The sequence below is a fragment of the Helianthus annuus genome, chromosome 12 (assembly GCF_002127325.2).
Source record: "Helianthus annuus cultivar XRQ/B chromosome 12, HanXRQr2.0-SUNRISE, whole genome shotgun sequence".
In the NCBI taxonomy this organism is placed as follows: domain Eukaryota; kingdom Viridiplantae; phylum Streptophyta; class Magnoliopsida; order Asterales; family Asteraceae; genus Helianthus; species Helianthus annuus.
Window position 1 is genome coordinate 55,814,260 of NC_035444.2, and position 72,089 is coordinate 55,886,348.

Here is a 72,089-nt window from a genome sequence, read left to right on the forward strand (position 1 = left end):
CAAAACTCTAAACGATGCTCAAGAGAACTATACCACGACGGAAAAGGAACTCTTAGCCGTAGTGTTTGCGTTTGATAAGTTTCGCTCATATCTCGTGCTTTCCAAAACCACCGTGTTCACCGACCATTCCGCTTTGCGATTTCTGTTTCAAAAGAAAGACGCAAAGTCGCGTCTTATTAGATGGATTCTTTTGCTCTCCGAGTTCGACATAGAAATTAAAGATAAAAAGGGAGCGGAAAACGTGGCCGCCGACCACTTGTCACGATTAGAGGATCCAAAGAGAGAGGAGGTTCGTGAGGATTCCATAGGAGATACCTTTCCCCACGAAACCATAGACTTTGTTAGTGCCGAGGTAGAGGGTTTGCCATGGTTCTCGGATTTGGCAAACTATTTAGCAACCGGAGATCTTGTGAGGGGTATGTCCTACCAACAAAAGAAAAAGCTTCTTAGGGAGGCTAGGAAGTATATTTGGGACGACCCATACCTCTTTAGGATAGGTGGAGATAGAGTGCTTAGGAGATGCGTTTCAAAGGAGGATGGTTTAGACATCCTTAGACATGTGCACGAGGGTTTAACGGGAGGTCATCACGGGGCGAATGTGACGGCACAAAAGGTATTTGATAGTGGGTTTTATTGGCCAACGGTAGTTAAGGATGCCGTAGAGTTTGTTAGGACTTGTGACCGTTGCCAACGTACCGGCAACATCTCATCCAAGTATGAAATGCCTCAAAATCCCATCCAAGTCTTGGAAATCTTTGACGTATGGGGCATTGACTTCATGGGACCTTTCCCATCCTCTAGTGGGAATAGGTACATCCTCGTGGCCATTGACTACGTTTCGAAGTGGGTCGAAGCTCAAGCTTTGCCCACCAATGATGCCCGAGTGGTGGTGAGATTCCTTAAGAAGCTATTCACGCGTTTCGGAGTCCCTAAAGCTATCATAAGTGACCGTGGCACGCATTTTTGCAATTCCGCCATGGAAAAAGCACTTGCACGCTACGGTGTCACTCACCGTCTTTCTACCGCATACCACCCGCAAACTAGTGGCCAAGTAGAGAATGCTAACCGAGGGGTGAAGAGAATCTTAGAGAAAACGGTAGGAAAAAGTAGAAAGGATTGGTCGGAAAAGCTCGACGACGCTTTGTGGGCATTCCGTACCGCCTATAAGACACCGTTAGGAACAACACCCTTTATGATCGTGTATGGCAAAGCTTGCCATCTTCCGGTAGAGCTAGAGCATAGGGCGTTGTGGGCATTAAAAACCGTAAACCTTGACCTTACCGAAGCCGCAAGAAGAAGGTTCTTCCAAATTCATGAGTTGGAAGCATTGAGGGATGCCGCCTATGAAAGATCATGGAGTATCAAGGAGAAAACCAAGGCATTGCATGATAGGCGGTTGCGAGGTTTGAAAGATTTTAAGGTAGGTGACAAAGTACTTTTGTTCAATTCATGGTTGAAATTGATAGCAGGAAAATTGAAATCGAGATGGAGTGGCCCGTATGTGGTGAAAGAAGTGTTTCCATACGGCACGGTTGAGCTATACGATGAGGTCGACAAAGGTGTGTGGAAGGTAAACGGTCATAGACTGAAACATTACTTGGGAGGTCCTATTGATACTACTGAAGAGGAAGAAGTTCCTCTAGAGGACCCACCTACCTTCATCGATCAGTGAGCGCGAAAAGCTTCGCGTGTAGAGTATGTACCGTTTGTAAATTTCTTATTTTTTCGTGTTTCTCGTAGTTTTTCGGTGTTTGTTTTGTGTCGTTGAGAATTTTGCAGGTTTCATCACCGATACGGAACGGAGACGGCATGAGAAAAGAGGTCCCAGGTAAGTGTCTTGGACACTTAGAATCATTTTTGAGGGTTTTGGATGGGTTGGGAAAGTTTCAAAAAAATTTCTAAGGCATGGAACCAATTTTTGGACGAAACATTCTGTGAAAAACGATGCCTCGCGCGATGCCTAGGCCCTTCGCGTCACGCGAGGGCTTAAGGTTCAAAAACAAAATTTTTCTGACCCGCCGCGCTACGCGAGGCCCCCAGGGGTACCCACCGCGTCACGCGACGCCATGTTGAACCTTTTAAAATTGTTTCTTTTGAACTTGTTGCTGCATTTGTTCCTTTTTCCCTTTTCCAAACCCTAGAACGCGAAATTGAACTAAAATCACCATAACTCACTCATTTCTTCACCAAATCACTCCGTTCTTCTTCCTAAATCACCACAATCACATTCCCCACAATCTTAACCATCTATTTCACCCGATTTCGCGCTCCATTTTCACGTTTTTGGGCAAATTCGTGTGCAAAAAGTTCAAGACTTCATTTTTCTTGTTCAATCCGATTCCAAGGTATGTTTTCTGTAATTTCTCACTAGTAGGTAACTTTATTGCTTTGCTTTAGTGTCGGGTCAGTCATGTCTTGTTTTAGGGTTTGTGTAGGGTCTTAAAGTTAGAATTTTTGAACTTGTTCTCATGTTAGTGGTATGCGGGTGGATATGTTTGGATGTTTACATACAAATCGGGTCTGCGGATGGTTCGGGTTGGTTTGCTTGAGGTTGTTTGACACTTGTGGGGTATGTTTGGACTACTAGGCATCACGTTTGAGCTTTATGGGTTTGTTTGGGTCTAACTATGAATTTTTGCTAAAAAAATAAGTTTTTGAACTGATTTTTGCAAATGAAGTTAGTTTTCTAAACAGATTTTGTTGCCACCAAAGTTGTGTCAAGGTTTAAAATGTCAAACTCTCACGTGTTTCGCCTCAAGTGTGGGGATATTTTGGCACTTAAGCTTAATTGAGGACAATTAAAGTGCCGGGAGGAGATAATGTACATTGAGTCGTAGGTCGTTCGAGTCGTTGAGTTTAGAACTGTCTTTAGGATAGTAGTTTGAGTCTAGTGTCGGGTTTACTTATATGCATGTACAAGTTCACAACTTTTTGCCCGTACTCAATCTCCATTCGGGTAGAATGATGTGTAACTTAAGCTTTTGTAAACGGTGACCCGTATTTTCGAAATTAGCCGCGAATGAAATGCTATACGGCTATTTCTTAAATGTTTTGTATTTCATAAAAAAAAGATAAAAACACAAAAAAATTTAAAAAAATTAAAAATACCAAAAATAGCTTGTGATACTAACAATCTGCATTTTTTTCTCTTGTCAAATATTTCTTGTTTTGCAGATCATGTCAGGTGCAGGTTCCTCGTCAAACCCAAGGAAAAGAAAAATTAAGTATCGTGGGAATGACAGGAGAGTGTATGCCCGGATTGAAAGGTTGGTTGATCATCCGATGTTGGATTTTGAAGAAGATACCGAAGAAAGGGTAAAGCTCAAAAAGTATGTGGTAACTCAGACTTTGGAGCATCGTGTCATAGACTGGGAATGGTTGCAAAGTATGGGAGCAAGTGAGCGGGTGGCAGAGTTGTTAGGACCGAGGTTGAGGATGGCTATGGATGCTTGTGACGAGACGCAATATACCGAGCTTACTATCGAGTTTCATTGTACCTTCCATCACAAAGAGGGTGCTTTTTCTGAAGCTAATGCGGTATCGTTTTCTTTGGGTAGAAATCTTTATGAGATGACCATACCTCAGTTTAGAGTGGCGTTGGGTTTGTACTCTCCGGAAGAAGTGGCGACGGAGGAGTTCATTAATGGTTTAAGGGGTGTGTTTAATCACCCCCGGCCCAAGTGTTTGAATTCGGTGGATTTGGAAAGATTTTGGGATACAATTGCGTCTCAACCATTCTCGCGTACGAACCTTATCACATCGGTTCGTGATCCTATATACAGGTATATTTTGAAGATGTTGGCGACGACAGTTGTAGCGAGGAAGTCGGGGGGAAAACAAGGCGAATTGGTTGGATATTTTTGCATTGATGTGCATGGTGTAGAAGCGGAACTGGAACTTGGCTAGTTTCTTTGCGTGGTCGTTCAATAGGCCTCGTCGGGGAGGTAAAAGGGCTGCTATGGATCTAGGCCCTTACATAGCTAGGTTGGCGAAGAATATCCGGGCCCTTACAAAGTACAAGACTGAGCAGATGAATGTGGGTATGCCAACGGTTCGATGGGATGTTGCGAACCTACAGTTGGCAGGTATTCTTACACACTCGGATGCACCAGAGTGGAACTTCGAGGTTGGTGCTCCTCCGCCACGACAGCCGGCACCTCGACAGAGGCGTGAGATTCCTCCACAGCAGCCAGTTAGACCGCCAAGACCCGACCCGTTCACTCCTGAGGCTGCTTTTGACTACACGCAGCAAAGGGTTGATCAGATTGAGAGCAGGATACGGGTTGACCACCAGTGGACCATGCAGAGCCACCACCGACAGGACGACAAGCTTAGGTACATGATGTCGGGTATGTCACTAAATGCTCCGATACCTCCACCCTTTGCAGGATTACTACCTCCACCAGTTTATGGAAGTGAGCAGCAGAGCCCGTACGTTTATGGTCAGTATTCGGGGTATGACCAGTGGGGAGGTCAGAGTGGTTATGCTTATAGTGGTCAGTTCGGGTGGCAGCAGGCTGGCGGTTCAGGGACGCAGCAGATGGAGGAAGATTCTGAGGAGGAGTGATGTAGCAGACTGCAGCAGCATATATATCCTTTCATGTTTTATTTTATTTATGCTGTTTCTGTAGTTCGATATGGTTGTATCTGCTAGACATATTTTTATTTTCTGTTTGAACTTGGGATGTTGCTACGATAAACGTTTGTAGAAGTATGCTTGGTATGGTACTTATGTTAGGTTGATGATGTGGAGCCGCTTTCCGTTCGTGTGAGAGAGAGTTTGGTATTGTTTGCTGAGCACGTTCGGTATTGGAGGGCTTATGTGGAAACGACTGGCACTTTGACAGTCTCACATATTAAGTTAAGTCGTTTTCCTTCTTGTTGTTGTTGTATTTTTATTTTTATTTCGTCGTCTAGTCTAGTTAGTTAGTTCGTTATTTATTTCGTAGTTTTAGGTAGTTTCGAGTCGTGTTTTCGTTCTTGCATTAGGGACAATGCAATCTCTAAGTGTGGGGATGGGAATACATGTAAATAATCGAGTCTTAATTATAAAAATCCAAAAAAAAAATTAAAAAAATTGAAAAAAATACAAAAAAAAATTGAAAAATCAGAAAATGTCTTTCGAAATAAAAAGAAGTTTGCAAAATAAAGCGGAAAATGATAGAAAAGAAAATTTTTTGCTTGGGTTCGAATAATAATAATATGAGATTTAAATAAATCGAGCTTGCGTCTAGTTAGGAATATGTGGGTAGGCCCGGGTTTGGTTTTAAGTTCCTTTGAGCTAATATACCTTAATTGTCGGTCCGCTAGTGGGTTTTCGCCTACCGCCAATAATAGTATAAGGGGCACCGTTATAAGTTAAAACCGTTAGAGTTTTTGATCATAAAAAAAATAGAATAAAAAGTGGGCTAGAAACTAAATGAAAGTAATGCATTCCTATGTAGTTTGTGGTTGGGGATAGCGACTCTACAGCCGAATTGCCTCTAGGGTGTGTGAAATCGACCGTGCTAAAAAAAAGAAGAATAAATAAATAAGTACCGAAACCTAAGTAATCTGTGGTTGGGGATAGCGACTCTACAGCCGGATTGCCTCTTGGCTAGGGAAAGCACCGTCTAGTCTCACGAATGAAAAAAAAAGTTTGATTGTAAACTCTCTTGGTTTTGATATAAGACGGTTGGGAATTGGTCAAATGATCGTTCTTTTAGTCCTATAAGCTTGAGGCGGGAGTAGGTGGACTGTTGATTCTAGTGTGAGACCCTAGGTGGATTGACCGCACTTAAATTAAATTCACATGATAAGGGTTTAGGATTGGATTCGGGTTTAAAGGGATAAGTATATTCGCAATCGCAGCTAATGCAAGCCTTGGTTTTAATTAATTATACCTATAATTTTCGACCCAAGTGAATATTTATCTCTGATTCCGTTGCATAATTCTTTTTCGGGGACGAAAAAAGAGTAAGTGTGGGGTGTTTGATGTACTGCAAAGTACATATGTTTATAGTGTATATTTCGGTCAGTTTTCAGTCATTTAGAGTCTAGTTTAGGTTAGAACTGCGATACTGCTGACGTTAAGCTTTGATTTCAGGTCCCGTAGCTTAAAGTGTTGAAAAACGAGCAAAACCGAGCAGTTTGGAAGAAAATCGGGATTCGTACGCGCGTCGGGAAGAGCTGGAAGCTGATCAGAATAAAAAAATAAAAAATATATATATATATATGGGAGGCGCCGCGTGACGCGGCACCCCCAAGGCGTCACGCGATGGGTGCTGATCTCCGGGAAAATTAGGGTTTTGTTGAATTGAATGAAAAGAAACTGAATACAACTCTGAATACGAATCAAGAAACCCTAGGACGAATTTCGGAGGTGATTTTGAGCATTCTGGAGTATTTTGCCGAACGGGAATCATCCGGTTGAAGCTTGGATCGTGAGAGTGAAGATCTTTCGGGTTTTATCTCCCGGTGTTCCTTATTTTCGCGTTTTCGATACTTTACAATGAACTCTTGTTTTGAACTTGTTTTGTTTGTTTTGAACATCATGATTCTTGGCTAGACTTTAGATACTACCTAGATTTGATGATGGTTTAATTTACTTATGGATCTTTTAACGGTTTTTATTGAATTGATTATGGATTGACTTCGAAAGTAACGTGTTCTAGATTTTCTGATTTGGTGCGTATGCGTATTTACTTTTGATTGTGGATTGTTTACTGTTTCACATAGATTTTGGTGGATGTCTTTCACATAATAGATCTGTGTTGATTATTTGTATCCTTGCGGGTTCGGGTGATCTTTGGGTAAATCGGCCGATAGCCTTAGAAACAGTAATTAAAATATAAATAGAAGTAAATATTCTGCTTAACTTGTCGCTGAGAGGCTCGAGTCAGTTATTAGGTCGCAGTGCAGTTTATAGCTAAATTAGATTTTGAGAGAAGTCGAAGTTAGTTCCCTAATTGCATTTGTGTCTAGTAAACCAAGTCAGAACCTATAATTGCCTTAGATTGTCGCGCTGAGAGGTAGATAGTCGTATTAGGGCACTTTTAGAGTCGTTAGAGGACTGAGAGGAAATCTAACAGTCGGTAATCATAACAGCCTTGTAGGGTTTCCTAGGTTTCTTCCTAAGAAGGGTCGGGAAGTCTTAGCATTGAAATACCTTAAGGTTTAGTATTTTACGATCCCGGCTCCATACATCAATAAAACCGTTAGAAGTCCATTAGTAGTTAAACTGGATTCAAGTCTAGGTAGTCCTTAATCGCATCTGAATTAAAACCTTAGTTTCATTCGTAATTTAGTTTAATTTCAATTTAATCACAATTTTAGGATTTTAGTAACCCCCCCCCCCCAAACACAATATTTGTTTAGTCGTGTCAGTGTCTAGTCTAAGTTTAGTCGTTAACGTAATTCATTAGAGTCCTTGTGGGTACGACATCCGGACTTACTTTTCTGTGCTAGGGTCGATCGGTACACTTGCTGGTGAGTAGTTTAGTCAGGTTAAAGAGTCTAGATTTTTATTACTTAAGTCTTAATTTAGGGTAATTTAGTTTATTTAGTTGAACTACTTTTTCCACATCATTAGCGAAAGAGAGAGAGATGTGCGAGATATGCGGGATCCTCAGACTGTTTCGATGGTTTTTAACGACATAGCGATTCGCCCGATGAAAACTTCGATCTCCGGCGACCTCTTCAAGTTCCGGCGAACGTGCAGCGGCCCGCGAAAGGTTGTTTATGATTGTTTTCATTGAACATAGCCTGTATCTCTTGTATTCTTGTTATGCTCGGTCCGAACAAGTGGCAGCAACGAGCCTTGTTATGGTTACTCTTCTTTGTCCAAACCAAACCCATACAAAACACCCATCCACTGTAACCGTTAACCCACATCTGAAAAAGGCTCGAAAAGGAACGAATAAATGGACAGAAGGTATAACGAAACGAAATGTCGTGAACCCGAAAGGATCCCGGCGGCGTCTGATGCTCCGGTGGGTTGTAAGATACGGCGAAGTATGTTGTGGGGTTGTGAGGGTGTGTGTTCGGAACGGTCGTGAGACGTGATGGTTGCCGTGGTGGTTCGAGTCGGTTCAAGAAAGAAAGAAAAGTTTCAAGTTCTTTAAGAATGGAGAAAGAAGAGGTTTATAAGTGTGATTGGTCGGAGCAAAATAGGTAATCCGCGTGATCGATTGATGTTCCCGAAAAATTAGCGAAAGCGTCTTGGCGGCAATGTTTCAAAGGAATTCTATAGTAATGTGTGTATATATGACAGACCCTCAACATTTAAGTTTCGAGTATTTGCAACAACAGTCCCTTAACTATCCAATTACAAATTGATTTTATTCTTTCTTTCCAAATTCAAGTTTCATAAGTTACACTAAAGTCCTTGCAGTTCATATTTGCATGTTTTATGATATTTTTAGGTGTTTTAAGAATGAAGGATCATATATCAAGGCATGTTATGTAGTTAAATCATGAAAGCAAGTATTAAACAAGTATAATCAAGTATAGATGTCGAGAATATTTGTCGTATTTACGTAAGTTGGGTAAGCATGACGAGTCTAACATGATTAGCGTGTGTTACGAATAATGTGACAACGTTTAATGGATTATAAACATGCAAGTATAATGGATAGGTGAAAGTAAAATTTCGACATAAACGATAGGTTTAGCACGGTTAGGGCTTCGGATTTATGATGGTAAAGCTAAATATGATTACGAAAAAAATCAAGTTTCCAAAAATAGATTTACAAGACACGGTTTCTAACTTAGGAAAGTTACGAAAAAGCGGAGCGTTACAGTTAGCTAGAAAACGATCTTCGCTTTGTTGGTATCGTTTTTCGGAGCTAGAGAGAAGCTGAGCCATCATATCCTCCAGCTTGGAACTAGACTGAGGGGCCTGCTGCTGGGAGCTACTCCCAGTGCCCTGATTCTGGTACGAATATGGACGCTGCTGGTAAGGTTGGTTGTACTGCTGGTACTGCTGACCCTGCTGGGGTGCTGGAGCACACTGAGTGAACCCCAATGGGCTCTGATTTCCGGTGTTCGCTCGCCACCCAAAATTTGGGTGATTTCTCCAACCGGGATTAGAGGTGTTGCTGTAGGGATTGTTCTGCGGCCTCACTTGATTACCCACAAAATCTACCTCTTCGTGGCTCTCATACACAACTCCCTGAAAGCATGCACCAGGCTCATGTGACACTCCACACTGGTCACATCCCGAACCGGTTTGTGCAATCATCTGGGATTTATCGAATTTTGCTGAAAGAGCCGAGATTTGTGCGGTAATGGCCGTGTAGTTATCCACCGCGTATGCTCCTGCGCGAGATGATGATGATGATGATGATGCCCGGCCTCTATCTCCCTCCCGACGCGAGCTGGATTTCAACGCAGCTTTTTCTATAATACCATACGCTTCTGTCGGCGTCTTAGTTCCAAGATCGCCTCCTGCGTTCACGTCTAATCGCTCCTGTGTGTGGTAACTGAGCCCCTGGTAGAACGCCAAAACCAGCTGTCGCTTGGAGAAGCCATGATGTGGAACATCAATCAACAAATCCTTAAATCTCTCCCAGGCCGCGTGCAACGACTCTCCCTCGTCCTGGCGAAAGGAAACAATCCGGTTCCGAAGCTTGTTTGTTTTCTCAGGCGGAAAATATTTCTGCATAAACTGTTCCGCCAACTGATTCCAGGTCCTGATGGACCCGGCTGGAAGTGACATAAGCCAAGCTCTAGCTTTGTCACGCAATGAGAAAGGAAACAACCTCAACCGAATTGCATCCTCCGAAACACCTATAATCCTAAATGTCGAACAGACAGCGAGAAAAGCAGCGATATGCCTCCCAGGATCTTCATGCTCACGTCCGTCAAACTGTACAGAATTGTGCACCATGTTAATAATACTAGGTCTAATTTCAAAAGTAGGAGTATCTATAGTAGGCTGAAGGATACTCGGCTCCAGGCCTGCCCTTCCGGGCTGATTTGTTTCATTCAAAGGTCGGTCGTCATCCGCCATGACGACTCTCTCCTCGTCCCCTGAGCTTTTGTCTTCAGAGATTATCACCGGCTCGTCAATTGCGTTTGCAATGACAAGCGACCTTTCGCGCAGCCTCTTACTTCTTCTTAGGTTATGCGCTGGTTCGTCAGTCGACTCAGCAATAGCGGGCGCGGGAGTTGAGGACATCAACCTGCAAACGAAAAACTGACACAATGAATATTTTATTAATATAATAATGCTGTTTTTTTTTGCTGAAAAGAAACAGAATATTATTTTAAATGGGCTGAAAAAATTTATAAAAATCCGAAAATGGGCTGAAATTTTTATAAAAATTAAAGCAATGAAAATAATCGAATCGGCTAGTGTAAAAACGATTTTTAAGAGCCAAAAATTCAACGAATAAATGAATAAATAAATCCGGATTAGAACAAATAAATAGAATAAAAATTTACAAGTGTACAAAAGAATCACGAAAATGAATAAATTGAATTAAAAGCACGAAATATTAACAAAAAAATCAACAAATAAATAATCACGAAAATATACACAAATATTAACAAGTATATACACCGATAACACAATGACTCGGGTCGTTCCTAAAACTCGCCAATCCCCGGCAACGGCGCCAAAAACTTGACGTGTGCGTGACTACACATATTTTTACAATGAAATTACACACGATTTGGTTTTAAATTTATAAAAGTGATTATTACTTTTACATCAAAACACACACAAAAGAGGCAAGTGTACCCCGTCATATATGTAATAAAGTATCGGTAAGAACCAAGTATCGATCCACGGAAATGGGCGGAGAAATAATACTAGACCTTTGTCACTAAATTACCGGTAAAAACATAAGTTGTTTGGTTTTTAATTAAACTAAAGTAAGCATAAACAAAGATTTATTAAACATAGTAGATTATATATAAATAGCCTTGCTTAACACACAACCAAAGCATGTCAACTAAGTCAGTTTTGGCACTAGAAGCATCCGGTCAATTTTCCATTTTGAGACAATTAGTATCCCTTTCGGGAATCCTAACATGACAATCATTCGGAAAGTTAAAACGATAAACACACTTTAACCACCTAAAATTGTTCTTTAACGTGCAGTTGATAAATATCTATAAAAATCTCCTAAAAATAAGTTAGTCATCCGTTAGGAGTTTTCTAACCTCACTTAATCAAGGAAAGCGACACCGATAAACACAATGCAACCACCGAGACAAGCATAACCTAGATTAAATCACAACCGAGTTCATTTTATGTTAGGATCTGGGGCCGTCATGATTGTGTTTGTTTGCATAAAACGAATACTAAGTGCAGCGGAAATGAGTAGCAAACTTTGTAAACACAATCAAAGGAAAGTATAGATTGATAAACAATTGCTTTTCATTGAGTCAAAAGATTTACATAAAAGCAAAAGATTACAATGCAAGCTTACAATCTAAACTCCCCTTCAGCCTGGTACACCAGAGCTGGTTGCACAAGATGAAAGGATTGAATTGAGGAGAAGAACTCACTCAAAACGATCAAGTATAACAGTACAGAATACTGTCATATTTATAGGCAAACCAAACTACTGATGAGCTTCAGCTGACGTCACCATGATAGTGACATCTAACGACCTAACAAACTATAAACACTGTTCTATACAAACTACTGACATGTAACATCTGATAAGTAGTAAAATGCAAAACTAAGAAAAACTACTGCTTCACGTTCCACTGTTGTAGCCAGAGCACAGATGTTGAATCTTCAGTGCAATCTTCAAAGGTGATCAGTCTTTGAGAGAGCAGTGCTTGAGTCTTCAGCAGTACTTAGGAAACAGCAGTAGATAGAGCATCAGTGTTTGTCTTCAGCAGTCGTTGGATAATCATCAGAGTTTGGTTTATCAGTTGTTGTAGTTGAGCAGCATTTAAGATCCATCAGCTGTTAGATAACCACTGTCAAGGGGAGAGCATAGGATAAACTGCTGCTTATTGATGGTCCACTGATGAGATCCGGTTTTGGCTTTACATTATATGTTCCTCTGTTAGGGTTCAATCCCAACAATCTCCCCCTGGAACAGATAATGCCAAAACCCTTCCTTATTCAGGACCTTTATTACTCATCAAGAGTGCCTTAGCTTGTTCCTTAAATTCAGCTTCAAATTCTTTGGCACTCTGGTCATCTTCATCCCTACACAGTGAAAGCTCAAGGAGATCCTGCAAATCTTCAACACTAAGGCCTAGTGCTTCTTTCCTTGATATGTGCTTCACCTCACCATTGGATCTGAGCAAAGTCAATACGTGGGTCTTTTGATCAGACTTCCACTTTAGTATTTTTGAATCCAATGGGTTTCTTGGGAGAGATTTATTATCAGATGAGTTGAGGGATGATGGCCTCGAAAACACATGCAAACTCTCAGACATTCTTTTGAAAGCTTCTTCAATGACTTTGTTTGCTGCAGCTATGTCTTCTGCAGTTTCTTGTCCAGTAAGCTCTTGTTTTTCTTTTTCTATCATGCCTGTTGCAGTGTTTGGGGATGCAGGACTGTTTAATACCTTCTTAAAAAGGTTTTGAATTCTTGCTGAGCTATCTACTTTTAGACCCATTTTCATGATGGTGTCTTTGAGATACTCTGCTTTCTTTTCTTTGACCTCCTTGTCAGACAGCTGTTTACCTTCTTCTTGGTTTGTCACAAGAGTACGGTTGTCTGCTGATTTTAGCATTGTTTTGAGGCTTTCAATTTGTTGTTCCAGCTTCACCATTTGTTCTCTCTTCTTCCTTTTCTTCAGCCTCTCATAGGCTTCATCAATTTGCTGCCTAGACCATTTTGATATGGCTTCAGCAGTGTCCACCTTAGCATCCACTAGCTCCTTTTTCTTTCCTTTATATTCAGCAGTGAGGTCAGCAATGAGCTTTTTGTATTTACTCCAGTTTGGAGCATTCTTTTTCTTTGAAGGATCATTTTTGATTCTTTGGATCCTTTCAGCCTCATGCTTTAAAGCTACTAAAGGCCATTCTTTAAACTGTTGTTCTTCAGCAGGATAAAGAGCTTTGGTTGAGATATAGGAAAGGATAGAGCAATGGTGGATGATTGACTAACAACTGTTGAAACAACTGGTGTCTCAACTGCTGTTGTCATCACAACTACTGATGTATCAGCAGAAGTCTTCTGCTTTTGAGCAGGGGTTATTGTGGCAGTTGTTTGGGTGGTGATCAGTGGTTGACTAGCAGTAGTTGAAACAACTTGTGTTTTAACCACTGTTGCCATTACAACAGATGTTGTAACATCTGTTGTCTTCTGCCTTTTAGCAAGGGGTGATGATGGTTTGGTGGTTTTTGATTTTGATGGTGGTTTTTGTGTTGTGGACACAGGTGGTGGTGGTGGTGGAACAGTAGTTGTGGTGATTTGTGTTGAGGTGGTGTGTGTTGGAGGTGTGTGTGTTGATGAGATGGCAGCTGTTTGGCTACAGACAGTAGTTTTTGTAACTGCTGTTGTATCAGCTGTTTGAGTTGAAGTTTTTGAGGTTTTGGGTTTTTCTAGTTCAATGTACAACCCATCTTCTATACCTTTCTTTTTCAGCTTGATTTTCTCCCCCTTTTTGGCATTATCTGCCAGGGGTGTATCCATGAAGAAAATGGTAGATGGACCTTTCTCACTTTGAGCATTCTGTTGTATGCTAGCCTTTATAGCCTTGATATCAGCTTGAGTGTCCTTGAACCTAGATTCCACCATGTTGGTCAGCATTTGTACTTGATTTGCATGCTTTTTAGCAGCCATTTGTTGCTGTTTTTCAAGCATGGGCTGGAAGATATTCCAAAGCTCATTTGCAGCAAATGCTTGTGGAGCAGGTGCTTGAGCAGGAGGGGCAGATGATTGGGCTTTTTGAGCTTCTAACAGCTGCTGCACCATATCTTTTATCTCTGCAACTGAAGATTCCAGATTTTCAACTCTGGCCGTCAATTCGTTGTATTTTGAATCATCACCTGAATTAACAGGATCATCTGAATCCCCACCAGCAGTGGTTGTATCAATGTGTGACTTAGGAACCGTGGCCCAAAAGTCATCCATTGATGCCCCTTTTTCTTGGTACTGGGGACTTCTTTCTTCAGCACTCGATAATCCTTTGATGTTACCAGCAGTTAAAGATAACTCACTAGTGGTTACCGATGTTGCCATGGAAGAAATTGCCTTCAAGGGAGTCTTAGTAATGTAACAACTGTCCAACTGAAGATCTGTTGATCCATCAGTTGTAGTTGCTGCTCCACTTGAACTACCACCGAGAGTTACTTGTAACTCAGGGGGTGTAACCTCCTTAGCTGTTGCTGGGTTAGCAGAGGCATGAGCATCAGACCCAGTCACTTGTGGAGGTATACTCTCAGTAATAGGTGATAGAGAGGAACTGGTTTGTGTCTGTGCCATATCAACTGCATGCAACAGGGGTATTATTGATTGTGGCAATATGATTGGTGAGGGTATGGGTGTTGAAAGAGACATGTCCTTGGGATCAGGACTGTGGAAGATGGATCTGAGTGGATACAGAGCTTCATAATTTGGTGTCCCTGTGCTTACAACCTGATCCTTTTGTGAGGATGCAGGAGGAGTTTTAGGTTGGGGTTGAGATCTTTCTTCCAACTGTTGTGAGGAAGTAGCAGCAGTGGTTTCTTGTGACTTTTGTGTTGTCACTGGCATTGACTCTGGGATCTCATCTTCCAGAGTTGCCTTTGGTGTGGGTTTGGTGGGTTTTCTGGATGTTTTTCTTTTGGTCTTTTTGGTGGCAGGTGTTGGTTTCAAAGCAGTGGGTGTGCTGCTTTGATCACCTGGAGCAGTGGGCTCAGCAGTGGTTGCTTGAGGATCAGTAGCAGTTTCTAGAACCTGCTCAGCCTCCTTTGTTTTTAATTTTATTGGTGCCATCATTCTTGAAAATGTTTCAATTGTTAAACAGTTTATTTTGAATGAGACACCTTGTTTGGGCAATTCTGCATCTTTCTCTACAAATTTTTGTTCAAAATAGTAGCTTAGAAATCTTGGAAAGAGCAGAAATGCTTTATTATCAACGTTCTTTACCAAATCATCAAATATTTCCTGGGAGTAGTTATAGTTTTTATCGTTTAAAATTGCATACCCCATGCATTGGATTTTTATTGGTATCTCATTAAAAGACGTTGTTTTATTAGAAACACACATGAGCAGTGTGTGGAATAAAAATCTGGGTGCAGAAGGGAAGTAACCCTTTTGTAGGGTATCCCTGTTTGGTTGTTCTGCATAGCCCCTGTTCATGAAATCCTTTACCAACTCGTCTTTAGTAAATGAGGTTTTTCCTTTCAAATCATCGAGTTTAAAGGTTTCAGAGATGGATTTTGGTGAGATTTCTACCTTCTTACCCTGTATCGAGGAGTTGATGGCGGCGATGATATCTCCTTGTTTTTCAAGGGTGGCATTTTTCCAGAACTCTCTCTAGGTATCAACGTAAATAGGAGCGTCTGCTGTTATCAAAGTTTTGTACTTTGATGCAGAAAGGATGTCAAGGATGGAGTCGAAAGTGTGGTTATCGGTAGGTTTTGTGAGAATACCTACATAGTTGTGTGGAGCTTTGTAACGAATCTCCGTGATTACAGCAGCCATTTGAGTGGCCTCTGCTGTTGTGGAAGAAGATGATGGTTTTGATTTTGGTTTTGCAGATGGCTTCGATTTTGGTTTCGTCATTTTTATGAAGAAGATCGAAAAGGATTTTTGGAGTTATGAGAGGGAAACTGCTTTGTGAAGAGAATGTTTGGAATTCAATTCGACAGTGTAATCCTCTGTTTGGATTTAATCAGGGTTTTATTTAGGGAAAAAGTGATTGCTGATGTGGCAGCGGTTATTTTGATCTGAAGGCTAAAAACTGACCACGTGTCAAACATCTGATGGAATGGAAAATGATGGAAGACAGTTGTTTTAACAACTACTGATGGATCAAGCATCAGTAGTTACAACGATAATAAAATGAAACAATGGATGTATCAGTGGAAGAAACAATTATTTTAAACATCAGTGTTTTTGAAGAACAGAGGTTGACCCTTAGCAGTGGACAGATTTTAGAGAACAGATGTTGAGGCACAACAGCATTTTAGATACAGCAGTGGATAAAAACCAATGAGGATCATATGTTTAACAACTGTTTGTGCAGCAGTGTTTTGACTTTTGACAAATACTTTTAGCACCTGTTTGTTCAGATGTAGAAAATGATTTGTTCTTGTAAAAGCACAATCTCTTGTCTATCATCTGTTGAGTACCAGAAACGCTATTCTTAACAATACACATGTTAGATGTATAATATCAAGATTAAATTGTCAGCAGTGATCTTCAGAAATTTTGTTTAAGGTTTTGCCATCTGTCTATTTTTCAGACAGTGGTTTAGCATCCCAGATGATGAGTCCTTTTTACTACTAAACAACTCATTTTACTTCTAATTACTTGAACTAGAACATGAGTGTCTCTGTAGTTCAGAATTAATTTGCAATCAATTTTTTTTTAATCTATTACTACCAAACTTGAGCTTAGCATGACCTTGATATGTGTGTCATTTCCTTTTGACCAGTTTTAGGGATAGTAATTACACACAAAAATAAGGTAATTACATTCAGACCAGAGATGAACTTTTACTATAAAAAAAATGAGTAAAAGATCATAATATAAAAAAAATACATCTGATTTTTATTTTAGAGGAAAAAACCTTAACAAAAATCAAAGGAAGTTTTGAAAATAATCAAAAGGATCCGACAATTTTCCAGTAAATTCATGATCATATTATTCTAAAGTTATTTTGACCATTGTTTGGGTCATTTTCTTGTCAACTGATTGAAAGTTTCTTTTAAGCATAATCACTGGAGATGCCATTGCTACCAGAACAATTTCTGCATTGATGAATGCACACAGTTGCATGATGACCACTGATGATCTAATTTTATCCTTAACAGTGTTTTATGCTTATACTCTTTTCTTTTGATTTCAAAAGTTTTGGGGCCGTCATGATTGTGTTTGTTTGCATAAAACGAATACTAAGTGCAGCGGAAATGAGTAGCAAACTTTGTAAACACAATCAAAGGAAAGTATAGATTGATAAACAATTGCTTTTCATTGAGTCAAAAGATTTACATAAAAGCAAAAGATTACAATGCAAGCTTACAATCTAAACTCCCCTTCAGCCTGGTACACCAGAGCTGGTTGCACAAGATGAAAGGATTGAATTGAGGAGAAGAACTCACTCAAAACGATCAAGTATAACAGTACAGAATACTGTCATATTTATAGGCAAACCAAACTACTGATGAGCTTCAGCTGACGTCACCATGATAGTGACATCTAACGACCTAACAAACTATAAACACTGTTCTATACAAACTACTGACATGTAACATCTGATAAGTAGTAAAATGCAAAACTAAGAAAAACTACTGCTTCACGTTCCACTGTTGTAGCCAGAGCACAGATGTTGAATCTTCAGTGCAATCTTCAAAGGTGATCAGTCTTTGAGAGAGCAGTGCTTGAGTCTTCAGCAGTACTTAGGAAACAGCAGTAGATAGAGCATCAGTGTTTGTCTTCAGCAGTCGTTGGATAATCATCAGAGTTTGGTTTATCAGTTGTTGTAGTTGAGCAGCATTTAAGATCCATCAGCTGTTAGATAACCACTGTCAAGGGGAGAGCATAGGATAAACTGCTGCTTATTGATGGTCCACTGATGAGATCCGGTTTTGGCTTTACATTATATGTTCCTCTGTTAGGGTTCAATCCCAACATTTTACAAATCTTGCACATAAATTCACCAAGATAGCAATTTTGGCCGAAACTACTAACTAAGCTAACAAATCATGGCAAGAATTCATAACAACATCATCTAACCCGTCAGAGTCCTTCCGTGAGGGCAAGCTTTCTTGATTAACAATAATTACATTTTATTAAACCACTAACCATTTCTAGTATCATGATGCCCACATTTTAACCAAGTTAAACTAGTTAACCAAATTAAAAGTTTACTAATACATGATTAATTAAGCTTCATTTTTCAACTATCTTAACTAACCAAGTACCAATCATCCAACACAATTACTTATAATCAAGAAATCAATATCAATAACAAGGTTGCAAACTAATCATCAAAGATAATCATAGAAAATACTTCAAAATGTCATTACAAACAAAGATTAACATACTAATAGCTATAATCAAGCAAGGGATTGTTGTGTTTTTGCCCAAAGGCTTACATAAATAATAATAATCAGTCTAAATGCTTGAAACATAACAAAATTATGGAAAGATTTGAGAAACCAAACCATAAACAAGCATAAGAATGAGAATCCAGATAGTAACCGAGCTAAACCGGGCAATGTGGCTTGAATCCGGGCTAAAGCTGATGCTTCCGGAGTCTGAAAATCGCCTGTGGAGCTCTCCAAAATTCCAGAGTTACGAACAGAATGCTTCTGTTTGCTTTTTATATTTTTTCGATGTCGCACGGTCGTGAACCGATCGCACGACCGTTCACTTTATGCCTTATTGTAGTTACTGTTCATGACATCAGCAGAGTTGACTGGTCTTCGGTCTCGCACGACCGTTCTTCATATGGCACGACCGTGCCATTCCTGGATCTCGTTGCACGGACAGCAGAACTGGTCGTTCATCACTGGGATATAGCTGATCATCGGATTCGCACGGCGTGCAAGGAAGGGCACGATCGTGCGTCACCGAGATTATGTTGAACGCCTTGTTGCACTGGTCGTTCATCGCCTGCTGATCTTGGGTTGTCGTAGATGCACGGTCGTTCCTCAGACCGCACGACCGTGCCACTTGCCCAGGTCAGTTTTCTAGCAGAATGTCCGCAGCTTTGTCGTTTTGTCCGGAAAGTCCTCGTTTTCACTATCATCTCGTCTGGTATGCTGTTTTAGGCCTGTAAACGAAAGTATACATAATTAAGTATCCGAATGACAGTTTTACGCCCGAAAACGCATAAAATGGGGACAAAATGGGGGACTAAAATATGTGTAAATTAGCGAATATCAGTTGTATTGCCTCCTGATGTCGTATCAAACCTTTGTTTCAAGCATTCGAAAAACATTTGGGATTCAGCTTCACCTAGGTGCGATGGTTCTCCAATCTCTATTCGGTCAGGTCAGTAAAAAATCAAAAAATTGAAAACTTGAATCCGCTTACCATATCAAAAAATTGAAAACTTGAATCCGTTACCAGGGGATACTAGATAAACCAAATGAACTTTTGGCTGAAATGGTTGAACAAGGATTATATAGACTATCAATATATGATAAATGTATCTTCAGTTTCAGTTTTTTAACAACCAGTAGCATACATAGTAATTCACATTTAAAACGAACAGGTAAATAATGATTTATCTCAACCAAGCAACGATACTCAGCCTAGGGCAATTGAAGCCTATTAGGTTTCACATTTGTTTCTCTGTTTTACCATTCATCCCTGTAATTTTTGGGTGTAACTTGGATTATCTTATTTTGATTTCATACAGATTCGCTTATCAATTAGTAGCATCCCGCAAGTGCTCGATTCCTGCTTTTTCAGGTGCGTCTTATACACTATGTTGTTTATGTAAAATCAATATTTGATACTTCCATTGGTTATGCAATTTTTAGTCTTAATTTTGTTTGTTGATTGGATGGTGACTTATTCACTGGCGAAAGGAACGCTGGTGATATAGAGAAGACTGGGGGAGAGGAATGTTTTGTCTACTCCATTCTTTAGAGCTATTCGGTGAGTTGTTTGATATTATGTTTTTAGCCATATTTACTGTTTTATCTGCTAGGAGAATTATGTTTGGGAAAAGTGAATCGCAATGGAATTAGTGTAAGTTTTCACTATTTTTATAGGAAAAGAATGCAGAGTTCAAACTAGGACAGATTTTAGAGTATCCAGGATGAATCTCTTGTTCCTGCTCCGGTATGTATCTTCTCTATCAATTTAAGGTTTTTGAGGTTAAATGTTTTGATGTATGAGTTAGCAATATGGTTATGCTATTATATGTGCATTGTAAAGCAACTCTCATTTAATGGAAATTGGTGAATTTCACCTGTTAGCTAAATATTGTTGTATTAGGCTCAAGTTATATAATTTGATCAGTGAGATAAGGAAAAACTAACAATCATGCATCAAATGAGAAACTATAAGCAATAATTGGCCACTGCAACTACTTTAGTAATATAAGGACACCCATGTAATTGGATTTTATTAATGTTTAGCTTAAATATTCAGAGATGTGGTGGGTAGTCCGTATGATGTTGCTCCTGAGGCATTGTTGAAGCTTTATGGGCAACAAGCGGATGTATGGACAACCCGGGTGATACTTTACATACTTTGAAATGGTGTATATCCGGAATACAAACTTAGGCTATTTTTGGTTCAAAGGAACAAAGTGTTACAAACCCAGAATGGGTTGTGGTTTGTGATAGACATCTATCTATACTAGTAAAGTAAAGGTGATTCATCCTATGTGTTATCCATACAACAATGCTTCCTATTTTTTGAACAGATGTCAATACAATCTATTGGTTTATTTTGAGTGTTTTGTACGCGTGACAGGCTTATACTCATTAGGTTATTTGTTTTCCATCTGGGTCCACCTAACTCGATTAATTACCCATATGGATCCTTTAAATATCTCATAACCCGTTTCGAAACCCTATTCACGACTCTAATGTCACACCCCAACCGATGGCGGAAACATCGGAGTAAGACAAAACCGAGATTACTCAAGACTTTATAACGACTAATTGTGACAAGTATTTCATTACTAAAAGCGAAGTACAATGTTTGGAAGCAAATTACGACAACCTGTAACATGAAATCAAAATACAACAAGTACTAAAAAATAAGGTGTGTTTCTAGTCATCCTACTAGATTTCTTTCAACATGTCATCACCAAGATCCTGCAATACATATTAAAGTACATGTCAACACATAAAGTATTGGCGAGTATACAAGTTTGAATTACTAGCATAAGTATAAAAACGGTTAAACGAATCCACATGACATAATCATAACTAAGACATATCAATACAATACTAGCATGCATCTCCTACTCATGGTTGTAAAACAAGGTTTCCAAGGCTAAGTACTCTCCGAGTAGTCGCTACAAGGTAGGCTGCCGAGGCGACTTTCTTTGACTCCGCCTAATTACTCGGAATCGGTCAAACACGGTCAACATCGGCCAAAATCGTATCTAGTAGGTCAACTCGGGCCTTGTTTGACTTAAAAAATAATAAAACATAATTTCTAGGCATATTATATTAAAGAATGAATATCATTTTCACGTATTTTGTTATAGATATTAGTAAATTTATGTTATTTGACATATATTCAATTTCCAAAAACTTATTTCTTTATAATTTAACATGTCCGAGTACTCCCCGAGTACTCTCCGCCTAGGCCGAGTACTCTCAACTCCCCGGTCGGCCGACTAGGGAGTGCCTAGCGACTTTTGCAACCATGTTGTCCTACTTGTCAACCCAAAGATTCCCACTAGCTAATCTTGTCGTCGCAACAACAAGACCGTCTGTGTATAAATTAACATGACCTCAAGAATACGGACAGTGTGTTACTCCTATAGCGTTATACGTGTTAAGGGAGACTTGTACAAAGTTAATGACAAAGTGTATGCAAGTAAAGATTCTAGCATGCATGAATTTCTAGCATCACATATTAAGCATGTATAATGGATTGTTTGTTGGTGTTAAGCATGATTGTATGTGATTGTGTGAGTTTAATAAATAATAAGTATTGCACCCAAAAAGTGTCGAAAAATAAAAAGGGGTCACGTACACTCACGGTTTGCAAAGCTTTCCAAACTAACTTGTAACACCCTTAATAATTTAACAGAATTTAACTAAAAATTTTATGAAACTTTATAAAATTCAGAGTTTACAAAATCATTTCCTTTAAAACCATACACACTTGTGGAGATACCAACCACATCCAAGATAGTGCATAACTAGATTAAAGTAACCCTTGCTAGTAAACTAATCACTAGTTTGAGGGATTTAAAAACACGATCAACAAAAGAAATTACATCATGTTTAAAGTTTAGGCAAAATTAAGTTTAGTGCGGAAGCTTCGAAATATGTGTTCGGTTCTTGACATGTACTTGATCGCCATCCGGGAGGACCTCATTCATACCTGAAGTCAAACACTAAAAACATTAGTTTGGACTTTAATAAGTTACATATAAACAATTCCCGACATCAAAAATTAACGAACAAAACATAATTTTTATGGGTTCCACTGTAACTTACGGTGTCACCGTAAGTTACGGTGAAGCTGGGATGTTTTTGGTTCTGCCGTAACTCAGGAGGATCTCACCGTAACAGTTTGAGCTCCACCGTAAATTACGGTGGAACCGTAATTTACGGTGGGCTCTGCACATTTACCCTTTAACTATTTTTCAACTTTACAAGTTCATAACTTTTTACTCGCTTGTCTGTTTTAGCCGATTCTTTTTACTATGAGTCCGTAATAAAATTACGGATTCAACCATGTAAATTTTATATCGCGGAAACCAAGATTCCGACAATCGGTTCACAATTTCCTTGTCTCAATTATCCAACCCATTAGTGAAGATGCATAGCACCTCGTCCCCATTCTTAAAACCTTTTTGACGTAATTACCCAAATTCCCGGGCTCATCTATTTGATGTATTTGTGCCATTCCATGGCTTTGCGTTCCCGTAGGACTATTTACTTGTTTCTTCGGAATTCAAGCATTCCGTTTCAATCGACACTTCCATAGAGCTTCTATTGTTTGACCCGATATCCCGGGTTCTTAGTCTTAAAATTTATATAATCAATTTAATAACGTGGTACAATCCACCACTTAACGAAATATGAGACTTTCAAGTCCCTATTCTCATGATTCTTTTATAAAAGCATCTTTTGACCCGTTTGGCTAATTGGTGAAAACTATCACTTGTTGACATGCCAAACTAAATTCCAAGTCCTTATTTTGACCCGTTTGATGGTCGAGTGTACTTCGTCACTTAAACGACGCATCAAACGCATCCTTTACACTACAACATCAATTACATATCAAACCAAAGCATTTTAAGCATAAGTTAACGGGACTAAGTCACGTACCTTCAAAGCACACCTTTTCCGCGGGTATCACCTCCGGCGTGTCCACTTGACGTTCCGGATTCCTTGCCTAAAGAGTCCAATTCATAACAAGTTCATAACTTGAATTTATCACTCAAATCAACTTCAATTAGACAATATACACATATTTTAACATCAACAATTTCAGAGATTATCTCACAATTTCAGTTTTCACTAGAACAAGAGTCTTAATCCTAGTGTTTATCAAGTTCTACTAACTTACTAATCACCCACTATAGTGATTTTGATTCCTACAACTAACATGCAAGATTTTAATAAGAAATCATCTAGGGTTTGTCCCTAGACTTCACATTACTTCCCATTTCATGTTTTACAACACATAATCAAGCTCAACCTTCGATTTCAATCTCATGCAAGAATTTGAGTTGTATCAAAATAACCTAATTTGACATACCTTATGACCCCCTTGACGAGGTTATCACGATTCTATGTTTAGATTCCGATTTCAACTGAATTTTGGCCTTCAATTTGAGAGTTTAGTAGATTTTTAGGTTTTGGAAGTGTGGGTGTCGCCCCCTTCCTTCTGTTGATCGACCAGACCTCATTTTGAGGTGTTTGGTTTGTTTTATTTTACTAATATTAGTATTTTAAGTTTCTATTTTAACAACTTTAGTCCCTCCACTCTTATTTAGTTTATATTCTTGGCCTTTTAACTCATTCAAGTGTTACTACAAGACTCTTATCTAACTAGGTTATTTATCCTAGTTAGTTTATTCTTGTTTATTATAAACTTTATAATTCTAGTATAAAGTTTTGAAATTTCGGGATGTTACAAGTCCACCCCCCTTAAAGAGGGTTTCGTCCCCGAAACCGAATTACGTACCGAATAACGTAGGGTAGAGCCGTTGCATTTCTTCTTCGGACTCCCACGTAGTATCCGCACCCTTACGGTGTTCCCATTTAACCTTCACTTGGTTGATCTTTTTGTTTCTCAAACTCTTCACTTTACGATCTAGAATTTCAATTGGCCTTACCGCGTAGTTAAGGCTGTTATCCACCTCGATATCGTTGTAGTGGACACGAGCAGTTTCGTCCGCTAAACATTTACGAAGATGTGACACGTGGAATGTGCTGTGTACTCCACTCAACTCCTCAGGTAGCTCGAGACGGTATGCTACCTTTCCAACCCGTTCCACGATTTCGAATGGCCCGATAAATCTTGGGCTCAACTTTCCTCTTTTTCTAAATCGAATTATCCCCTTCCACGGCGATACTTTCAACATTACCTTATCGCCCACTTGAAATTCTATTGGCTTCATTAGTTTATCCGCATAGGATTTTTGTCGATCCTGAGCTGCTTTTAAGTGAGTGCGGATCAAGTCGATCTTACAATTTGTAGCTCGGATTATATCAGTCTGAGCTAAACCCCGCGGACCAACTTCTCCCCAACAAACTGGGGTTCGGCACTTTCTACCATATAACATCTCGTATGGAGCCATTTTAATACTCGCGTGATAGCTGTTGTTATATGAGAATTCGACTAAGGGTAAATGGACATCCCAACTGCCCCCAAAGTCGATAATGCAAGCACGCAACATATCTTCCAACGTTTGTATTGTTCTCTCACTTTGCCCATCCGTTTGTGGATGGTAAGTAGTGCTAATGAATAGCTTGGTTCCCATTTGCTCTTGGAAACCACGCCAAAAGTCCGAAGTAAACCGGGTATCTCTGTCGGACACTATGGATATCGGTACTCCGTGACGCGCCACAATCTCATTGGTATACACTTCTGACATCTTCTCTGATGTATAAGTCTCACGAATCGGAATAAAATGTGCACTTTTTGTCAATCGATCTACAACTACCCATATGGCGTCAAAACCACGGCTAGTTTTGGGCAGTTTGGTCAGCAGGTCCATCGTAATTTGTTCCCACTTCCAAACTGGAATGTCTAATGGCTGCAGCTTAGCGTATGGTTTTTGATGCTCTGCTTTGACTTGTAAACAAGTCAGGCACTTCTCCACATACTTCACGATATCTCTTTTCATTCCGGGCCACCAATAATTTTGTTTTAAATCATTATACATCTTGGTCGCCCCCGGATGTATCGAATAACGAGATTTATGGGCCTCGTCTAGTAAAAGTGATTTGGCTTCACATGTATTTGGAACCCAAATCCTCCCAAATCGAGTTTTTAATCCTTGGTTGCCGTCCTCCAAGTCTTTTAACTGCCCTACTATTCTTTCCTTTTTCACATTCTCTTCTTTTATTGCTTCACTTTGAGATTTCCGAATTTGGTCGAGCAATCCCGATGTCACAATTAGTTGCATCGATCGGACTCGAATAGGCGCATAATCTGTCTTTCGGCTTAACGCGTCCGCTACCACATTAGCCTTCCCGGGATGATAATGTATATCACAATCAAAGTCCTTGACAGTCTCCAACCACCGCCTTTGTCTCATATTTAATTCCTTCTGATCAAAGAAATACTTTAAGCTTTTGTGGTCGGTAAAGATAGTGAACTTTACCCCGTACAGATAATGCCTCCATATTTTCAGGGCGAACACCACTGCCGCTAATTCGAGGTCATGAGTAGGATATCTCTTTTCATGAGTTTTCAGCTGCCTTGAGGCATAGGCTATAACCTTGCCTCGTTGCATCAGAACGCAGCCAAGCCCCGAATGCGAGGCATCCGAGTAAACTGCCATATCATCCGTTCCATCCGGTAATGACAATACCGGTGCTTGTGTCAATTTTTCCTAAAGCTTTTGAAATGCCTTTTCTTGGTCCTCGCCCCAAATAAACTTTTCCTCCTTGCGGGTTAGTTTGGTCAGTGGCATGGCAATTTTGGAGAAATCTTGTATGAACCTCCGGTAATAACCCGCAAGCCCCAAAAAGCTTCTGATTTCCGAGGGATTCTTTGGTGGATTCCATTTCTCCACAGCTTCTATTTTTGACGGGTCTACTAGCACCCCGTTTGCATTAATGACGTGCCCGAGAAATTGCACCTCTCGCAACCAGAAGGCACATTTTGAAAATTTTGCATACAACTTTTCTTTTCTGAGCGTCTCCAAGACTTCGTACAAATGTCTTGCATGTTCCGTTTCGTCCTTTGAGTATATTAAAATGTCGTCAATAAACACTATTACCGACTTATCTAACATAGACTTGCAGACCCGGTTCATGAGGTCCATGAAGGCCGCGGGCGCATTTGTTAACCCAAAGGACATCACCAGGAATTCGTAATGTCCGTACCGCGTACGGAAAGCCGTCTTCGGTATATCTTCCTCCTTGACTCTCAACTGGTGGTACCCCGATCTAAGGTCAATCTTGGAGAACCATTTAGCACCTTGCAATTGATCGAATAAGTCGTCAATTCTTGGAAGTGGATATCGATTTTTCACCGTGAGTTTGTTTAACTCGCGGTAATCGATGCACATACGCATACTCCCATCCTTTTTCTTAACGAACAACACCGGTGCGCCCCACGGTGACACACTTGGGCGAATAAAGCCCTTGTCGAGGAGATCTTGAATTTGAGACATTAACTCTTGCAATTCTGAGGGTGCAAGCCGATATGGCGCCTTGGCCACGGGTTTCGCGCCTGGAATCAATTCGATCCCGAACTCTATTTCCCGTTCCGGCGGTATTCCCGGTAGGTCTTCCGGGAACACATCGGCGTATTCGCGTATTACCGGCACATCTTCAATCTTTAGCGACCCTTTGTTTGGTTCATTCGCGTATATCATGAATGCTCTACATCCGTGCTTCATGAGCTTGTAAGCTTTTATCATCGAGCACATAACAGGTTTTCCTTCCTTCTCACCACGTATGATAATCGATTTCCCACTTGGAGATTTTAGTTTTATCTCCTTGCGGAAACACATGACTTTCGCATTATGTCGGGATAGCCAATCCATTCCGACCACTACTTGGAACTCTCCCATGGACATAGGAATTAAATCTATCGGGTATTCCTCATCATCTATGCTTATCTTACAATCTCGACATATATCACATACAAGGAAGCTTTTGTTGTCACCTATTTCTACCTCTAATGGCATAGGTAATTTTGTTAGTACAAAGGAAGGATGTCAAATAAGTCCATGTGAAATAAAGGACTTATTCGCACCCGTGTCAAATAGCACATGAGCAGGAATTGAATTTATGGCAAATATACCTGAGACCACATCGGGCTCCGTTTTCGCCTCCACCGCCGTTAGCTGGAAAGATCTAGCTTTTGCTTTTGGTGCTTCAGTGTGCGCACCCTTGTCTTCCCTCTTTCCGGACAATTCCGGACACTCGGATTTCTTGTGACCCGGCTGATAACATTTGTAGCATACCGAAACTTTCCCCGGGCACAATACAGCCGTGTGCCCTGTCTTCCCGCATATAGGACACGGCTTGTCCTTAAACCGGCACTCACCCTTGTGCCCTTTCCCACATACCTTACAGCTTGGCGAGCTACTTTTTCCTTCTTGCTTCTTTGATGAGTCGTTTACGCGCGCCTTTTTCGTGGGACTTGGATTAACCACTTGCGTCCTTCTTTCACCCCTCTCAATTTGTTTCTTCAACTCTATCTCTCTTTCCCGAGCGGCGTTGATGATTTCGGTGAGGGTTTCGTATTTTGAGGGAGTCATGAACTCCCGATACTCCGCGCTTAGCATATTATAATAATAATACACCTTCTGTTCTTCGGTCGTCACCAATTCATCACAAAACCTTAATTTGTCAAGAAAGGTTCCCGTGATTTTATCAATGGATTCGCCCTTCTGCCTAAGCTGGATAAATTCTTCTTTGATTCGATTAATAACCGCCTTGGGACTGTGATGTTTAAAGAAGGGTACCTTAAACTCATCCCATGTCATCGCCTTCGCTTCTTCGCTACCGATTTCCTTTTTCTTATTATCCCACCAGTCTTTTGCTTGACCTCTCAGTTGACCCGTGCCATACGCCACGAAGTCATTCGCGTCACAGTGGGTTCTCTCAAATACCCCTTCTATATCACTTAACCACCTTTGGCACACTATCGGATCCACTTCTCCGTTGTAGAGTGGTGGTTTGCATGCCATAAATTCTTTGTACGAGCAACCCTTACGCTCTACCAATTTCTCCTTGGCTAAATTTGCATTATCCTCCAGTTTCTTTATCCTTTCATCCACCACTGATAACACCGTGGTTTGGATTTTATCGATGAAACCCGACAAACTATTCTCGATTGCTTTTCCTACCTCTTCAGCAATCACTTCTCTCATTTGTTCGGTGACTCTTGGCACCGCTTCGTCATTTCCCTTATCCGTCATCTTTGAAACTGAAATGTTTACATTTAAACGTTAAACATTTCGTTTATAACATTGCTTCTTTTGTTTTGGTTTAGTCAAGTTCTCAACTTGCTTTAACCGTTTAAATTTGGTGCACTTCCCGGGTTTGAGTGTGTTAACACACTCTTCCCATGCCCTTTAACTTCTTTCTTATTCACATATAGAACATAATTTGTTAATATAATAAGTTAACTCTTACCGGACGATCGATCAAGCTTGAACCGAACACTTTTGTTGACAACCTTAAGCTCTGATACCAACTTGTAACACCCTTAATAATTTAACAGAATTTAACTAAAAATTTTATGAAACTTTATAAAATTCAGAGTTTACAAAATCATTTCCTTTAAAACCATACACACTTGTGGAGATACCAACCACATCCAAGATAGTGCATAACTAGATTAAAGTAACCCTTGCTAGTAAACTAATCACTAGTTTGAGGGATTTAAAAACACGATCAACAAAAGAAATTACATCATGTTTAAAGTTTAGGCAAAATTAAGTTTAGTGCGGAAGCTTCGAAATATGTGTTCGGTTCTTGACATGTGCTTGATCGCCATCCGGGAGGACCTCATTCATACCTGAAGTCAAACACTAAAAACATTAGTTTGGACTTTAATAAGTTACATATAAACAATTCCCGACATCAAAAATTAACGAACAAAACATAATTTTTCTGGGTTCCACCGTAACTTACGGTGTCACCGTAAGTTACGGTGAAGCTGGGATGTTTTTGGTTCTGCCGTAACTCAGGAGGATCTCACCGTAACAGTTTGAGCTCCACCGTAAATTACGGTGGAACCGTATTTACGGTGGGCTCTGCACATTTACCCTTTAACTATTTTTCAACTTTACAAGTTCATAACTTTTTACTCGCTTGTCTGTTTTAGCCGATTCTTTTTACTATGAGTCCGTAATAAAATTACGGATTCAACCATGTAAATTTTATATCGCGGAAACCAAGATTCCGACAATCGGTTCACAATTTCCTTGTCTCAATTATCCAACCCATTAGTGAAGATGCATAGCACCTCATCCCCATCTTAAAACCTTTTTGACGTAATTACCCAAATTCCCGGGCTCATCTATTTGATGTATTTGTGCCATTCCATGGCTTTGCGTTCCCGTAGGACTATTTACTTGTTTCTTCGGAATTCAAGCATTCCGTTTCAATCGACACTTCCATAGAGCTTCTATTGTTTGACCCGATATCCCGGGTTCTTAGTCTTAAAATTTATATAATCAATTTAATAACGTGGTACAATCCACCACTTAACGAAATATGAGACTTTCAAGTCCCTATTCTCATGATTCTTTTATAAAAGCATCTTTTGACCCGTTTGGCTAATTGGTGAAAACTATCACTTGTTGACATGCCAAACTAAATTCCAAGTCCTTATTTTGACCCGTTTGATGGTTGAGTGTACTTCGTCACTTAAACGACGCATCAAACGCATCCTTTACACTACAACATCAATTACATATCAAACCAAAGCATTTTAAGCATAAGTTAACGGGACTAAGTCACGTACCTTCAAAGCACACCTTTTCCGCGGGTATCACCTCCGGCGTGTCCACTTGACGTTCCGGATTCCTTGCCTAAAGAGTCCAATTCATAACAAGTTCATAACTTGAATTTATCACTCAAATCAACTTCAATTAGACAATATACACATATTTTAACATCAACAATTTCAGAGATTATCTCACAATTTCAGTTTTCACTAGAACAAGAGTCTTAATCCTAGTGTTTATCAAGTTCTACTAACTTACTAATCACCCACTATAGTGATTTTGATTCCTACAACTAACATGCAAGATTTTAACAAGAAATCATCTAGGGTTTGTCCCTAGACTTCACATTACTTCCCATTTCATGTTTTACAACACATAATCAAGCTCAACCTTCGATTTCAATCTCATGCAAGAATTTGAGTTGTATCAAAATAACCTAATTTGACATACCTTATGACCCCCTTGACGAGGTGATCACGATTCTATGTTTAGATTCCGATTTCAACTGAATTTTGGCCTTCAATTTGAGAGATTAGTAGATTTTTAGGTTTTGGAAGTGTGGGTGTCGCCCCCTTCCTTCTGTTGATCGACCAGGCCTCATTTTGAGGTGTTTGGTTTATTTTATTTTTCTAATATTAGTATTTTAAGTTTCTATTTTAACAACTTTAGTCCCTCCACTCTTATTTAGTTTATATTCTTGGCCTTTTAACTCATTCAAGTGTTACTACAAGACTCTTATCTAACTAGGTTATTTATCCTAGTTAGTTTATTCTTGTTTATTATACACTTTATAATTCTAGTATAAAGTTTTGAAATTTCGGGATGTTACATAACGTGAGTTGACGATGTCACACCCTGACTTTTGCGGAAGCGTATGATGTGTGACTTGCTCAATATCATTGCATTCAATTATAATAAACATCTATATGATTTAAAACAAGATGTTCATCCATTCATAAGATTGAAATGTTATTAACACAAGTCATTTAAGTTTCAACCAAAACCCTCAAGTTATGGTACAAAACAAAAGTGGATGACATCTAAACTTGAAATTTACTTCTTGAAAATAACACCAGCGCCCAAGATCCAACTTGTTTCCTGAAATACATGTGAGTTTTAAAAAATCGTCAACATAATGTTGGTGTGAATTCATGCAGATTTATGTAAACATTTAAGCATTCGTTGTAGAAAACATGGTATGTAATTGTACTGAAATATGTACTTCTGTAAATGTAAGGAAATCGAGATCGCTAATGGTTTGCAAGGCCATTAATATGTGTAACGACATAGGAAGCATCCAAACCATAGGCATTTTTAGTTGTCGATTCATGACTGTCGATTCACGACTAGAGACACAAAAGCACTGCTTGGTAAAAGAGTGGCCAAGAGTGTGGTTGCCTGAAACCCATTAGATCTAACATTTTTGTTTTTGCGGTCTTGGTATGTAACTGATTAATGGTGCTTATGGTACCCTATTCGTGACATGATCTAAAGTATAATTTCTAAGTTTTTGAAATCAACATACCATAACACATGTATTTTCCCCAAGTTTATAAAACAAGTAAAAGTTTAAAAGTGGGGACATGAATTCACAACTTGGCGTATCCTGCGCCGCAAACTTCACCGGTTGGTTTTGTAGCGTCGTGACCTATACATGTTCTATTAATGTTGGTCACTAGACTTGTATCACACAAGTACAAGTCACCATCTTTAGCTTATGTATTTGTTCTTTATACGTTCATGTAGACTTTTCGAGGTAATAAGTTGTTAAAAATAATTTATATTTTTTATTTTTCAAGTGTAACACCCTGTGTTTTCGAATGTAAAGTCAAAGTCAAAGTCCAAGTCAAGTTTGACTTCTTTGACTGTAATTAGTCTATTTTATGTTTTATTAATTGTATTATGTGGAGTAAGTGTTGTTTATCAAAGGAATCGAAGTAATCAAATGTTTAATCGACGCGAAACGATTTACGACTGTGAATAGTAGGAAGTAACAATGCGATAAAGTTAATCAATCAATAATCAAGCTAATCGAATCATCAATCGAACTCGAAACTCGAATTATGCGAATTTGGTGTTATATTACGTGTGTGTTTGCCTTACGTGTTACCTGTGCGTGTTTACTTTATGTTATGTGTGGTGATCAATCGAATCGAAACTCGAATCTCAATCGAAATCGAATTATGATGAATGGTAGCGAAAGGATAGTGTGAAATATAGATGCTTGTATGTAGATATAGTGGTTGGGATTAAAAGTAATTTGAATAGGAAACTCTATCGTACTCGTATCGTCTTCAATCAAAATCGAAATATCAGAAATCATCGCACCAAACGCTCAACGCAGGCTGTTGATCGATCAGGCTCCTAGCCGATCGAACGGGCTGTCTGATCGAGCAGGCTGTCCGATCGGGATGCCTGGCCGATCGGCCAGCTCTTTCCCTATTTGGAAGCCTATAAATAGGCCTGTCATTGTCATTCTTTCCACTTTTGGAAACCCTCTGACCTACCAGCTCGTGCTCCCCTTCTTTTCTCAGATTTCTTCCGATTTCGGTAAGTTTTCATCTTAAATCTTGTACTTTCTTGATCAATACACACTCCTACACCTTTCTATCTTTCAAATCTTGATTTCTAACCGTGAAATCATCAAGATCTAAGTATTCTAGGATGATGTCATCATGGTGTTCTTCAAGAACTTCATGTTTTGGCCTCAATCCACCAAGAATCACTTGGATCTAGCCGATTTCCACATAAAAAAACTAAGATCTATCACAGATCTAAACATTACATGGTGTAAAGGATTGAAAGAAGGATTTTCCAACTTTCTTTCAACACTTTTACACTCAATGCCTTCAAATCAGTAGAAACGGAGCTTGAGCCAACTCACTAATCATCCTAATGGTTATGTGGTTCAAGATTCGGATTCTATCTACGAGGTTCACCGATTTCGAGTTAAACTATAAACTCCGTTCCGAACCGTTCACCGGCCGGACTTGGGTGGTTCCTATCCGAGCAGGAGAGACAAGTAAGAACGAAGGATTCCATGGTTCAGCTCGTTGTCAAAATACCTCGATATAACGTCAAACAATCAGAGCAGCCAAGTGTTAGACGAACAGGCCGACCAGGTCAGAATGCTGACCGATCGAACAGGCTATTCGAACGAACAGCCCAACCGATCGGACATGTCAGCCGATCGGCTAGCACATGGCCCCACACTTTGACAATTTCATGAAGTATAGTATTGAACAAAGTGATGTTCGATTAAACTACGGTTTGGGTTGAATTACTCTTCGGATCATGAGATACTATGGTTCAACCCTTAATCGATTTTCAACTCGTTCGATGTATAGGAGTGCCACTCGATCGAACATGCTGTTCGATCAGGTGACATCCTGCTGACGACTTACTACTGAAGTGTCTAACCGATCGGTTAAGCCGGCCGATCGAACAGGCTGTTCGATCGATCGACTTGAAAGGTAAGAACACTTCAATGTTCTCAAATACTACAACGAAAACTTCAAAAGGTCAAGCCATCATACACAAACACATCCTACTCAAAGGAAGAAACAATCCACTCGAACAGTCCAACCGATCGAGCCTACCGGCCGATCGAATAGGCTGTCCAAACAGACTGTCTAACCGAACGAACAACCCGTTCGATCGAACCTACAGTTCGATCGACCAGGCTGTTCGACCCATCAGCACTTGTTTCCATTTTACGCGTTACTCATTGTTATTCTATCAAACTACTCAGGCTAACCCTACTCTCAAGCGCTCCCTTCAATCCATCAATCAATCGCTGTGAGTATACCCGAACCCTTTTTGCTTTAGCACTTTTGGGTGTTACATACGTTACTTATCTAAAATCACAATCAAACACACTACTCAATTATTTAAACGCTAACCGTTCTGCATGTATTACGTGACTAAATGAATGCTTGTTGTTATGTTTACACGTGGAATGCTGTCTACCTGCCTTAACGACGTAGTACTATAGTTTGGACTCAGCACTCGTTCACACGGGGGTTGTTAAGGACAATTACTTGCATGGATTACGGTGGTAATCATGTATTGCGAACTGTCTCGGACAGTCAACCCGCAGTCATTGGTATCGATAGATCCATGTCGATAATTAACATGCTTCGTTTTCCTCTGTGTACGTGCTGGTTATGCGTAAACTATTTCGAACTCTATATGCTATTATCAAACTTGTATGCTCACCTTTACATTTTATGTATTGACTTTACTTTAACGTATGTGACAGGCAATTAGGATGCTTATCTGCTAGGAAGGCGAGCTTAGAATAAGCGTCTAGAGCATAGTTGTCTGTAGATCTTGCAGATCGAGTCTCTAGAAGCAATTGAACAATTTTTATATTTATTTTTAAATCTGAGTTGTCGGAACAGTATATTTGACTAGATGCTTATCTGTAATAACTTGTTTTATTATTTGGGATACGGTATGGGACGTATTAATTAAACTAAATAGTAATGATAGTTGTTGTGGAAACTTCTGGACAATCTGTTTCGCTCAGTGCCATGCCCCGATGATTCCGCCATCGGTTGGGGTGTGACAGATTGGTATCAGAGCCATAACTATAGGGAATTAGGCAAGACACGACCTAGTCCGGGTCGCTGTCTTAGAGACCTAGACTATAGTTAGGAACCAACAGACCAAGCTTATGTGCCATATCCTGTTATTCTTCCCTATCATTGCACTCGAATTTTCAAATAGAATCAAGCGATTTAGCCAGGATTAGGTGTGAAAACCGCAAACTCTCGACTAAATTGCTTGATCAATGCTGATTCTATCAATTCATCAATGATTTGTTCATTAATTTTTCAGAACCAACGAGGAGAATTATACCAAATCAGGAGTGAAATCCATATTTTGATGAATAATCTCCTCAATTTTTACAAAAACAAGGAAGAAGTTGCTAAGCTAGGGGTGAAACCCTAACCTTGACAACTTGTTCTGGGTTTTATTTATCTCACCAAAGCCTCGACGGACTCCAACGACCTGAACTCATGAGTATGACCTAGGGAATGCGTGTGGAATGCCCAAGAATCGAGGCAGAAACACGAACCTGAAAGTCGAAATGTGACGACAAGTCTATTGTGAATAGTCGAATCGCTTTGGGTAGTCGACGTCTAATAGCCGCAGACAATCTATCTCTCGATTTTATATGTTTCGATTCTGAGCCCGCAATTGCCTACTCTAATCATTCGTCAATTTTATATGTTTTATGTGTATATATCTGTTATGTGCTTGAATTTTTGAAGGATTATTCGATTTTTACTATCGCTTCGATCGACACACACGACTCGCATTGCTATTCTATCTCAATACGCTAACAAGTCGCTGCAAATCTAGACAACATTGTGCTACGATGTACGCTTATACTACACTCGACATGCCATACGATATGCTATACTAATCAATATGCTATACGCGATCGCTATATTCGAATACTCGCAAGACTTAGAGGTAGTCAGGATACTGTATGTGCTACTGTGTGATGACAGGAGAATTACTTGACATTATCTACCTCGGTGATTAAATAGGAATGTGCTTCTTTGTTTATGTGATTCTGTGCTCTATGTGTTTCTGTGCTTCTGTGACTACGTGAATCTGTGGTTTTGTGCTTATGTGTTTCTGTGATTCATGCCTTATCGTGTTCCTGAGCTTTAGTAAGTAGTAGACGTGTGAGGTGAGACTCGATTTGTTGTGTTTGAGACCTACGACAATGTCTGTTGCAGACCATGTCGTCATCTGGACACCGAACCCCTCTTACTCGCCAAGAAAAGAGAGACAAGCGTCTCGCTGCTATCATCGCCAAGCAAGTGGCAAAAGCTGTGAGCGAGGTGTATGAAAACGTCAGCAAATCGTCTGAGGAGTCGCGAACCGATGCTCCTAAAGATGCTAACAAGACCGTTTTTAGTTTCAAACAGTTCAAGGCATGCGGACCAAAAGAGTTTACCGGAGAAGATGGCCCTACCGCCATGTTTCAAGGGTTTGACTCGGTTGAAGTCACTCTGCGCCAAAGCGGCTGTCCTGAAAATCTCCGTACCCTAAATGCTACCGGCGTTTTCCAGTCCCGAGCCCTAGACTGGTGGACGGGCAAACGAAACAAACGCGGGAATGATGCAGCTTATGAGCTGACTTGGGAAGAGCTGAAGGCCATCATGATGGACGAATTCTGCCCTCCCCATGAACGCCAAAAGCTGGAGGACGAGTTTTGGAACATCAAGCAGAAGGATGGAGACAACGCTGCTTTAACTGCTCGCTTCAAGCAGCTTAGCATTATCTGTCCCGATCAAGTCAAGACACCAGACATGGCCATCAAGAAGTACATTCGAGCTCTACCTGATTGTGTAGCCGACTTTGTTCACACCGCCAAGACATCATCAATTGAGGAGACCTACTTGCTTGCCGCCGAGATCAATGACAAGCGGGTAAAGTCTGGTTTCTGGGATAAGCCATCCAAGTCTCTACATCAAGCTACTACTGCACCAACCGCCGACACCACCACTGCTCAGCCATCCAAGTCATCACGCCGAAAGAAGAAGCACAACAACAGCAGCTCCAGCAACAAGAACTGTGCTGTCACAACAACTGCTGCCCCTCTGCAAGCCGTACAGGCTCAACAGCAGTCTCATCACCGACCAGCTCCAGTGGCCAATGCACCACCAGCAAAGCGTGCTTACACAGGTCCCCTCCCGCTCTGCCCGACATGCTCATATCATCATCCGGTGGGAATCTCCTGTCGTTTCTGCGCTCACTGCAATCTCTATGGTCATTTCACTGCGAACTGTCGCTATGGTCCCCGTAACACCGCAGCTCCTGTCGCCGCTCATCAAGCTCTACTCCCAGCCCCTCAAGGCCAACCCGCAGCTCTAGCACTCGCGGTCAATGCTCGAGTCTGCTTTGCATGTGGTGAACCTAACCACTTTGCAAACATGTGCCCGAACAGGGTGGTGAAACAAGAGCCCCAACAGCAGCAACAACAGCCTCAGCAGCAGCAACAAGCAACCCGTACCAGAACCTTTAACATCAACGCCCGTCAAGCTCAGGCTGACAACAACGTGGTTAATGGTACGTTCCTTGTGAATGGTATTTATGCATTGTGTTTGTTTGATACTGGAGCCGGTGACTGCTTTGTGTCGTTTGAATTCGAGAAGCTCCTTAGTCGTAAGCGTTCTTATCTCCCCTCGTCATTTGAAGTTGAAGTCGCTACTGGAAGAACCGTTGCCGTTAACTCTGTTCTCCGTGATTGTACCCTCGAGCTCAACAATCACATCTTCCCTATCGACCTTATTCCCATGCAACTCAGAAGCTTCGACATCATAGTAGGCATGGACTTTCTTCGCGAAAACCATGCTGAAGTTGTGTGTTTTGATAAAATGATTCGATTCTCGCTTGCTAATGGTGATCTATTATGTGTGTACGGTGAAACAGCTTCGAAAGGTCTCAAGCTCATGTCATGCATCCAAGCTAGCAAGTACCTCCGCAAGGAATACAGAGCTTTCTTGGCCAACATTGTAGTAGCGGAGAAGGAAAAGAAAAGGAAGGCCGAAGTCAAAGACGTTCCAGTGGTCCATGAATTTCCTCAGGTGTTCCCTGACGATCTTCCTGGACTACCGCCAAGTCATGATATTGACTTTCGTATCGATCTTATTCCTGGAGCTAACCCTGTCGCCAAAGCCCCTTATCGACTCGCGCCATCCGAAATGCGGGAACTTTTGAACCAACTCCAGGAGTTACTTGAAAAAGGCTTTATTCGCCCGAGCACCTCTCCTTCGGGCGCACCAGTCCTTTTCGTTAAAAAGAAGGATGGGTCGTTCAGGATGTGCATCGACTATCGGGAATTGAATAAGTTAACCATCAAGAACTGTTACCCTTTACCTCGAATCGATGACTTGTTTGATCAGTTGCAAGGTGCTAAGTGTTTCTCGAAGATTGATCTACGTTCAGGCTATCATCAATTGTGCATTCAAGAGGAAGACGCCCCTAAAACCGCTTTTCGTACTCGATACGGGCATTATGAATTCGTTGTTATGCCTTTTGGTTTAACTAACGCACCCGCGGTTTTCATGGATCTGATGAATCGCATGTGTAAGCCATTTCTAGACTGTTTCGTCATCGTGTTCATCGACGATGTCTTGATCTATTCTAAGTCAAAAACCGAACACCCGCAACATCTACGTTTGGTTCTCGAGCTACTCCAGGGGAATCAACTCTACGCCAAGTTCTCCAAGTGCGAATTCTGGCTGGAGGAGGTTCAATTTCTGGATCACATTGTTAATAGTCAAGGTATTCATGTCGATCCCGCGAAGATCGAAGCAGTTAAAAGTTGGATTACGCCTAAAAACCCGTCTGAAGTTCGTTTTTTTCTCGGACTAGCGGGCTATTATCGACGATTTATCGAAGGATTCTCTAAAATCACTGTGCCGCTTACCGCCCTTACCCATAAAGACAAGCCTTTTGTTTGGGGAACCGAACAAGAGTCTGCCTTTCAAACCCTCAAACATATGCTTTGCAATGCTCCTATTCTCACATTGCCCAACGGAAACAACGATTTCATTGTCTATTGTGATGCTTCCAACCTTGGTCTTGGCTGTGTTCTCATGCAACGGGACAAGGTTATAGCTTACGTATCTCGTCAGCTCAAAATCCACGAGAAGAACTATACAACCCATGATCTCGAGCTAGGCGCAGTTGTTTTTGCATTGAAGATTTGGCGACACTACCTATATGGTGCCAAGGGTACGATCTTCACCGATCACAGGAGTTTATAACACATCTTTAATCAGAAAGAACTTAACATGCGTCAACGCCGATGGGTAGAACTTCTTAACGATTACGAATGTGAGATTCGTTATCACCCAGGTAAGGCAAATGTTGTTGCCGACGCGCTCAGCAGACGGAGTTATTTGCTCAGTATTCGCAATACCCAAGCCGAGCATGATCTCGAAACCCTCATCCGCGAAGCCCAGCATGCTTGCTTTAATGAACGCACTTTGAAGAAAGAGAGGATCTATCACGATGGAGCTCAGCTTGTAAGCAAAGCAAATGGGATCTTCTATTGTCTGGACCGAGTTTGGATCCCTAAGCGAACCGATTTGCGAAAGATTATAATGGACGAAGCCCACAAATCCCGATATTTTATTCATCCTGGTGCCGATAAAATATACCAGGATCTTCGCTACAAGTACTAGTGGCCGGGCATGAAACGGGATATCGCTCTTTATGTTGGAAGTTGCCTGACTTGTGCGAGAGTTAAGGCTGAACAGCAACGACCTTCTGGCTTACTCGAACAACCTCCAATCCCCATATGGAAGTGGGAGAGTATAGCTGTGGATTTCATAACCAAACTTCCGCCCACGCCATCAGGTCACGATAGCATTTGGGTTATAGTTGATCATCTGACCAAATCAGCCCACTTTTTGCCAATACGGGAAGACTACAAGGTAGAACGACTAGCCCGAATCTACACCGACGAGATCATTTGTAATCATGGTACGCCTCGTGACATCATTTCAGACCGTGACGCTCGGTTTACTTCGCGTTTGTGGGAAACGTTTCAAGCAGCTCTTGGTACGTCGCTTAACCTGAGTACCGCATTCCATCCCCAAACCGACAGACAGACTGAAAGAACGATCCGCACTCTTGAAGACATGCACCGCAAGTGTGTCATAGACTTCGGTGGTAGTTGGAACAAATACCTACCGTTAGTCGAATTCTCGTACAACAACAGTTATCATGCCAGCATACAAATGGCACCATTCGAGGCCTTATATGGAAGAAGATGTCGTTCGCCTATTGTGTGGCACGAGATCGGTCACTCGCAATTAACCGGTCCCGAGTTACTACAAGAAACGACTGACAAAATCCTTCAGATTCGAGACAACTTGTCGAAAGCCAGGGATAGACAGAAAAGTTACGCCGATAGAAGATGCAAGCCCCTTGAATTTGACGTTGGCGACTACGTACTCCTAAAGGTATCACCTTGGAAGGGTGTGGTCAGATTCGGCAAGAAAGGGAAACTAGCACCTCGATATGTTGGACCTTTTAAGATTCTGGAAAGTATCGGCAAGGTCGCCTACAGACTCGAACTACCGGAGGAACTTAGTAACGTCCACCCGACTTTCCATGTGTCAAACCTCCGAAAATGCCTCGCTGATCATGATCTGATTGTACCTCTCGACGACCTTCAAGTCAACGAAACGCTGCATTTTGTGGAAAAGCCTGTCAAAATCATGGATCGCCAAACCAAGCAACTCAGACGCTCGCGCATCCCTATCGTGAAAGTCCGATGGGAAGGCAAACGAGGCGCAGAGTTTACTTGGGAACTCGAAAGCGACAAGAAGGCTAAGTACCCGCAGTTGTTTAAATAAAGATCTGAAGCGAGAAATTGGTAAGATCATTCACGGCGCTGTGCAGCTTTCAGCCTAATTTCGGGACGAAATTCCCTAAACAAGGGGAGGCTGTAACACCCCGTGTTTTCGAATGTCAAAGTCAAAGTCAAAGTCCAAGTCAAGTTTGACTTCTTTGACTGTAATTAGTCTATTTTATGTTTTATTAATTGTATTATGTGGAGTAAGTGTTGTTTATCAAAGGAATCGAAGTAATCGAATGTTTAATCGACGCGAAACGCTTTACGACTGTGAATAGTAGGAAGTAACAATGCGATAAAGTTAATCAATCAATAATCAAGCTAATCGAATCATCAATCGAACTCGAATTATGCGAATTTGGTGTTATATTACGTGTGTGTGTGCCTTACGTGTTACCTGTGCGTGTTTACTTTATGTTATGTGTGGTGATCAATCGAATCGAAACTCGAATCTCAATCGAACTCAATCGAAACCGAATTATGATGAATGGTAGCGAAAGGATAGTGTGAAATATAGATGCTTGTACGTAGATATAGTGGTTGGGATTAAAAGTAATTTGAATAGGAAACTCTATCGTACTCGTATCGTCTTCAATCAAAATCGAAATATCAGAAATCATCGTACCAAACGCTCAACGCAGACTGTTGATCGATCAGGCTCCTAGCCGATCGAGCAGCCCAGCCGATCGAAAGGGTTGTCCGATCGAGCAGGCTGTCCGATCGGGATGCCTGGCCGATCGGCCAGCTCTTTCCCCTTTTGGAAGCCTATAAATAGGCCTATCATTGTCATTCTTTCCACTTTTGGAAACCCTCTGACTGACCAGCTGGTGCTCCCCTTCTTTTCTCAGATTTCTTCCGATTTCGGTAAGTTTTCATCTTAAATCTTGTACTTTCTTGATCAATACACACTCCTACACCTTTCTATCTTTCAAATCTTGATTTCTAACCATGAAATCATCAAGATCTAAGTATTCTAGGATGATGTCATCATGGTGTTCTTCAAGAACTTCATGTTTTGGCCTCAATCCACCAAGAATCACTTGGATCTAGCCGATTTCCACATAAACAAACTAAGATCTATCACAGATCTAAACATTACATGGTGTAAAGGATTGAAAGATTCCAACTTTCTTTCAACACTTTTACACTCAATGCCTTCAAATCGGTAGAAACGGAGCTTGAGCCAACTCACTAATCATCCTAATGATTATGTGGTTCAAGATTCGGATTCTATCTACGAGGTTCACCGATTTGGAGTTAAACTATAAACTCCGTTCCGAACCGTTCACCGGCCGGACTTGGGTGGTTCCTGTCCGAGCAGGAGAGACAAGTAAGAACGAAGGATTCCATGGTTCAGCTCGTTGTCAAAATACCTCGATATAACGTCAAACAATCAGAGCAGCCAAGTGTTAGACAAACAGGCCGACCAGGTCAGAATGCTGACCGATCGAATAGGCTGTTCGAACGAACAGCCCAACCGATCGGACATGTCAGCCGATCGACCAGGCCAGCCGATCGGCTAGCACATGGCCCCACACTTTGACAATTTCATGAAGTATAGTATTGAACGAAGTGATGTTCGATCGAACTACGGTTTGGGTTGAATTACTCTTCGGATCATGAGATACTATGCTTCAACCATTAATCGATTTTCAACTCGTTCGATGTATAGGAGTGCCACTCGATCGAACATGTTGTTCGATCAGGTGACATCCTGCTGAGGACTTACTACTGAAGTGTCTAACCGATCGGTTAAGCCGGCCGATCGAACAGGCTGTTCGATCGATCGATTTGAAAGGTAAGAACACTTCAATGTTCTCAAATACTACAACGAAAACTTCAAAAGGTCAAGCCATCATACACAAACACATCCTACTCAAAGGAAGAAACAATCCACTCGAACAGTCCAACCGATCGAGCCTACCGGCCGATCGAATAGGCTGTCCGAACGGACTATCTAACCGAACGAACAACCCGTTCGATCGAACCTACAGTTCGATCGACCAGGTTGTTCTACCCATCAGCACTTGTTTCCATTTTACGCGTTACTCATCGTTATGCTATCAAATTACTCAGGCTAACCCTACTCTCAAGCACTCCCTTCAATCCATCAATCAATCGCTGTGAGTATACCTGAACCCTTTTTGCTTTAGCACTTTTGGGTGTTACATACGTTACTTATCTAAAATTACAATCAAACACACTACTCAATTATTTAAACGCTGACCGTTCTGCATGTATTACGTGACTAAATGAATGCTTGTTGTTATGTTTACACGTGGAATGCTGTCTACCTGCCTTAACGACGTAGTACTATAGTTTGGACTCAACACCCGTTCACACGGGGGTTGTTAAGGCCAATTACTTGCATGGATTACGGTGGTAATCATGTATTGCGAACTGTCTCGGACAGTCAACCCGCAGTCATTGGTATCGATAGATCCATGTCGATAATTAACATGCTTCGTTTTCCTCTGTGTACGTGCTGGTTATGCGTAAACTATTTCGAACTCTATATGCTATTATCAAACTTTTATGCTCACCTTTACATTTTATGTATTGACTTTACTTTAACGTATGTGACAGGCAATTAGGATGCTTATCTGCTAGGAAGGCGAGCTTAGAATAAGCGTCTAGAGCATAGTTGTTTGTAGATCTTGCAGATCGAGTCTCTAGAAGCAATTGAACAATTTTTATATTTATATTTAAATCTGAGTTGTCGGAACAATATATTTGACTAGATGCTTATCTGTAATAACTTGTTTTATTATTTGGGATACGGTATGGGACGTATTAATTAAACTAAATAGTAATGATAGTTGTTGTGAAACTTCTGGACAATCTGTTTCGCTCAGTGCCATGCCCCGATGATTCCGCCATCGGTTGGGGTGTGACATCAAGTGAGTTACTTATATTATTTTCCCAACAATAAATATAAGTATTTTGTGAAATAATATTCTCAATATTATTTTTGTACAAATATTCTTAGGAAAGTATACTTGTATTTTATGTAAATACTTGCGTATTTTGTATTTTTCTCCAAAAATCAATACTTTGATTTTTATTACTTTCCGGAATTATATTTCTTAAAAATAATATATTTTTAAGACTTGTATGAAATATATATATATTTTTTCATGCTATAAAATATATATATGGTTATTCTTGTTATAGACCCGATTTTCGTATAAATTCCAATATTTGGTAATGGTTATAGAATTGTCCAAAAATATATTTTTAAGCCCAAATTGTCCAAATTCAATAATATGTTAAGAAATATATTTTCTTAAATATATTTTCTTGTATTCGTCCATGTGCTTCTTTGTGGGGTATTTTTGGTATACTTGTATACTTATGTATTCTCATGTATTTGTATGTGTATTTTTGTATTCATACTCCATGGGAGTATTTTGTGTATTTTCAAGTCCTAATACACTACTACATATAATACACATAATATACACTTAGCACAAAATTTGGTGATCACTAAACGTATTTATTTTCCTTAAAAATATACATACTCAATATTAATTTTTAACTTGAAGAAATCACACATTTCTTGACTTGTAATTTTACATAAAAATTAGGGAAACCTTGGTAAATATTTTTAGATGAATTTTTAGGGAATAAGTTTCACCAAAACTTATATTTTTCTAAGTGTCAAAATTTTATAAAAATTTTGACATAGTTTCCCCTAAAAATGGAGGTTTCCCATATTTTCAAAACATGTGTTTATTTTCTTTTCAACACCAAAACAATTATCCAACAATAATCACCAACAACATATACTAATTTTTCCATATGAAACATCATGGTGAACTTGATTCTTGTTAAAAATGTGTAGTCTTTTAGATATACACTTTACATAAGGTGATCTTTCTAAAAATAAGTGTTCTTGAGTATTTTACACGTACTTTTGTACGACTTTATTTTACTAACCAACTCAACCATGAGTTTAATGGTTTCAAAGTTTGTAAGTCATGTTTCTAAAACCACTTTTATATTTATTAGAAAGATCATTGTTTTTAATCTCATGTTTAACCATGGATCTTTCAAGATCTATGCTTAATAGTTTTAGATCTTTCGAAAACAAGCTTTATGTTGAATTTTTAACAAACTTTCCATGAGTTTTAGTTTCAAAAATTAGTTCTACACACATTTTATTATTTCAAGATTACAAGTTTATGCATAAAAATTCATATTTCAAGTTCACATTATGCTTCATATGTTCATCTTCAAGTTTAACCATGGATCCTTCAAGATCCATGCTTAAACTTGTTAGATCCAAGATTTAACATACTAGATCTAAACATAAACACAAGATATAACATCAAAAACTTCATTACATACACTAAAAATTCATGTAATCACTTGATTTCTTCATAAATATGTTAGATCTTTTCATTTTTAACATTAGAAGTTAAGTTGTTTAGATGGTGAAACTTGTACATAACATAAACATGAACTATTAGTGATCAAGAAGCTTACTACTAGCTCTAATGGCTAGGGAAGAGGCACAAAAATGAAGATGATGAACAAGGAAGAAAATGAGAGGTTAAAAGCTCCAAAGTGAGGTCCTTCCACTTCTAGCACCATACACCTTCTTAGATGGCCTCTATACACCTCTAGATTACCTTAGGTTATGAGATTGAAGCTTGGAAATGGTGGTGGTAGGGTGGTGAGTTTGAGCCGAGACCAAGAAGGAATGGGAGGAAGAAGATGAAGTTTTTATGTGTTAATGGACAATAGTGAATACTTATGGTTTTTATAAAGAAAAATCCAACACATGATCTTTCTCATAGATTTTATGCCAACTAGTTAGGAGACATGGTTATATAAAATAATAAAAGCCATGTGGGGCCCTTTGCGGCCGTTTGCAACATGAAGGGGGGGTTAAATGTAATATTTTGGAAGTTAAGGGTTTAAAGTGCAAATGAGGGGGTTTAAGTTAGTTTAAGTGTGTTTAGGTGTTTTTATGATTTTTAAGATGTTCTAGCACCAATACTAGCTTAATATCATAAAAACATTACTTCTAGTCAAATTTTGATGTCCCGGTTATTATCCGGTTGTTCGGTTCGTTACGGTTCGTTAAAGTGCTGAATTGCGTAGTTTCACTAAGTATGAAGCACCTTTTGTGGCAGTTTTAATTCCCGACACTTTGTAAGTTATTTTGGACAATAAAACATAAATTTTGCATGATATTATTGTGTTAAATAGCTGTTTATAGCTAAATTAGTGCTGATTTATGCTGAATTCTGCATTTAAAGTGTGTTTCGGGTGTCTTTTAGTGCATAGTTTAGCTTCCGGAAAGTTTATATGTTAACCCTCGTATCCACACTTGGGTTTTAAGGTATTTTAGAGGTTGGACCTATTCCTAGGCACTAATTCTATCATCTGACTGCTTTCTGCAGTATTGCTGACACAACGTGTCTTACCGGTGAGTTTACTAGTCTTTCTGACGCAACGCTAAAAGTAATGCATAAAGCAATATTTGAAGTATAAAACGTGCATGAATTCACAAGTATAGCATCTAATCAGACAATGTTGACATTTAAGCACATAATAGCAGATATTAAATAATAATTAAACTGTACGGAAATTACCGGTTTTGGGCCAGTTGTCACAGACGAGTCATTGAGGGTAGAGCACTAAAGTTACCCTACATTAGGGAAATGAAGGTGTATGAGTATATGAAGTTCGTAGAGAGTTTGGATTCGGAATTAAGTATAAAAGTATATGTACACGAAAGTATATCTTGTCTAGATACTCGTCTAGACACTAAGGTTTCATGTGTTTTCATGGGTCCTAACTTGCCCATTAGAATCACAAACGAGGAGTCTATAAACGAAGATAATATAACCTAAGTCCTTTTCATCTAACCATAACCCGATTAGCATCAAGAATTCGGTTAATATATATATATATATATATATATTATCTTATAGTATAAGTTATAATTTAATCCATCATGTATTATCATGTAAGTGAAGCATGGAGGTAGGATGATTTCCATCCATTAAACCTCATTGTATATTCACCAAGGCACAAAGTCATCAACTTAGTTGATGACCCAGTTGGTCATGAATTAAAAAAAATATAACTAACTAAGTTTGTCAAGTAGCCAAGTACAAAAAACCCGGGCGTGTCATACTTAACATGGTAAATGTTGGAGGCGAGGTGGGGTTATCTTACTTTGATTCTTGGAAGCTACTTGGTACTCCTCTAAGTCCTAAAACAACCAAGAGAGTAAGCTAGATGCGTGCGTCCCGATCATGGAAAGTGTTCGGGGACGTGTTGTAGCCTTGTCTCTTTTTTGGAAGTTGCTTTATGACTTAGGGGCTGTTTGGCAACTTCTGAATGGTTAAGTGTTGAATCAATAAGAGGTCTGAGCCATTAAGTGCTGAACCAGTAAGAGGTCTGAACCATTAAGAGCCAGTATAATGCTTAACCGTTCAGAGACAAATGTCTGACCAATTCAGATTAGAGGTCTTAACCATTCAGACTCAGTATAAAACTTAACCATTCAGAGGCAAATGTCTGAACCATTCAGACATCTGCTCGTGAAACAAACAATCTGAATCATTAAGTGTTGAACCAGTAAGAGGTCTGAACCATTAAGAGCTAAACAAACAGCCCCTTAGGGTATGAAAAAGTGAGGTTTGTAGAACAAGTTTGGAGAGCGAAAGCTTCCATGGCTCAAACATGACTCATGCACAAGTCTTTCAACATGGAAGGTTGAAAGCTTGGATGGTTTCAATCACTTAGAACATATATGGGCAGAATTTAAAAATATGTTTTAAGCTTGTTTCGTGGTGGAAATCAACCACAACAGAAACCCACAACTATGAGCTTAGTTAGGAGCTTGGTGGGTATAAGATTACACCAAGTTTTAATCAAAATAACCAAGTAATAAGTATAAAATTCAAAGCAGAATTTTAACTCTACTTTGGACCCCAAATATGGTGAAGTTCCACCTTAGTTTGCCATGGCAAAATTGTGGAAACCTTCTTAGAGGTTGTCCAAGTAGATTAGAAGAAGAAAGCATGAAGAAATAAGAAGAAAAGTGAGTGAAAACACACTTAGAGCACTTGAACTTTATGCCCAAAATAGAGAAGTTCTTGATGATTTTAGGTGTGTTTGAGAGTGAAATGAGATTGTGGAAAGTGGAAATATGTTAGAGACGGCTTGGATTTATATGGGAGGATTAGGGTTAAGTCATAATTGAGTTAGAAGGCGATTGGAGGAGAAGGGAGGTGGAAAAAGTGGTTAAAAAGCATTAGAACCTGTAGCTGGGTAACAAACCTACATGGTCATGCAAATTAGGTGCATGGTCATATGTGCTCGCATGTTCATGCGGATCATATGCATGGTTATGTGGATAACAGCTTGCATGGTCATGCAATTTCAAGCGCATGGTACGAATGTGTATAATTTCAAGAAACTTTCCAAAATTTACAGTTTGACCCCTAGAGTTTGATTATTCCATCATTTTGTGCTAAAAACTCATTATTAAGCATGTTTTTTTGGGTATTTCGAGCGCATCAAAGTAGTGTATGAGTATAATGCAGGTATAATTGACAATTCGAGTATTTCAAGTATCGGTTTTCACGTACAAGTATGTATTCAAGATTGCAACGTATAATTCAAGTATGTAACATGTATAAGTATAAAAATAGTATTCTATTATGATCAAAGTCTCAGATTACAATATTGAAAAAGAAATACGAACACAATATGATTACAAGTTTCCAAAAATAGTAATACGAAAACACTTTCTAAATAAGAAAAGTACAAAATGCGAAACGTTACATCTAATTTGCTACAATCGCTATTATCTACACAAGCCTCTCCACTCAATCCTATTTGACGCCTCCAATGATGGCAAATCAATGATTCGAATTTGAAAGTAGGTTTTGTTATCAAGGATTCTTGAAATAGTCAGAGAAATCAAAACAACCGGCAATCAAAGCATCACCATCGTCGATTGTTTGAAACAATGAACGGCGAGGTAGTAACATACATAAAAGACGAATTTTGTAATTTACTCTATAATAAATTGTTTTATGTTATTCCAAGTGTTTTGCCAAATTCTAGACTTTTAAATTTTTAACCGGGTCGTCACCAACGCTCGTTTTAGGGTTTTTTCCCTACGCGATATGGTAATTTCTAAAATCTATGAAATGCTTGCTTGACCGCAAAATACCTTAATTAGCTGAAAATTAAGTAAAATGACACATTTATTATTATAAACTTGTTTCACAATAGTACTAAAATTAATCGAAAAATCTCAAATGTCATAGTGTCCCAAACTTAGAATGAGAATTTATCATGAAATTTCTCAAACTATTTCTACAACTTTTAAATTATATATATGGTTCCCATTAAGTGTAACCAACTCTTAAAATAATATTTACCGTCGGATCTTGCTGAGATTAAATCCTGACCATTTAAACTCACTTTTTTAACCACTGCCTCGGCGGTTCCCCGCAGTTCACGGCAGTTCCCACCATCCCCCTTTTGTCTCCCCACGTTGTCAACATCCCAGTTTTCCTCCCACGTCGCCTAGGGTAACCGTTGCATCCAGACCGTATTAATTATGCGGTCACACCTTTTTGAGGCAGTTTCACAACGTGGTTTCGATGGTGGAATGATTGAAAGTACACAGAAATTGAGCCACTGATTCTGACGGAGATTTGGTTCCAAGCAATTGTTCCAAGATTTTGGATGCCTTGAAATCGAGATGGAAGTCCAGATTATCGAGGATTTTTGGATACACTTTCATACATGATTCCCTTCTTTTTCTTTCTTTGCACTCGCTTACACATACCTAACCCTAGCCTCTGAACTGTAAGTCACACAATTTTCATATATGTCTTGCTAATTTGATTTCAATTTCACCTTTTTATTGCTAATTTGATCTAATTTTCACTTCGGTATTGCTATATTTTATCTCAATTCACTTTGGTATTGCTAATTTGATCTTAATTTCTCCTCTGTATTGCTAATTCGATCTCAGTTTCACCCTCATGTTACAATTACTAGCTGAAGACAAGAAGGGTGCCACGTTAGTAGCTAAGGACGAGAAGATTGCCACCTTAGTTGCTAAGGAAGATAATATTGGTAAATTTGTTGGTTGATTCTGAATTAATTTTGCTAAAATTGGTGATGAATGGTAAATTTGTTGGTTGATTCTGAATTGATTTTCTGTATTGATTAATTTTTTAGATATGTGCCCAAGTTATCATTGATATTTGATGGTTAACATGGTGCATAATTGATTCAGTAGGGTTTATGATTCCAACTCTCCATGATTTTGATTTTTGATTGCTGACTTAATGACTTCCTCATGAGTTCACTTGGTACACTAATCTTTCTCTCACTTCCTATTGTCATCCTTGGATCAACAAATCATAATTCACCCTTTGTTTTGCAGATATAGATAATCACTAGTCTTTGTTCCGTATTAGATTGGATTTAAGAGAATTCATCATGTTTCGTTTCTATATGGCAATCCAAAATCGGATGGAGTTTGAACAAAAGGTCAGATATCTATTTGTCAAAGAATTATCATGTTTAAAATCATATGATCCCATAGAAATTTGTTGCATTGACTTACACACATGGATATAATGAATTTCTCATATTGCACTCAGCTGTTATGGATGGTTGCTGATTAGGTGAAGATCAATGAGCAAAGAATCGTAAGTTTGTTTATGTTTTAAGGCTGACTACTTACATGATTTTTTTATGTTTTAGGTACCACTTGTGCAACGGTTCTCACTCTCATACAATTTATTCAGAAGGCTGCAAGTCAGTTGCGGCTGGAATGAACGCCATGGATCTTAGATGTGGGATCACCATGGTTGTTGATTCAGTTGTCACAAACTTGAAGAGTAGAGCTAGGATGATCAGTAGGGATGAGCATATCGTACCTGAATTCTTGTGCGTATATGTTTCGTTACCGAATCGGTACCCACTTTTTGGCATATTCGGTACTGGTTTGATACCCACTTTTTGGCGTTTTTGATACCCAGCTCATCCCTAATGATCAGTACTACAGAAATAACACAGGTTTGTTTATTTAATAATGGATCTGAAAACCAATTTTATCGAACATTTTAAAATAAGTCATCTTATTAGCTATGTGTCATTTTGTTTATTTGATGTTAAAAGGTTGGTACAATATCAGCAAATGGAGAACGAGAAATTGGTGAGCTTATTGCCAAAGCTATGGAAAAAGTTGGCAAAGAGGGTGCCATTACCATATATGTAAGTGACTTACAGTTTATACATGTCTAGTGGTATAAGCTCTTAAAAGCTTTATTTAAGATATTGAATTGCAATAACAAAGATATCAAAGTAAGTTCCTTTTTTGTATAACCCTTCTGTTGTTTGTTTAGTAGGGTGATTCAACGGTATTGAATTGCATCTCATACTCACTGACTCCTTCATAATTTATTCAATTGCTTACTTGTATAGTTTTGTATTTATGGCGGTTTTGAAAGTCATTAGGTTGGTAAAACACTTTACAATGAATTGGAAGTGGTTGAGGGAATAAAGTTGGACAGAGGTTATATATCACCTTACTTCGTCACCAATACAAGGAATCAAAAATGTGTAAGCATTAAGAGTTTATTCTGAAGGTTTCTTTTTTCATTTCTACAGGAATCAGATGATCCTTTGATTTTAATACATGAGAAAAAAATCTCTAGCTTAAATGCCATTGTTTCCATGGGTATGTTTTATAATCAGCATTTTTTAAATATAATTCCTTATCTAAATGTGAATTGTGTTTTGCTTGAATTTAGATGGATTGATCTTTAGTTAATGCAATTAAACGTCGCTATATGCAGCAGGTGCGGGTTGTATAACGGGGATGTGCAACATATCTTCGACGGTTGTCGCGCGCCCAAAAGCGCTTGGTGGCAGTTTTGTAGATGGATGAAGATCGAGCCTCCGAAAGATGGGGACTCGCTTCAGAAGAGGCTGGACTTCTTCAAGCGCCAACCAGGATTGAAGACATGGAAGAAAGTGGTGTCTGTTCTTATGCTAGCTACATTTTCGAAGCTTTGGCTTTCTACAAATGAGAAATATTTTAACAGCACGGAGGTGCCTTATTTTAAATTGGTGGAGTTGACTAAAAGAGATGTTTCTTTGGGTTAGAAGTTGATCAAAGTGTGCTGGGGCTCTTGAATGGGAGAAGTGGGGGAGTTTGATTTTGTAGATTTATTGTAATTGTATTTTGGTTTAATTCCAGTCAGGCTTTGTATTTAGTTATAAAGTTTGTTGTCGTTAAATAAAAGTTAATTTAATTTATTCTCATCTTTGATAGCCCTCCTCATCATTACCGAAATAGTTGCTTTGCTCTTTCGAGAATGACCTTCACTTAAAAATATATTTTTTATTATTTAATATATAAAATTACAATTATTCAGTTATTCGACCCATACAATGCACGAGGTTTTTAAAGATATAATTTTTTTATGTAGTATATAAAATAACATTTATTCAACTCGTGTAATAAACGGGGTTTTTAAAGATGTATATTGTTTTATTATTTAATATATAAAATTATATTTATTTAACCCGTGTAATACACGGGGTTCTAACCTAGTGACCTTATAATCTACATCATGGGAAATATGTAAATTCAAGTTAGTTATTATCACAGGTTCATTCATGTTGTTACTATATAATACATTAGCGTAACCCGTCCACCGTATTAAACTAGTTATAATTGGGTTTAGAAAAAAGAAAAATATTCTTTTCGTTGGGCCCAAAAGATTTTTAGCCCACTTGACCATCCAATCCATATATCAATCCAAGTTTAGGGTTTCACTAGACTACTAGAGTTCCGCATCATGTTATTTAAGACTTCTGTAGTAGAGGTTATTGTTTGATTCTTATCTAAAACCTATATAAGCCACGACAGTTTGGAGATATAAACGTCGGGAGTTGGGAATGGGGAGTGGACGTCACATAAGTAGTTATAAATTATCTTTATTGAAAATGGTTTATTAATCACAAGATCTTATTATTATTATTACCGTATTTACACTACTTTGTTATATTAACCTCAAAATTTGAACAAAATCTGTTTGGGCTCCCCTGGGTTACTGGGTGCACATTTTGGTCCACTACCAAACCCGCGGATTTTGCCGAATGGAGACTACTCATATAATCTTCTATACATATAATAAAATAAACCAATAAAAGGACACTTGTCATTTTTTTAGACCATCTATTATTACTTAATTCTAGATAATTATTATTTAATTTAAATTATTAAAATTATATATATTTCACAACGATTACAATTATGGATATAATTTGTTTCAAATAAAGATAATTATTATATTATGGATTGTTTTTAAATAAATATAATTATTATATTATAGATTTTAATTAATAACAATATTACCCCTATCCATTGTATTAAACCTATTCTTTTTGCTCTGCCGTCATCTATTTTGGCAACAATAAGTAAATAATTAGAAGGTTGCCAACAATTAAAAATGAAGCAAATAACTAGAAGTTTTGATTAGTCGAAATTTTGATATGTTATATGGATATTACACAAACACCAGCTTGGTTAAAAGATAAGTTAATATGAGTAAAAAATTGTTAATTTAAGATATTTTTAAGTAAATCAAATTATTTATCACAAAAATCAAACTTTGTATTAATATAATTTTATTTTCGTTACTAACAAAATTATTATATCAATTTTATTACATAACTCATAAATCTAATTGTTAGAATTGGTACCCGCATTTTATCACTTAAATGGTTGCTAATTTGCTTCTTCAATAATGTATTTTCTTTTAAAAAAATCATCTTTGCACTAACTCTACTCATCGCGTATCCAGTAAAACCGTTAGTTTTTTTCAGTCATATAATTTTTCTTTACTATTTCGTATATAAAATTAGATTTATTCAACCGGTGAAATTCACGGGTTTTCTAAAGATATATATTTTTTTTTATTATTTACCATACAAAATAACATTTGTTCAATCCATACAATACACGAGGTTTTTAAAGATATAACTTTTTTTAATTATTTAATGTGTAAAATTACATTTATTCAACCCATGCAATGTGCGTGGTTCTTAAAAATATAATTTTTTTATTATTTAATATATAAAATTACAATTATTCAGTTATTCGACCCATACAATGCACAAGGTTTTTAAAGATATAATTTTTTTATGTAGTATATAAAATAACATTTATTCAACTCGTGTAATAAACGAGGTTTTTAAAGATATATATTGTTTTATTATTTAATATATAAAATTATATTTATTTAACCCGTGTAATACACGGGGTTCTAACCTAGTGACCTTATAATCTACATCATGGGAAATATGTAAATTCAAGTTAGTTATTATCATAGGTTCATTCATGTTGTTACTATATAATACATTAGCGTAACCCGTCCACCATATTAAACTAGTTATAATTGGGTTTAGAAAAAAGAAAAATGTTCTTTTCGTTGGGCCCAAAAGATTTTTAGCCCACTTGACCATCCAATCCATATATCAATCTAAGTTTAGGGTTTCACTAGAGTTCCGCATCATGTTATTTAAGACTTTTGTAGTAGAGGTTATTGTTTGATTCTTATCTAAAACCTATATAAGCCACGACAGTTTGGAGATATAAACGTCGAGAGTTGGGAATGGGGAGTGGACGTCACATAAGTAGTTATAAATTATCTTTATTGAAAATGATTTATTAATCACAAGATCTTATTATTATTATTATTACCGTATTTACACTACTTTGTTATATTAACCTCAAAATTTGAACAAAATCTGTTTGGGCTCCCCTGGGTTACTAGGTGCACATTTTGGTCCACTACCAAACCCGCGGATTTTGCCAAATGGAGACTACTCATATAATCTTCTATACATATAATAAAATAAACCAATAAAAGGACACTTGTCATTTTTTAGACCATCTATTATTACTTAATTCTAGATAATTATTATTTAATTTAAATTATTAAAATTATATATATTTCACAACGATTACAATTATGGATATAATTTGTTTCAAATAAAGATAATTATTATATTATGGTTTGTTTTTAAATAAATATAATATAATTATTATATTATAGATTTTAATTAATAACAATATTACCCCTATCCATTGTATTAAACCTATTCTTTTTGCTCTGCCGTCATCTATTTTGGCAACAATAAGTAAATAATTAGAAGGTTGCCAGCAATTAAAAATGAAGTAAATAACTAGAAGTTTTGATGAGTCAAAATTTTGATATGTTATATGGATATTACACAAACACCAACTTGGTTAAAAGATAAGCTAAATATGAGTAAAAAATTGTTAATTTAAGATATTTTTAAGTAAATCAAATTATTTATCACAAAAATCAAACTTTGTATTAATATAATTTTATTTTCGTTACTAACAAAATTATTATATCAATTTTATTACATAACTCATAAATCTAATTGTTAGAATTGGTACCCGCATTTTATCACTTAAATGGTTGCTAATTTGCTTCTTCAATAATGTATTTTCTTTTAAAAAATCATCTTTGCACTAACTCTACTCATCGCGTATCCAGTAAAACCGTTAGTTTTTTTTTTCAGACATATAATTTTTCTTTACTATTTCGTATATAAAATTAGATTTATTCAACCGGTGAAATTCACGGGTTCTCTAAAGATATATTTTTTTTATTATTTACCATACAAAATAACATTTGTTCAATCCATACAATACACGAGATTTTTAAAGATATAACTTTTTTTTAATTATTTAATGTGTAAAATTACCAATGTTTTAAAAACCGGTTTTTAAATCAAACCGGATTAGGCTAAAAAATGATTCAACTGGTTGAATTAGGTTGTACCGAGCGGTTCAACCGGGTTGACTACCTAACTCTATAATTTCCTAAATTACAACATCAACTCAAAAGTTAATCCAAAAATGGATGATTACATATTAAAAGATAATCTAAAAGTAAATACATAATAAAAAATTATTCAAAAGATAATCGAAAAATCATTCAGTTTTTCAACAAGCTCTTTTAAATGAAAGTGTACGATATGTTTAAGTCATTTGAGTGTTGAATACATCAAGTTCACGATCGCATAAAAGACGAAATTTACTATTATCGTCATCCTCATCAACTAGAGGATAACTATATTCGTTTCATACAATATTACATAGGAACTTTTAGGTACGAATAATCATAATATATAAAAATTACACAAGATAAGTAACATATATAATAAAAATAAGTAACAATCCAAACTAAAATAACCATGGGCCGGTACCGGTATTACGTTCAAACCGGTATACCGGATTTTACCGTCGGTACAAATCTTATGCTGTTTCACTTATTTATCGGGGTGTTTCGTACCGGATTTACATCTGGAAACGGTAATACCGGTATAACCGGCCGGTATTTACCGGTTTTTAAAACATTGAAAATTACATTTATTCAACCCATGCAATGTGCATGGTTCTTAAAAATATAATTTTTTTATTATTTAATATATAAAATTACAATCATTCAGTTATTCGACCGATACAATGCACGAGGTTTTTAAAGATATAATTTTTTTATGTAGTATATAAAATAACATTTATTCAACTCGTGTAATAAACGGGGTTTTTAAAGATGTATATTGTTTTATTATTTAATATATAAAATTATATTTATTTAACCCGTGTAATACACGGGGTGTAACCTAGTGACCTTATAATCTACATCATGGGAAATATGTAAATTCAAGTTAGTTATTATCATAGGTTCATTTATGTTGTTACTATATAATACTTTTTTTTTTTTGAACGGCAAATTTGGATCACTGACGGACCACTGGAGTATCATCGTGCCACCAGCAGAACCACCCGATCATATCAATCTCCACTAGAGAATAATGCCTATACACCAATTCAGGAGGAAACCCAATAAATCTGGGAAAACCCCCTTTGTGGGAATCGAACCCATGACCTAATAGTCATAAGCCTTATCCCACCACCAAGATACCACTAAGCTATAATGCCATGGGTACTATATAATACATTAGCGTAACCCGTCCACCGTATTAAACTAGTTATAATTGGGTTTAGAAAAAAAAAATTCTTTTCGTTGGGCCCAAAAGATTTTTAGCCCACTTGACCATCCAATCCATATATCAATCCAAGTTTAGGGTTTCACTACTCTTCTTCCTCATCTTCATCGCAGGTGTCGGCTGCTATTCGTTGAACCGAAAATGGTGAAAGGCCGCCAAGGAGAACGTGTCAGGTAATCTACCTTCTCTAAAATCTATAAATCTTTAATCATCATCATCATCCACAACCTAACATCTGTTGTATTCATTATTCATTTCAGACTTTACACTAGAGGAACCGTTCTCGGTTACAAGAGGTACATATCGCTCGCTTCATGATTCATTGCAGACATATCACTTAAATTAATCGAATCTAATACTTTTCATATTCATTACGTTGAAAACTAGAAACTAGGTTTTCTTTTATTATTATTTGAACGATTTTAATTAGGTCAAAATCGAACCAGTACCCGAACACATTGTTGATTTAGCTTTCTGATGCATTGCAAACATATCAACTGAATGTATAGAATCAGTAGTTTTAGGATTTTTGATAATTTGAACGAATTAATTAGGTCAAAGTCGAACCAGTACCCGAACACATCGTTGATTCAGATCGAAGGTGTGAACACGAAGGAGGAGGTAGCATGGTACCAAGGGAAACGCATGGCGTACATCTACAAAGCTAAGGTGAAGAAGAACGGATCGCATTATCGGTGCATTTGGGGGAAGGTGACTAGGCCTCATGGTAACACTGGTGTTGTTCGCGCTAAGTTCAAATCCAACCTGCCTCCTAAATCAATGGTAATTGTACATGACAAAAACCCTTGGCATTGTGGCTGGTTGTGGAGTTTTTTTTAAGTGTTTTGGTGGTTTGTTTTGCAGGGAGCTAGGGTTAGGGTGTTCATGTACCCAAGCAACATCTAAGGTAATGCACTAATGCGGTTAGGTGTTAATGTGCTTTGTGTTTGTTTTGTTTGTGCGTTATAGTTTAGTTGTTATTTGGTTTTTGATTGTAAATGGTGTACTTGTTTAGCTTAAGATGTGGGTAAGAAAAGTTTTTTGTAGGTGAATTTATTCGGTTAGTGGGAAGATATTGACTACTATGCTGTTAGTATGTTCGTAATTGTGATGCATTAGTTTTTATAGTTGTGAATTATTCAGTTTGGGAAGTTTCATGTTGATTTTGGGCTAATGCTAACTTTAGTCTGAAGTGGCGAGGTGAGGTGAGGTCTAGGCGTAGAGGAAAAAGAAAGTCATTGGTTTCTGCTCTTCCTTTGTCGTTTTTATTTGTTTTTGTCAAAGAAATTTAGTTTAGAGATTAAAGCCCTAAATTTACCTATATGCGGGACTGGTTTTGAGGTGTATAAAAGAAATGAAAGGCAGATTGGGTGGAATTTACGTCATATACTAGCATACAACTAGTTTTGTTAGACATTTTTTAATTGTATGATTTTAACTTTTAAGAGGCTTTTAAAGTTTTGATATTCAGTTGACGATTTTAATTGCTAATTACATCAAGTTTTAATTTATTTGCAGAGTAGTAATGAGTTTTTAAGCTTGTTGTATATTTAAGTTTACTTAACTTTTGTTCTTTTGGGATAAAGGATGGAAGTTCAATCTAACGTTGTTTTATTTTATCTCTGCAAGAACCAAAAACCATTCAGTTTGGAAACTAGAATCATGTCTGGAGATTTAACTAACGAATTTATGTTTATCGGAATAGAGTCAGCTCATGTGATGTTCTAGTTCAATTACTTCCAGAAAGCCACTATGTTTAAGTTTAAAGTGATCTGGCTTATAGTTGATTTATGCTTGTTGAAATCTAGGGGGTGTTTGGCCTAGCTTTTTTATCTAAGCTTATAGCTTTTTTAGCTTATTTTTACAAAATAAGCACTAATAGGTGTTTGGTTTAGCTTTTTAAGCTTATGCTTATTAGCTTATATAAGCTAATTCCAAGAAGCTTATGGGAACATGGTTTTTTAGCTTATTTAAATAATCTTATTTGAAGAAGATGGTTTTTTACTCATTACACACAATGATATTATACCTCTTCCCATAATACAAAATAACTTAACAAACAACTAAAGATTAATTATTAATTATCTACTTGTAGAATATAAGCTAATCCAAACACTTAAAAATAGTTTATCAAATGAAAGAAAATAAGCATAAGCTACTTTAAAATATAAGCATAAGCCAAAAAAATAAAAGCTAGGCCAAACACCCCCTAGTGTTTCTAGGCCTGAGCTTTTCTATAGTAATAGTAATGTTTGATATAAGACCGTAACAATGCTTGTTTTCTTTTTAAAGTGACAGTTAGACAAATAAAAAAGGTTCTATTTTGTTTTGAAATGGATTAGTGTTTACATGTTTAGAGTGATAATAATTCGTTTTTTTAAATGGTCTTGGTGATCTGATATCAAATGTGGGTACATCTTAGATGCAATTTTGGTCTGTTGTTTATTTTGATAGTTATCGAAAATTGTATGACACATGATGAAATTTAATTCTGCATGGTTTTTATCCTAGATTCTTTGTGTGCCCTTATCATATAGTAATCATAATGTGTTTTTTTTTTTTTTTTTTGCAACAGATGATAGCTGAAATATGAAGATATCATTGCTGATGTGGTTATAACAGTTTTGTGATATTTGCTTTCTTTAGCATGTGTGATTTTGCTTAAGTGAATTTGAATTTGAGTTTAGCTTAACTGAGCAGATATTCAAATGACTCGTCTTTTGGTTTCTATTCAACCTTTTCTATTCTTATTAAACTCAAATTCTATTTATGTTATATAATGTGTGTGCATAAATTTTAGTTGCCTAAGTGTTTAGTTAAGATTACTCGGATTTACATGTACACAATTGGTTTCGAAGTTTAAATTGGAAAACCAGGATTTCGGTTGTTTGATGCAGGGCACACGACTTTGCACCCCATTCGTACACAATTGTGTCCTACCGCAACATAGATTTATGGTGCGATGAAAGTTTTTACGAGACTTCCCCTTATTTTATGGTGGAAGTGTGATGATTAGGGCGATCGTAAGTCCATCGTCGACAGTAGCTTTTACAATGCTTGAAACTGGGGGGAGTTTGGTTGTAGGAATTCAATGGAATTTAAGGGAATTGGAATTTGAATTCCATCACTTAACATGTTTGGTTCACAGAATTTGATGGAATTGGAATCCCAATTCCAATCTTCATTTGTTTGGTTGACAATGGAATTGGAATTGGAATCGGAATTAGGCATGAATTCCTTCAAATTCCCTTAACTAAAGGAATTCAAAATCCTTCCTATACGTGAAGGAATTAAAGTAAATTCATTAGAATCTTAATCCGTTTCGACTCGCGCCGTTTCAACCCGTACCATTTCTACTCGTATCGTTTCGACGCGAACAGTTTCGACCCGCAACGTTTCGACTCGTAACGTTTGAATTGAACCGTTTCGACGCGTACCGTTTCGAATCGAACCTTTTCGACCCGTACCATTTCGAATCGAACCGTTTCGACGCGAACCGTTTTGACCCGTACCGTTTTGAACCGAACCGTCTCGACCCGTAACGTTTCGACCTGTACCGTTTTGACGCAAACTGTTTCGACCAGTACCGTTTCGAATTGAACCGCTTCGACCCGAACTGGTGGTTATGGGTGCCGGGGTGATGGATTCCAATTCATTTGACAACCAAACACAACAGAAATGGAATTAAGATTCCAATTCCAACAATTTCCAATTTCAATTGGAATGTTTAAATTCCAAATCCAATTCCTTCAAATTATAATTCCTATACAAATTCAAATTCCAATTCCAAATCATTCCGCGAACCAAACGCCCCCTTGGAGAATTGCCTTTATCCAACCAGATGACTGACTATCTGTGTTTTTTAAACATAATTGTGTGTTTCAATTACAAGCACACAACTATGTAAGTTTTTGAACCAAACCATGTGCAATAAAAATCATTGTTTGAAACTGTTGTTTTGAAAAGAGGTTTGTGCACTGGTTTTCGGGACCATAACTATATAACATTATGTACTCACTTATTATTCATAATAACTAGTAAATTTCCCCGCGCGATACGACGGGTCCAAATGTAAAGTAACTTGGATTTGTGATTAAACACCTGAATCGTTTATAAATAAAAGTTACGTCAAAACGTAGATAAACTGGCGATTTACTTAAAAATAAGCACGGGAACATATTATATATTGCGCGACTTATTTGTGAAAGAAATTTACGTCGAGCACCAACCTGAACTGTAACGCCCAGCGTCCCTAAACTTTAGACACTTGGCAAGATCAGTCCTTGAACTCGTATTAATTGTCAGTTTTAGTCCCTGTAGTTATGTAATGTTGGTACTTTGAAACTTTGGCATGAACCTTATTGATATTAATGCTTGATACTATGATGCTTGATTCTTTATTCTAGAAGTTTGATTCTTGACACTTAAACTATGAGACTTGATACTTAACCTAGATACTTGACTCTTAATACTTAATCTAGACACTTGATTCTTGATGCTTGATACTTGGATTCTTGATACTTGGACTCTTGATTCTTGATACTTGAGAAACTATGATTCTTGACTCTTTAAACTTACTTGGTGCTTGACTCCTTAGACTCGTGAAACTTGATTCTTGGTTGGACGAGAGACTGGAGCCTTGTCACTGGCGGAATCTATGAAACCTTGAGACTTAGATGTTTATGATGTAATCTAATTAATAAGATACTATTTCCCAAACTATACGTAACGCAATGCTTAATCTAACTCGCGAAGCGAATCAAAATCGGGAACGCAGAAGGAATGGATTGGCCATAGTGGCCATCCGATCGGACTGCCATCCGATCGGATGACCACCCGATCAGACGACCAGCCACCTTGTACCGCCCTAATGCACCCTCACCCTATAAATAGGCCTGTCACATCACCACTTTGAGTGATGCGACAACCCTGCTCGACCAGACACGTGCACTCTCCAATTCTCCATTTTCTTGCTGATTTCGGTACGTTTTTAGGCTAGATTCTTGTACTTTCTTGATCTACACATCATTCTCTACATAATTCTCACTTGAAATCATACTTTTCACTGTGAAATCTCTCGGATCTGAGTTCTTGAGGATGATGTCATCATGAAGGTTGTACAAACTGACATGTGATGTCATTCTAGGCAAGATCTAGCTCAGATCTAAGATGATTCATGCGTTTTTGCACTAAATCTAAGCTAAATCTAGACTTTTTCCTATAAAACTTGAGTATCTTCATCTTTTTCTCAAGCTTTTACTTTATTCTGTGGAGATCGGGTCTAAACTAACTATAGATCCGATGAATAGTCTAGAGTTGGTATTAATCTAGGTTTTTACCGGTAAAAGACGAGCATGGAAACCGATCCCGACATAAACCCATTAGAAACAAACGACTGATCGAACAGGGGTGATTCCCACTCAATCAGAACTTTGGTGCTAAAGGATTTTACCGTTGTCTCGATACGTGTCGTGCCGTCACCGTTAATCTAGAAACTTAGAAATTCAACAAACATGATCATCAAGAACAAGGGTCGCTGACCGAGTGGCAACCCGATCGGACAACCGTCCGATCGGACACCCACCCTATCAGAAGACACTTGCCTTCATCTTGAAAACTTTCAAAACGCTTGGTAAACAATCAAATTTGGGAGACTCGATCGAATGACAACTCGATCGGACAACCGTCAGATCGAGCAACCATCCGATTGAGAGGACCCAGGGTGCAAACCATTCGGATAGAATGGCAATCCGATCGGACAACTATCCTTTTCACTTATGTTTTCCACACAAGTGGCAACCCGATCGGATGGCCATCAAATCGGGCAGCCCTTTGTCTCTCCACACACATGAGTCACTCGGCCGGCTGACCATCCGATCGGACAACCATCCGATCGGACAGCCATCCGATCCTGTGACTAGTTTAGCACTTTATCCAACTTCGTTACTCTGCTCGACTCTTATCCTATTGTAATCTAACCAGGCTAATCCTAAAAGAGCTCCCTTTGATCCAATAGCAGTTTATACTGTTAAAAATTCACTGTGAGTATATTCGATCCCCTTTTTCTTTAAACTTTTGGGGTGTAACATGTATTCTATGAAACTTAAACTTGAATCTTGATACTTATACTCTATCCTATGTGAAACTTGTGATTCTTGATTCTTGATTCTTTGTGCTATGTGACGTTTAATCCAGAGTGTGTAGTTTCGCCTTAACAATTGTAGCGCTATAGGAGTAATGCACCTCCCCGTTAGTGTTTGCGGTATTGTTAGGAGGAGACATATAACCCCCCGTTAAACTTTGGGAAAGACACTTAACGCATTGGAAACTTGGGCTATCACTGCGTGGACTGCGACACTAGCACGGCTGAAACTATTTTATCGTTTACACTATGGATATGAGTTGTTTAACCTATTATTCTATTATCAAACTTGTATACTCGCCAATACTTTGTATTGATATTTTAATACATGTTGCAGGCTGATAGGATGCTTTGGAATGCATGGAATCAAGCTAGGAGATGCTTAGAAACGTCGCCTAGTTAATTTAGTCTTTTGAACAACTTGAACAATTTATGATTGGGTTTGTAAGATGATACTTGTGATGACGTTGTTAGACATTCGCATGAAATCAATTAATCTCTATTGAAACAATAGTGTTATGGAAATTCTCATGAGCAATCTGAATGCTTAGTGCTGATCGGAGTGTCGCGCTCTGGTCAAAGATAATATTTATATACCCAAATTACCCTTAACAAATAGTTAGTGGTAGTAAGGGCTCGAACCACGAAGAGTATGTGGTTTGCGAATGGACTTGATTGAATTTGAACGAGTGTCACAATTTATGAAGCTTGCTAATTTATTTTTATGATTTTTATTTGTTGAAAAGATGTTTAATGAGAATAACAATTGGGTTGGATTAATTAACTAAGAGAAATAAGCAATTGCAAGGAACTTGATTAATAAAACAAGATGCAATAACAAGGTTCACACCCGGTTTCAACAAATGCAAGACCTAGGATTACTACGCGTTTTAATTTGATTTACTCGAGTTAGTTCATTAACGGGTCAACAATCACAAAGCTTAGGTGCCAATCGCTATCAACGTCATAGACAACGGACCACAATGCACTTCGTTATCTTGGACTAACAAATCCTATCAAAAGACACGGCATAAATACGTGTATTCGTTTCACAAAGTCAAATTTAATCATTCACTCTAGTAAATTCAATACAAATGTAGGACAATTATCTAAAGATTCAAATGCAATTCAAGTTGTCACAAATCAAACATCAACACATAATAAACCCTAAATCTTACAAAAGTCTACACCGGGGTGAAACCTCCAAGGAATTAGCCGTGCATGATCGAAAGGACTTGATCACTGGATGAGGAGAGCCTGAACATCGTCATCTTGAAGCCTTGAAGTGGTGGAAATAGTGATTAGGGTCTGGAATGATTGATGGTGATGAATGGATTGGAAAGGTGAATGATGATTAGGGTTGTAGAAGTGATGATGATGATCGAATCGAATGATTGTCAATCGAATGGATAGATTAGAGGATGAATTGGTGGTGTATCTTGGCTCCAAAAGGTGTTTCTAACTTCAAAATAGAGTGTAACTCCCGTTTCTTGGTCAAAATTGATGTTATAACTCGTCCCAACTCAAAAATCATGTTTTTCGCGAAGTGAGAATGCAGGTGGCGTCGCCTACGACCATTTAGGGCGTCCCCTAGAAGTCTCAGTTTCACCCGACGGCTTAATCTGCTGTTTACGAAGGTTTCTGGCCGACGGAACAAACCAGAGGGCGTCGCCGACGGTCCTTTTAGGTGTCGCCTACGGTGCCTCTAAATACCATTTTTTGTTTTCTTCATAACTTCTTCGTTATAGCTCCGTTTTACGCACCGTTTTCGCCCACGTACCCGTAATTCAGCCCTCTATCATGCCATCTTCCAATATATTCATTTTAAATCCATTAACATCCTCTAAAACACATCCAATCTTCGTGATTAACCCGGTTTTGTTCATTTCACATCCCCGGTTGATCCCGTTCGCTCCCGGTGCTCCGTAAAGCTCCCGATTAGCTACTTAAACTCTTTTAGACCTGTAAAACACAAATCCCATTAAAAGTAGGCTATTCAAGATTAAAATCTATGTAAAAACATCAACTTAAGCATAAAATGATCACCGGTTTTCAACCACGTATCAAGTGCTCGCACCCCAATGTTTCCGCCATCGGTTGGGGTGTGACAGATTGGTATCAGAGCCATAACTATAAGGAATTAGGATAAGTAGGAATACTTGCCCTAGTCTATAGTTCTAGGAACTTGATTCTTATTTGTTGTTTAAAACTTATGCATTCTACTGTATCTGCTTCCTAGCAGCACATGTTCCTATTAAATTTACATGCCTTTCCTAAGGCTACTATAATGTACACTTTATACTATGAAAACACTGTTATACAGTGTTTATATTTTGCACAAGATTTGCCCACAGGATAGGAGTGACATCCGGACCTTGATGGGAAATCTCCATATTATTTTAGTAGGTATTGTCTGCGGATAAGTGCCCACAACATTTAGGGTACGATGTTGTCAAGTTAGAGGTGAAACTCAGACCTTGATAACTAGTCCCACTCCTTAATGATTTTATGTCTCGCCAAAGTCTCGTGACTACCAATCAATTGAGTACGTGGAATGACTAAAAGGATGAATATCGTAGGCCTAACATCGATGACGTATTTGTCTAAATAAGTCAAGACACGCTACCTCAATTCGAAAGGGGTTCGAATCACTTTGGTTAGTTGCCGTTCCTCTACCCGGAACAATCCTGTGTGTTATAAGCCTATCTTGCTTTTATGTTATCTCGATTTTTCAGAAATGTGGTTTTATCTATGAGGTTTTAAACTCGATTCTTCGTTCGTTTTGGTATATTTTTACACGAATCCACGTTGTCCGCAATCTAAAACATTAATCCTAATCTCATAACAAACTAAATTTATGAAGCTTTATTCTATGTGTAATCTACGTGGTAATCTTGATCGACTATTATGTTTTGAGGTGTTGATTGTGGGTATGAAACATTAAGATGACATGGAAGTACATGACAGAAGTGGCATGTCCGAAGCATGGTGGATATGCCGCTGGTACTTCCTATATATAAGTGCTTCCGGCATGTTACCAACTTTCGTACCAAGTGCCATACGAGGTTAGTGTTTGCAGACCAGTGTGGATAGCCTATGTAATATATGGAAACTTTACTCGCGAAATCTATGGGGAATCTATGTAATCTATGTAGACCCTAAAGCTATGCATGTAATCTATGTGTACTCTAGCAATGTTAATCTATTGTGTTGAACTATTGAGTTAATCTATGGCAATCTACTGAGTTAACCTATGTTAATCTATTGAGTAGCCATGTTAAACTATTAGGTTATCCTATAAGCTAATCTACGTCGATCTATCAAGTAAACTATGAATAAACTATGTGAATCTATTTGAGTAAATCTTTGCGAAGCTATTTGAGCCATCTATGATGATGATGATGATGATGATGATGAGTATATTGCTATATTTGATAATTGCGACACGTAACATGACACCAAGTACGAGGCAAGGCGATGCGTCTGAAGCGTGGTGGATACGCCGCTGGTACTTCCTATATATAAGCGTTTTTTGCATGTTGACCAAACTTCGTACAACGTGCCATGTGAAGGTCGTGAGTTTTTGTGGTGATTTAATCTAGATTCTTTAATCTATCGTGTGTATAATCTATATTGTGAGATCTTGTGAATCTAGACTCATACGATCCTCTTGTTGGATCTTTAGGATGTCTTCGCGAAAGCTATCCAACACTCTCAGGAAATCCAGGGAGAAGTCTCAGAAAAAGATGATGTCATTCATGGCCGACTAGATTGCTCGCGTTGTGCCAAAGATCGTCTCTGAGCTCCAAGGATCAAACACTCCTCCATCCTCTGTGGACTCCAAGGCTGAGAAGCAGAAGCCTACTAGGTTCAACTACAAACATTGCATCTCTTGCAACCCTAAGTCTTTCACGGGCAGTGATGGGGTGACTGCTATGCTCGAGTGGTTCGACAGCATCGAAGTTACCTTCATTAACAGCGAGTGCCCAGATCATCTGAAAACTAGGAGTGCAACTGGAATGTTTCAGGGCAGAGCGTTGGAGTGGTGGTCGAATGAGAGAAACATTCGATCTAATGAAGAAGCTTATGCTCTTCCATGGGCTGAGGTGCGGGAGATGATGATGCTTGAATTCTGCCCTCCCCATGAACAATTGAAGCTTGAAGAGGAATTCTGGCATCTAAAGCAAGTTGGCAATGACAACCTGGCGTATACTACTCGTTTTAAGCAGCTAAGTCTCATCGTTCCTCACTTGGTTTCGACTCCAAAGAGGATGATAACCATGTGCATCAACGGCCTACCGTCTGCGATCCGAGATTCTATTGAAGCCGCTCAGTTGGAAACTATTGAAGAAGTCTATCGTTTGGCAGCAAGTTTGAACAACAATCGTGTGCGTGATAAGCAGTTTGTTACCTCGGCACCTTCAAAATCTGCTAGCCAAGTGACCCAGCAGCCTAGTGGCAGTAAGAACAAGAAAAGGAAGTCTTAGGGTTCGGGATGCAATGCTATTATCCCTGTTGCTAACCCTGCTGCTAAACCTGCTCCTACCCCTGCTGCTGCTAACCCTGCTGCCCCTGAAGCAAAGAAGCGATACACTAGGTCTCACCCGAAGTGCACCACTTGCATCTATCATTATCCGGCAAACTCTGCATGTCGTTATTGCACCTACTGCAACCGCTATGGTCACACGACCCCGTATTGCCGTCAAGCTAACCCTACTCCAGTCCAGCAAATCCCAGTTCAAGCAGCTCAAGCAGCACTTCCAGCTCCTCCGCAGAACCCAGGACCAGCCAATGTCGTTCGTGCATGCTTTCAGTGTGGGGATACCACTCATCTTCGTAATCGTTGCCCCCAGCTGACCCAAGATCAACAGGCAGCCGCTCGTGGACGAGCGTTTAATCTCAATGCCAACCAGGCTCGCAACAACAATGATGTGGTGAATGGTATGTTTCTCGTTAATAATCTCTATGCTTCGATTCTATTTGATACTGGTGCCGATAAGAGTTTTGTGTCCGTGGAATTTCGAATCTTTGATAAATTGTACACGCTCTAAGTTACCTAAGTCGTTCTCTGTTGAGGTCGCCAATGGTAAATCAATTCTTGTTAATTCTATTGTACGTGATTGTTCCCTGATTCTTAATGATCACGTTTTCTCTATTGATCTCATACCCATGCGTTTGGGCAGTTTTGATGTTATTATCGGTATGGATTGGTTGCGTAAGAACCATGCCGAAATTGTGTGTCACGAGAAGCTTTCCCGTCTTCCTCTTCTGTCTGGTGATCTTTTACATGTCTATAGAGATCGACCTTCGAAGGGACTAAGGCTGATGTCATGCACACAAGCGAGCAGAAGTTTACGTAAACAGAACCCTGCCTTCTTAGCCCACGTGGTGGAACAAAAGGGCAAGGGGAAGAACATAAACGATGTTCTAGTTGTGTGTGATTTCTCTGACGTCTTTCCTGAGGATCTACCCGGTCTTCCTCCTCCCAGATCCGTTGATTTTCGTATTGATCTCGTACCTGCTACGACTCCTGTCGCCAGGGCTCCTTACCGTCTTGCACCTTCCGAGACGCAAGAGTTATCCAGCCAACTACAAGAACTACTTGATAAGGGTTTTATTCGTCCAAGTACCTCTCCGTGGGGTGCTCCTATTTTATTTGTCAAGAAGAAGGATGGTTCGTTTCGTATGTGTATCGACTATCGTGAGCTTAATAAGTTGACTATTAAGAACCGTTATCCGTTACCCCGTATTGATGACCTATTTGATCAACTACAAGGCGCGTCGTTTTTCTCGAAGATTGACCTACGTTCTGGATATTACCAACTGCGTGTCCTCGAAGATGATATTCCTAAAATGGCGTTTCGTACTCGATAAAGGCATTACGAGTTCGTAATCATGCCTTTTGGCTTGACCAACGCGCCTGCAGTGTTCATGGACCTTATGAACCGTGTTTGTAAACCTTACTTGGATCGTTTTGTTATAGTCTTTATCGATGATATTCTCATTTATTCTAAGTCTAAAGCTGATCATGCTCACCATCTACGTCTTATGCTTGAACTTTTACGTGGTGAACGTATGTATGCTAAATTTTTTAAGTGTGAGTTCTGATTGATGAAGTGCAGTTTCTTGGACATATTGTTAGTAGGGAGGGTATTCATGTTGATCCTTCAAAAATTGAGGCAGTGAAGAATTGGTGTACGCCTAAATCCGTGTCTGAGATTCGTTCTTTCCTAAGATTGGCGGGTCATTACCGCCGGTTCATCGCGGATTTCTCTAAAATCGCTGTTCCTCTTACTACTCTAACCCAAAAGGAGAAACCATTTGTTTGGGGTCCCGAATAAGAGGAGTCCTTCCTGACTCATAAGAATCTTTTGTGTAATGCTCCTGTTTTGACTCTACCTGATGGTAACGACGACTTTGTGGTTTATTGTGATGCCTCAAACCGTGGACTGGGTTGTGTACTCATGCAGCGGGACAAGGTCATTGCATACGCCTCTCGTCAACTCAAGGTGCATGAGAAGAACTACACTACTCACGATCTGGAGCTTGGTGCGGTTATTTTTGCGTTAAAGATCTGGCGACACTACCTGTATGGTACGAAGTGTGTGGTTTTCACCGACCACAGGAGTCTTCAACATATCTTTGACCGAAAAGAACTGAACATGCGACATAGGCGTTGGGTGGAATTACTTAATGACTACGACTGCGAAATTCGCTATCACCCTGGAAAGGCGAACATAGTGGCCGACGCTCTTAGTCGTAAGACTCATGTCAAGGCTATACGTATATCTAGTGATTTGCATGCTTGTATTCGCGAAGCTCAGTATTCGTCTGCTAATGAAGGAAGTCTAACCGTTGAAGTTCATGGCGCTAATGTGAATCAGCTCGAAACTAAATCTGATGGCCTTCAGTACTATCTAAATCGCATCTGGGTGCCAGATCCCGATAATATCCGTGAGCTCATTATGACCGAGGCTCACAAATCCTGTTACTCTATACATCCGGGTACTGATAAGATGTACCAGAATCTGCGTACGACTTATTGGTGGCCTGGTATGAAGAGGGACATTGCTATATATGTGTCTAAGTTCCTTACCTGCTCGAAGGTAAAGGCTAAACACCAGCGTCCTTCTGGACTCTTGGAACAACCTAAAATCCCTGTCTAGAAATGGGATAGCATTTCTATGGACTTTATTACCAAACTACCCCGTACCTCTAAAGGTCACGATAGTATCTGGGTGATTATAAATCGGTTGACCAAATCCGCTCACTTTCTTCCTATTCGTGAGGATTATAAAGTGGAGAAACTCGCTAGGATCTATAACGATAAGATTATAAGCCGTCATGGTGTACTTTTAGACATAATCTCTGACCGTGATGGTCGCTTTACTTCACGTCTTTGGCAAACATTTCAGTCCGCTATGGGTTCGCATTTGAATTTTAGCACGACCTTTCATCCTCAAACGGATGGACAGAACGAGCGCACTATTCAAACCCTAGAGGGCATGCTTCGTTCTTGTGTCATCAACTTTGATGGTAACTGGGATGTACATTTACCATTGATAGAATTCTCGTACAACAATAGCTATCATTCCAGTATTCAGATGGCCCATTTCGAAGCTTTGTATGGACGAAAATACCGATCTCCTCTTAGTTGGCATGAGGTTGGGGAAAAGCAGTTCACTGGTCCTGAGATTATTCAAGAGACAACGGATAAGATTCTTCAGATCCGTGATAACTTGATCAAGGCTAGGAGCTGACAAAAGAGCTATGCTGATAATAGGCGGAAGCCTCTGGAATTTGTTGTTGGTGACCGAGTTCTTCTCAAGGCATCTCCTTGGAAGGGAGTAATTCGTTTTGGGAAGAAGGGAAAGCTTGCTCCTCGCTATGTGGGTCCTTTTGTGGTACTTGAAAGGATTGGCAAGGTGGCATACAAACTCGACTTGCCACAGGAACTAAATAACGTGCATCCAGTGTTCCACTGTCACACCCCAACCGATGGCGGAATCATCGGGGCGCGGTGTGACAACTCGAAATTTAGAACCTTCGATGTATCTCGATGTAACGTGTTTGAACATATATGACTAATTGAATGGTTAAATTATATGATTTATGTGTGTACATTCTATGTGACTACGTGCTATGTGTATACGTATGCGTGTAGGTATATGAACCGAAACAACAAGGACCCGACTCGAGACCATGTGGTCTCGAGTGAACAGTAACCGGTTGGGCCATTTGGGCCGTAAACCCCTTAGCCGACTTGTAAACTAAACCCATTAGGGTGAACCTTGTGGAACTAATATATATACCACACTCATGGCCACATTTACCATTCTTTGGACAACACACTCACTCCCCTACACACACTCTCCTACTTTCCATCTCACTAAAACCCTAGCAACACCACCCTTCTCTCTTGTGTCGGATTCAAGGATCGAGCCAAGCTCTCGGATTCGCTTGTGTTCTTCACTCGGAAACTTTCGGACAACAAACCAACTTTCCTTCACACACACCTCACAAACCGGTTAGTATTTATGATGTTTATTGATTGATGTTTGTTGTTGTTAAGTGATAATAGGAATGATATGATTTAACTAGTGTAGTGTATGCTTGATGATGGTTTATGTGTGTGATGTTGATAAATCGGTTAACATGTCTTGATTTCGAATATATTGCATGATGAGTTATGTTATCTTGTGTTTAAATAAAGTCTAAATCACTAGTAGTTGATGTTCAATGAAACCGGTTTGCACTTGTCATGTAATCGGATTAGTATAGAACCGAGTTGTGGTGTTATGCTTAAGAGTTTTGTTGGTTGTTCATAAATTTGGTCAAAAAAGGGTTGGATGTGTCATGAATATGTGAAGAACTTGATGAATGTGTTTTGAATATATGAAGAACAATATGAACATCATATGAATGTGATATGAATATTTGAATTCTGCTATGTTTGATCCATTTTAGCTAAATGATAGACAACAAAACATGTTTAAGTGGATAGTACACATTAGGGTGCATGAAATCGAAATTCTATTGGATAGTACAATCTACGAAGGATCAGCAGGTGCTGGGGAGTCGAAACCCCTGATTGCGACTCGAAACCACAGCATGATGAGCCGAGACCATAGTTACGACATAGGTTGCGAGTCCAGTTACGACTCGAGACCACAGCCTTACAAGCCGAGACCACAGGTTGCGAGTCCTGTTGCGACTCGAAACCATAGCATGACCAGCCGAAACCATAGTTGCGACATGGGTTACGACTCGCAACCACCTATGATCAACACAAACAGCATGACTCGAAACCACGCTTGCGAGTCCGGTTGCGACTCGAGACCACACTCATTGGGCTTGCTTAGTTATGGGCCTAAGTTAATGGGCCGGCCTTATGGACTCCTTGTGCTACTGTTAATGTGTGTTTTGGGCTTAAGTAATTGGGCTGAACATATGGGCTATACGTGCTACTGTTAACTGAATACGTTGTGCAATGTTGTTAAAACTGCCATGATAGAACTTGTATGCTAGGATCGT

General features: G+C 38.8%; 2 protein-coding genes and 2 long non-coding RNA genes across 4 annotated transcripts; 2 read left to right on the forward strand and 2 right to left on the reverse strand.

Annotated features, from left to right (window-relative positions):
• Positions 1–27,162: 27,162 nt before the first annotated feature.
• Positions 27,163–28,371, reverse strand: LOC110892851. Its single transcript, XM_022139993.1, has 2 exons — positions 27,754–28,371; positions 27,163–27,711 (listed from the first exon to the last, which is right to left on the reverse strand). Exons 1-2 carry the CDS (start codon positions 28,369–28,371, stop codon positions 27,163–27,165), a joined length of 1,167 nt encoding a protein of 388 aa, XP_021995685.1.
• Positions 28,372–30,867: 2,496 nt separating this feature from the next.
• Positions 30,868–47,520, reverse strand: LOC110896686. The gene is made up of 3 exons (XR_004874114.1): positions 47,380–47,520; positions 45,904–45,959; positions 30,868–31,005 (listed from the first exon to the last, which is right to left on the reverse strand). It is a non-coding gene; the product is annotated as an uncharacterized LOC110896686 (long non-coding RNA).
• Positions 47,521–50,503: 2,983 nt separating this feature from the next.
• LOC118484707 lies at positions 50,504–51,551 on the forward strand. The gene is made up of 3 exons (XR_004874115.1): positions 50,504–50,870; positions 50,966–51,035; positions 51,154–51,551. It is a non-coding gene; the product is annotated as an uncharacterized LOC118484707 (long non-coding RNA).
• Positions 51,552–56,461: 4,910 nt separating this feature from the next.
• Positions 56,462–59,188, forward strand: LOC110894877 (60S ribosomal protein L35a-1). Its single transcript, XM_022142120.2, has 5 exons — positions 56,462–56,586; positions 56,674–56,709; positions 56,968–57,196; positions 57,278–57,320; positions 58,989–59,188. Exons 1-4 carry the CDS (start codon positions 56,555–56,557, stop codon positions 57,317–57,319), a joined length of 339 nt encoding a protein of 112 aa, XP_021997812.1. The 5' UTR covers positions 56,462–56,554; the 3' UTR covers position 57,320; positions 58,989–59,188.
• Positions 59,189–72,089: the final 12,901 nt, after the last annotated feature.

Bases quoted from the DNA above. Each gene is read 5' to 3' on its own strand.
- LOC110894877 (XM_022142120.2), top strand. From the start codon at position 56,555: ATGGTGAAAGGCCGCCAAGGAGAACGTGTCAG. The intron at 56,587-56,673 runs GTAATCTACCTT...TATTCATTTCAG, and splicing joins CGCCAAGGAGAACGTGTCAG to ACTTTACACTAGAGGAACCG. The intron at 56,710-56,967 runs GTACATATCGCT...CGAATTAATTAG, and splicing joins ACCGTTCTCGGTTACAAGAG to GTCAAAGTCGAACCAGTACC.
- LOC110892851 (XM_022139993.1), bottom strand. From the start codon at position 28,371: ATGACGGATAAGGGAAATGACGAAGCGGTGCCAAGAGTCACCGAACAA. The intron at 27,712-27,753 runs GTGTATTATTAT...GAGTATCGGGAG, and splicing joins TGACGACCGAAGAACAGAAG to TTCATGACTCCCTCAAAATA.